This window comes from Schistocerca nitens, chromosome 4 (assembly GCF_023898315.1).
Source record: "Schistocerca nitens isolate TAMUIC-IGC-003100 chromosome 4, iqSchNite1.1, whole genome shotgun sequence".
Taxonomy (NCBI): Eukaryota; Metazoa; Arthropoda; class Insecta; order Orthoptera; family Acrididae; genus Schistocerca; species Schistocerca nitens.
Window position 1 is genome coordinate 118,564,089 of NC_064617.1, and position 72,089 is coordinate 118,636,177.

General features: G+C 43.3%; 1 pseudogene; it reads left to right on the forward strand.

The window, feature by feature from the left end:
* The first annotated feature begins 24,552 nt into the window (after positions 1-24,552).
* Positions 24,553-24,671, forward strand: LOC126254708 (5S ribosomal RNA; annotated as a pseudogene).
* The last annotated feature ends 47,418 nt before the right edge of the window (positions 24,672-72,089 follow it).

Below are 72,089 nucleotides of genomic sequence, written 5' to 3' on the forward strand. Positions count from 1 at the left end.
GATAGCAAATATCCTTCAACATTCCCCACAGAAAGAAATCCGGGGACGTCAGATCAGGTGAACGTGCAGGTCATAGTGTGGTGCTTCGACGACCAACACACCTGTCATCAAATACGCTATTCAATACCGCTTCAACAGCACGCGAGCTATGTGCCGGACATCCATCATGTTGGAAGTACATCGCCATTCTGTCATGCAGTGAAACATCTTGTAGTAATATCAGTAGAACATTACGAAGGAAATCAGCATACATTGCACCATTTAGAATGCCATCGGTAAAATGGGGGCCAATTATCCATCCTCCCATAATGCCGCACCATACTTTAATCCGCCAAGGTCGCTGATATTCCACTTGTCGCAGCCATCGTGGATTTTCCGTTGCCCATAGTGCATATTATGCCGGTTTACGTTACCGCTGTTGGTGAATGACGCTTCGTCGCTAAATAGAACGCGTGCAAAACATCTGTCATAGTCCAGTAATTTCTCTTGTGCCCAGTGGCAGAACTGTACACGAAGTTCAAAGTCGTCGCTATGCAATTCCTGGTGCATAGAAATATGGTACGGGTGCAATCGATGTTGATGTAGCATTCTCAACACCGACGTTTTCGAGATTCCCGATTCTCGCGCGATTTGTCTGCTACTGATGTGCGGATTAGCCGCGACAGCAGCTAAAACACCTACTTGGGCTTATCATTTGTTGCAGGTCGTGGTTAACGTTTCACATGTGGCTGAACACTTCCTGTTTCCTTAAATAACGTAACTATCCGGCGAACGGTCCGGACACTTGGATGATGTCGTCCGGGATACCGAGCAGCACACATAGCACACACCCGTTGGGCATTTTGATCACAATAGCCATACATCAACAAGATATCGACCTTTTCCGCAATTAGTAAACGGTCCATTTTAACACGAAGCAAATACCGCCGGCACTGGCGGAATGTTACGTGATACAACGGACTTATACATTTGTGACTATTACAGCGCCATCTATCACAAAGCGAAAAGAGTGGTCCAACTAAAACATTCATATTTCTTTACGTACTACACGAATGTGTAATAAAAATGGGGGTTCCCATTAAAAAAAAAAACAAAAAAACAAAAAACAAAAAAAACGCAGTTGATATCCGTTTGACCTATGGCAGCGCCATCTAGCGGGCCAACCATAGCGCCATCTGGTTTCCCCCTTCAAGCTAGACGAGTTTCGTTCTATGTAGTTTTTTCGTTTGATGCTTATTTCGTGAGATATTTGGCCCGGTAGTTATCAATGGACCACCCTGTATATTATCAGGCTACTAAAGGTGAGAAATTGAAAAGTTAAAAAGTTTAAAAAGTTCACTCATCAAAACTTACAATCTGTCGAAAAGAAACCCGTGCCTAATCCGGCGTCAAATGTCAACTTGGGTAAAAAAATTCAAGGATATAAGTGCTGGCCGAGAGGTGCGCAGTATGGGTAGCGTTGCTTTCAGTTTTTCTCTTTCAGAGTCCTATTATAAAATAAGGTAGTCTTTAAATTACACACATTCAAAGTCAACATATAAAACTCGTTTTATATAGTATGTAACTTTACACTGAGGTGACAAAAGTCATGGGACACCGGTATGTACATGTACAGACGGCGACAGTATCACGAACATAAGGTATAAAAGGGCAGTGCATTGGCCGAGCTGTCCTTTGTACACAGATGATCCATATGAAAGTAAGTTTTGATGAGTGAACTTTTTAAACTTTTTAACTTTTCAATTTCAATTATGGCCGCACGACGGGAATTAACAGACTTTGAAAGCGGAATGGTAATTGGAGCTAGGCGCATGGGGCATTCCATTTCGAAAATCCCTAGCGAATCCAGTATTCCAAGATCCGCAGTGTTAAGAGCGTGCAGAGAGTACCAAATTTCAGGCATTACCTCTCAGCACGGAAAGCACAGTGGCCGACGGCCTTCACTTAACGATCGAGATCAGCGGCGTAAAGTTATCAGTGCTAACAGTCAAGCAACACTGCATGTGATAACTGTAGGAGCCAATGCGGAACGCACGACAAGTATCCGTTAGGACATTGTGGGGAAATGTGGTGCTAATGGCAGCAGATGACAGACGCAAGTGCCTTTGCTAAGAGCCCGACTTGGCCTGCAGCGCCACTCATAGACTCGTGACATTGTCAGTGGGATCCTAGACGACTGGAAAACTGAGTCCCGATTTCAGTTGGTAAGAGCTGACAGTAGGCTTCGAGTGTGGCGCAGACCCCACGAAACGACTGACTCAGTCTGTCGACTGTGCAAGCTAGTGGTGCCTCCACAATGGTGTGGTCTGTTTATCCATGAAATGGACTGGTCCAGCTGAAGCGATCATTGACTGGAGGTGGTTATGTTCGGCATCTTGGAGACCATTTGCCGCCATCCATTACCTTCGCGTTCCCAAACAACGATGGCGTCTTAATGGATGGCAGTGCGCCATGTCACCGGGCAACAATTGCTCCCGGTTGGTTTGAAGAACGTTTTGGAGAATTCGAGCGCCCGACATGAATCCCGTCGAACAGTTATGGGACATAATCTGGAGGTCACTTGGTGCACAAAATCCTGCACCGGTAATACTTTCGCAAGTATGGACGGCTATAGAGGCAGCTTGCCTTAATATTTCTGCAGGGGACTTCCATGCCACCTAGAGTTGCTGCACTACGGCTGGAAAAAGGAGGTCCGACACGACATTAGGACGTATTCCATGAAGTTTGTCAACACAGTATATGGTTCCAGAGACCTTTTCATGACTCAAACGACTATGATGCGTATATGCAGGTCGAAGTTACGAATGCAAATTAGTTCTAAGACAGAGATTCGAACCCCGCTCTCTTGCTCACTAGGCAGATGCGATAACCACTACGCCACCCTGGCGCAGTGGCTTTGCATAACTACCCTAGCACGCCTCCCTCCGCAAACCAATCTCCCATTCACTCTTCACCCCACTTGGTGACCCCTCTAAACTAGAACAGCGTTGCAGAGGCTCTCCAACTGTATAGGAATAGTGTATCACCATCGATGCATCACAGACATTTGAGACTCTGAACGTTCTCTGGAACCATATACTTTCAGCTGATTAAACCACCTACGCCTGCGTTTCGGATGGGATCCCTCGTTTCGTTCGATGCTGAGACGCTACTCCAATACAGTTGGAGAGCCCCTGCAATGTTGTTCAATTTTAGGAGGAATATCAAGAGAGTTGAGGTGTGAATTGCAATTTGTAATGAGGAGGAAGGTGTGCTAGTACCCTAGCATGCAGTTGGGCAAAGCCACCCTTCCAGGATGGCCTAGTCGTTAGCGCCTTTCTCTACTGAGCAAGAGACCTGGGTTCGATAACGTTATTAGTAGAAACTTTCATTCGTCGCTTTAGTCGGCATATATACATCCTAAAGGAGTATAGTTGCTGAGCCGTGGTAAAAATTTCTCTTTTGAAGAGCGCGCCGCAGCGTGTAGTGTGAAGCAGTCGCCCTCCGTTTCTGGCGGTGGCGCCGCTGTGGCAATCGCAGCTTTGGTGTCTCCCTCTGGTGGGAAAGGGGAAAGGTTGCCTGTTCACGTGCATTTAAGGGGCGCTATGAGCTCGCCAGTCGGTCAGTTTTGCTAGTCTGTCTCCCGTCCGCATTTGTTAGGCAGTTAGTGTCTGTTGCATGGGGGCTTAATTAAATAAATATGAAATGCAAATACTTTTAATTTTTTTTAGCTAACTGTCCGGTTACGCAGTCTCGTAAACGGTTGGCCCTGACTAGTATTTGTACGCAATCTGACTGCATAGAACAACAACAAAGAATGAAAGGAAATTTCCGTTAACACAATTAATTAATTAAGTCCCCAGCAACTATAAAACGTACGAAACCAAAGCACAAGTGTAACTGTTCTGTGTGTGGAAGTGTGATTCAACGTACACATCTGGCACGGTTCTTCTTCAATAAGACAATAAATTTTAAATACCATTTATACTGAAGTAATTAAAAAAAATAGAAATACTCTAATTGCGTCAGGAAACCAGAATTACACTCTAGTACAAGAACACAAGCCAGATGCTTTGTTGACTGAACCTGTAATGACGCATTATTTAAGACATTGAAATAATAAAAAGAAAACGGAATTTTTTTTACCTTCATATATATTGACGAAAAGCACTCTGATCATTACAATATCTCCATTCGAACAACATCTGCTGTCTAGCCCATCAAACAACTGCATAAAACATGGAATAAGCACTCCCTACTACAACATCTCAACACCGACTCACTACTGCCACATCTCGATAAGCACTCTCCACCACAACTTCTCGACAAGAACTTTTCACTACGACATCTCAGCAAGCACTGCCAGTGGAGGCGGCGGAAGAATACTCTCTGGTGCGATCTTTGGCGCTGTGGCTCAGTGTAGCGACCTTTCACTGTCTGTCGTTCGGAGTGCTAGTATGTCTGTCGTTTGGATCAAACTTTAAGCCGGAAAGTGAGAGTCTTTCCACTCCGCCAGTAAGAGAACTCAGCGAGTGGTCGCCCGGTCGGGGCTTAGTTCCTGCATCTGAGTCTGCGCGTTAGGCCGCCAGTCCCCTCGAGTTTGTTCAGGCAATGGTCATTGGCGATATGATCGATCGGTTGGTCGGTCACGCACTGAGACACAAGGTGACTTGTCGGTCTTGAGCGTCGGCGCATGTGAGGTCGCCACGTGAGTCCAGCGGGCCGCGGCGTGTAGCGCGGGGTAGTGGCTTCGCGGCCGACACGAGAGCAACAGGAGTCAACCCACGACATCGGTCTGGCCGGTGCGAGCTGCGACACAGTGAGACGGGAGATCGGCGCGCCTTCCTGTGTCCGTTGAAGCGGCTGGCAGCGGACGGTTGGGGAGAGCGTTTTCGCCAGAAATCGCGGTTTATTAGAAGTTAAGTGATTGGAGATATGTTGTTTCATTTACACTCCTGGAAATGGAAAAAAGAACACATTGACACCGGTGTGTCAGACCCACCATACTTGCTCCGGACACTGCGAGAGGGCTGTACAAGCAATGATCACACGCACGGCACAGCGGACACACCAGGAACCGCGGTGTTGGCCGTCGAATGGCGCTAGCTGCGCAGCATTTGTGCACCGCCGCCGTCAGTGTCAGCCAGTTTGCCGTGGCATACGGAGCTCCATCGCAGTCTTTAACACTGGTAGCATGCCGCGACAGCGTGGACGTGAACCGTATGTGCAGTTGACGGACTTTGAGCGAGGGCGTATAGTGGGCATGCGGGAGGCCGGGTGGACGTACCGCCGAATTGCTCAACACGTGGGGCGTGAGGTCTCCACAGTACGTCGATGTTGTCGCCAGTGGTCGGCGGAAGGTGCACGTGCCCGTCGACCTGGGACCGGACCGCAGCGACGCACGGATGCACGCCAAGACCGTAGGATCCTACGCAGTGCCGTAGGGGACCGCACCGCCACTTCCCAGCAAATTAGGGACACTGTTGCTCCTGGGGTATCGGCGAGGACCATTCGCAACCGTCTCCATGAAGCTGGGCTACGGTCCCGCACACCGTTTGGCCGTCTTCCGCTCACGCCCCAACATCGTGCAGCCCGCCTCCAGTGGTGTCGCGACAGGCGTGAATGGAGGGACGAATGGAGACGTGTCGTCTTCAGCGATGAGAGTCGCTTCTGCCTTGGTGCCAATGATGGTCGTATGCGTGTTTGGCGCCGTGCAGGTGAGCGCCACAATCAGGACTGCATACGACCGAGGCACACAGGGCCAACACCCGGCATCATTGTGTGGGGAGCGATCTCCTACACTGGCCGTACACCACTGGTGATCGTCGAGGGGACACTGAATAGTGCACGGTACATCCAAACCGTCATCGAACCCATCGTTCTACCATTCCTAGACCGGCAAGGGAACTTGCTGTTCCAACAGGACAATGCACGTCCGCATGTATCCCGTGCCACCCAACGTGCTCTAGAAGGTGTAAGTCAACTACCCTGGCCAGCAAGATCTCCGGATCTGTCCCCCATTGAGCATGTTTGGGACTGGATGAAGCGTCGTCTCACGCGGTCTGCACGTCCAGCACGAACGCTGGTCCAACTGAGGCGCCAGGTGGAAATGGCATGGCAAGCCGTTCCACAGGACTACATCCAGCATCTCTACGATCGTCTCCATGGGAGAATAGCAGCCTGCATTGCTGCGAAAGGTGGATATACACTGTACTAGTGCCGACATTGTGCATGCTCTGTTGCCCGTGTCTATGTGCCTGTGGTTCTGTCAGTGTGATCATGTGATGTATCTGACCCCAGGAATGTGTCAATAAAGTTTCCCCTTCCTGGGACAATGAATTCACGGTGTTCTTATTTCAATTTCCAGGAGTGTACTTGTTAATTCTACTTGTTTTCTTGGTGAGGTCACCAGCCGCTTTGTTTGGGGGTCGTCCCAGCATTCTTCTCCGTTTGCCCACCCGCGGGAAGGTGGTTGTTTATGAATTGGGTGGTCCGTTTTACCCTTGTGGAGTAGGGGCGGTTACAGCAACCTGCGGTTCGGATTGTTCGGTAATCTCCCTATCAATCTATCGTACGTTAGTAGCTGCCTCTGTCATGTTTGTCGGATTTGGTGTGTTAACGAATTTATTGCTTGGAGTGTAACGGCCTAATACCTGAAATGTGTTTTGATATTTGGAAACTTTGATATTGCCTATGATCTTGAGAGGCGGTATCTGTGTAGTGTAGAGCATCTTAACTATTGTTTGGCCTACCTTGTAGAATTTTATATAAGATTGCATTTCATGGGCTTTTATTTAAATGATAATTTTAGTATATGTAATTGCCACCCTTTCACCGTAAGACTTTTCTTAGAAGTTATAATCAGGCTACTCCTTCGATGGCAATGTTAATATTTTAATTGTTAGTGTTTTGTACCAGTTCCATCCTTCCTACTGGGGTGGATAGTTTGTGTGCTTGTGTAAATTGTTAAAACTCTTAGTTTAAAGTTATCTGGTGTGTTGCAGATTTACACCAGTGTAGTCTTTCAGAGGCTGTTGTGAGCGGTCGTAACTACGGACGTGTCAAAAGGGAGCGGTAAGGTTCTCTGCCCGAAAGCGCATACAGTCAAAACTTGTTTCTTTCTGCCTCTGAATAAATTGTAACTTTGATATTTAGAGGGTGCTTTCCGATTATAATTTCAAATTTGCTTCTTTAAAAAATGCTTTTACGCACTATTAAAGTGAATAAAATTCCCATTTGTTAAAAGGAATTTGGTTATGATTTCATCAGTTACTCCCTGGCAACTACTTCCATGCTTACATAGTGTGATTAAACGTGTTAATGTTCTTGATGAATCGCTAGTAAATAAAATAAATTCTTAAGAATATTCTTTGAAAATAAATCACGGTTCAGTTGCACATTGATAAAATTAGCTTTTCAGCTAAAGTTCACTCGAGTTTGACGAAAGTATTCAATGAATCTGCTTTCCAATTATAGCTAAACAAGACCCGTACAAACCTTAATACTGAGGTAGTTTTCAGGCCTGTTCCGCAACAACACAAACGTTGCACTTGACGCGTCATGCAGATCATAGCGCAAACGCCCGTGCCAACAACTGTGAGAAGAATTATTAGTCCAATTTTTAGAAAATATACAACTATATGCTTCTCTGCTAATCCTCGCACCACCACATTCACGTAAAAGAACTGACCTTCTTCAAAAAATCCACCGGCTCCACCTTACCCTTCCCACCACAGATTTACAGTGCTTTATTCTGGTTTCGCCTCGTTTGATCTAATCCGAGGAGCCACCGAGTGCCAGCACCTCGTCGTGTTTACGTTGGCCACGTTGACTCGTCGGCAGCGGCACTGAGGCGTAATCCTTCGAAAGGCCAGACACAACGTCCTTCGGCTTAAGCGCTAAAGTAATCGGTCGGAGTGGATGCAGGCATTCTCTTCCGTTCGGATTCTCATCTGACACAGTCTTTAGCCTTCGCAGAACGCATTAGGCTCTTATTACTTTTCTTCACAAACAACGAGTTGACGTATAGCCAGCCGGGGAAGGGCGGGGGGTGTGTGCCTTGGATTGAGCTGCTGCAGCTTTAGCGAACTTGGGAACTCAAAAATACTCCTGAGTTGCTGCAGCTTTAGCGAACTGGGGGACTCAAAATACTCCTGCAGGGTTCTCCTCTCCTTGGTGAGCGTGAATTCATTTTGCACAGTAAAACGTTATCCAGTGAAACTGACATCTTTTCGAGGATAGTAATATGTGTGAACATATTGTTCTTAAGAAAGAAGTAAAAGCAAAATAAACCATGACAGGAACATGGTCTGAATTTAGAGCGACCCTTGCTGGTAAACAAACGTTCAGAAGTGTTTTTCCTCATACTCGTATAATAAACGTTTTCAGCTATCTACAAACTTCTTTAATTTGAGTGAATGTTCTCCTTCTTACTCTCTTTCTTACCCGTTCGCCTCCCCCAAAGATAAGCACGCACATACACACACACAACAATGGTATGTTTCCTCATAATGAGTTTAAGATTAACTTTCGTTTCTTTGAATTACATGTGACGTTCATACTACCTTTTGGTAACGTTGCTGGGATGTTCAAAATATGTGAAAGATGTTTAGATAAATGTATTCATGTACAATATAATGAACGCTTTACTAGAGTTCTAAATATTACGGGCTACAAAGTAGTATTTGAATCAAGTATACGCCAGTTAGGATACTTCGAACACACACACACACACACACACACACACACACCGAGTCACAAAGGGGAGAGAGATTCAGATCTTTCAGCTATGGAAAATACAATTCGAGCGAATACATTATAGAACATTTAAATCCCAACAGAAAAACAATCGCAACAAGAATTCAGTTTAAGTTTACAATCGCATATTTTTATTACCAACAGAACCAAGCCTTTGATCGTATTTCGTACGACAAGCTATTATACAACATGGGCAGAATTAAAAGCCTGGAAAATATTTCATATACCAGGTCTGCCCAAAAAAATTATGGAACATTTGTAATTTCGCGCCAATTGTGTGTTGGAGCGAAATGCGGTTGGCATCCTTGCACACAACTGTTTTTCATAAATAACTGACGGAAGTTTCATTATTGTATGTCTGTTAGTTATTGTTCACTGTTGTATTGAACAGAACGTTTCGAGATGGCAGAGCTAGAGGAATAACGCCTCTCCATTACATTTCACATAAAACTTAAGAAAACTTTTACAGAGACGCATCGAATGATGCGGTGATGAGTGCTTAAGCCGTACTCGGTGTTATGAATGGTTCAGACGTTTTAAAAATGGCCGGACGGAAGTCAAAGATGACCCTCGTTCAGGATGCCCTTCGACGTCCACCGACGACGCTCACGCCAGGAACGAAATTGTGCTTATCAATCGAAGACTGACTGTCCGAGAGATTGCAGAAGAATGTAATATTTCAGTTGGATCATGTCATGAGATTGCAGAAGAATGTAATATTTCAGTTGGATCATGTCATGAAATCCTGACACAGCATCTTGGGAATGCATCGTGTTGCCGTCAAGACCGACCCAAGGCTCATGAGTCAAGACCAGGAAGACCTTTGCCTCGCAATCTGTGAAGAGCTTTTGGATCGCGCAAATGACAGGGAGATGTTCCTTAACAGAATCATAACTGGTGATAAGACGTGGATCTATGGTTATGATGTTGAGACAAAGGTTCAATCTTTACAGTGGCTCGGGAAAGGTTCTCCAAGACCAAGCTCGTCAGATCAGGTCAAATGTCAAAGCCGTGTCGATAATTTTCTTTGACTCTGAAGCATTAGTTCAGCATGAATTCGTGCCACAGTGTGACGTCTCTTCCCTCCTTCTCCACTCGCCGGGAGGAGACGTAACTCGTAACGATGTTCGTCCCCATCAGTATTACGTGAACAGCACCTGTAACTCTCGTAAAACACAGCTCCTCGCGTTGTTAAGAAATATTCTATTGTTCGTCCGTAACAGTCTTATTAGTTTGTGTTAACTGATCAGTTGTTTATCTTTTATCTTATGCTTAGTTTCTTTGAGCAGTAAAATCTTGGTTCCTAATGCTATCATTACGCTCGTTTCTCACATCATCCTTAGCGAGGATTAATAATTGCTGTTCGTAATTCCGTTGCTATGCCGTTGCTACGTCAAATTATTAACAACGGTCCAACGTAACTCCAGAGATCGCTTATGTTGAACTAACGTCCTTGTAACACGCAGTATTGCTGATTTTTCCATTATTCACTTTTCACTGTCTCTTATTCCTATCTTTACAGTCACTTAAAATGTTTAAAAGACTCAATCACCAACATGAACATGTTGTTGTTGTGGTCTTCAGTCCTGAGACTGGTTTGATGCAGCTGTCCATGCTATTCTATCCAGTGCAAGCTTCTTCATCTCCCAGTACCTACTGCAACCTACATCCTTCTGAATCTGTTTAGTGTATTCATCTCTTGGTCTCCCTCTACGATTTTTACCCTCCACGCTGCCCTCCAATACTAAATTGGTGATTCCTTGATGCCTCAGAACATGTCCTACCAACCGATCCCCTCTTCCAGTCAAGTTGTGCCACAAACTTCTCTTCTCCCCAATCCTATTCAATACCTCCTCATTAGTTATGTAATCTACCCATCTAATCTTCGGCATTCTTCTGTAGCACCACATTTCGAAAGCTTCAATCTCTTCTTGTCCAAACATGAACATACGTAATAATATTCCTTGATTCATGTAGGCGACACATCCGATTTATCTCTTGACTAATAGTTTAGTAAACTTTTTGTAATTAATTGTTTGTCCCTATCACGCACACACATCGATATGTCATTCAAGATTAACTTCTCATTAATCCAGTAATCGTAACGTTGACAACAATTTCTGATTGAACGGTGCATTGGTTTTTCTTCATGACTTTGTATTATTGTGTCCTACTCAAGACTATAAATAGTTTTCGTGTCACTGATCCATTACTATCAAGTTCACAACTGTTCTTCAGTACGAAGGTTAAGTCCAGTAAATCAGTATCACTCAATTAAAGTCACCGTCGCGTTGACAACGGTGAAGATTACTTTATTCAGTCGAGTGAATGAGTAGGGCTTTAGTCTCTCTCTCCCGAACTATCGAACTTTCTTTCACAACTGAAACAATGTAATAGCGTTTGCTTCCAGAAGACAATCGCAATAGTACTCTAGAGCGACTCAAGAGCAACTAACCAAACATTTCCATATTCGAGTTGCATTGTAGGCCCATTGAATTTCCTTTTCGATGCGGCTGCAACTCTCTTCCATGGTAAATGTTATCTTTGACCGAATTACCTCCTTGGATTTAACCTTCGTTCATATGAAGTTAAATTTATTCTATAGATGTTTAAAAGATAATGCATGACAACCCTTTCCTTTTATCTCCGCTTTTGTATGTTACTCTCAGTATTTAAGTGTTATAGTTGTTAATCAAAACATTATCAGTGTAATTAATTTTTTTTATCACCAATAGTTGTTGTGACTGTCAAGATGACTCACTTCCCTACTTTAAATTTTCACAAAGCTTGTTAATTGGGTTTTCTGTCATTGGGGCGTTACAACAGGGACAAACCGTTAATCTTTGTGAGAAGGAAACGACCTGAAATGTGGCGAGACAATTCATGGCCCTTGCATCACGATAACGCACTAGCACATTCGTCCCTGTTGGTGCGTGACTATTGGACAAAAAACGAAATCACTGGGCTGCTTCATCCTCCATACTCTCCAAACCTGGCCTCTGAAGCCTTTTCTTTATTTCCAAAATTGAAAACCTCGTTAAAAGGACGAAGATTTGCGACGAGATAAAACAAAATTCGCAGACTGCACTTCGCGTGATCCAGCAAGAGATGTACCAAGACCGCTCCGGTAGTGGAAACGGCATTGGGAGCCCTTTATCAATTGTAGAGGAGAGTATTTCAAAGGAGACCGTGCACAATAAGTAAAAGGCAAGCGTATAAAAAAAAATATGGACAAGGTTCTGGAATTTCTTGAACAGATCTCGTACCTTAAGACAGACAACCCAACTTCTACACCGAGGGCGAATGATGCAAGTTGGGTTTCCCGCCTTAACGTGCGTGAAATATTTTCTGGGGGTTTCATTTTGCCAACCCTATACAAACTCTATCAATTTGGTCACCTGTTACGTCTTGTTGAGATTTTAGCCTTGTTTCCTCGATTCTTTGTTAGTTCAGACAGGCCTAAAAGTAGTATTACGTAAGTTAGTGCTTCTGACCTCCGGGGATATTTCCTGCGTATGGTACTGTTGCTTCTGGGCTAGAGAGCAATGCTCTGGTTCTCCTTGCCGATAATGCTGGCACATCGTGTACTCCTGGCGTGACATTTTCTTCCAGATCTGGTTGGTTCAAATGGCTCTGAGCACTATGGGACTTAACATCTATGGTCATCAGTCCCCTAGAACTACGTAAACCTAACTAACCTAATGACATCACACAACACCCAGTCATCACGAGGGAGAGAAAATCCCTGACCCCGCCGGGAATCGAGCCCGGGCGCGGGAAGCGAGAACACTACCGCACGACCACGAGCTGCGGACAATTCTTCCAGATCTTTTCCTAGAAAACGGTGTGTCTGAGTTTTGCCATGTAAAATAGATTGTAGGTAAGTTTTTGAGAGCAAATTGTCAGATGGATGTCAAACTGCCCGAAACGTGCTGCAGAAGGAGGAAATGCGGCCAGAGATTTAAACGAAAAGATGATTCAAGATTGGTATACTTTAACACACTTGTCAAATCTGAACACTTTCGATCTATAAACGTTTCTAGTTGGTTTCGAGCATTCATTGATATCAAAACAACATGCATGGTACCGAGAGATTCGTAAACATTGAGGAAGAAAGAAAAGAACATTACGTTACAACGGATGCACTTAGTAATAACCTTTTTTTTTTTATTAACAGTGGGTGAAAGAGTGAACGTGTATGCACAAAGGCGATGAAAGAAGAACGTTTTTTGACAGAAATCGTTTTATTGTTCCTCAGAATATTCGCCTTTAAAGTTAATGCACTTTTATATGCGTTCTTAGGTATTTGAAAACATTTTTACCACTCTGAATGTACGTTACAAACTTTGTTTCGAATATTTCTTGACGTGATGAAAATCGTTGTCCACTCATTATGTATTTGGTATAAGGAAACAAAAAAAGAAGTTATGTGGTAAATAATTTGAATATGGGCAATAAAACATTAATCCTACGTTTCTCTCCTTAGACCCAACATGATACACACCGCGCATGACGTCATTATTTTGAAACCAACATCTGAATAAGCTGTGGTGGCGGCATCCATTAACAGGCGACTTATATTCAGTTGAAATTCGTCTTAATTGTGGTATTTCCAGAAAAGGTTTCTTTATTACAATCGTGAAATCTTGCGCAGGAAAAATTCGTAATATTTAGACACAAATAAATACTCTGAAATATAAGGTATCTGCATCTCGTTGGTACCGATATCACACCTTAGTTTCAAGCTAGAAATTCGCTGACTTTAAGATCCAAAAATGAAATCGCACTTCTTTTTTGTGTTTTTGATACAATTTTGCCTGTGGAACGAAATATTACTTTCTGTCACATATCTGTCGGTGCAAAGTGTTAGAAGAATAAATATGTGTCGATAGGGAAGAGATAAGGTATCCAGTATTAGAATTTAAAGGTCCTTTGTAAGACGTCAGATCAAATAAAGCATAAGAGCTAGATAACATTCAATCAGAATTTCCAAAGTCATTGTGGCAAGTGATAATAAAACGACTATCCATATTGGTGTGTAAAATGACAACTGAGGCACAATCAGCTTAACAGCTCATGCACCTAAGTTGCTGACAAGAATAATATACAGAAGAAGGAAAAAGAAAATTGAATATGTGTTAGATGACGATCAATTTGGCTTAAAGAAAAGGAAAGGCACCAGAGAGATAGTTCTGACGTTACAGTTTATAATGGAAGCATGCAACCAAAGGCTGCGCAAGATTTCACGATTGTAATAAAGAAACCTTTTCTGGAAATACCACAATTAAGACGAATTTCAACTGAACATAAGTCGCCTGTTAATGGATGCCGCCACCACAGCTTATTCAGATGTAGGTTTCAAAATAATGACGTCATGCGCGGTGTGTATCATGTTGGGTCTAAGGAGAGAAACGTAGGATTAATGTTTTATTGCCCATATTCAAATTATTTACCACATAACTTCTTTTTTTGTTTCCTTATACCAAATACATAATGAGTGGACAACGATTTTCATCACGTCAAGAAATATTCGAAACAAAGTTTGTAACGTACATTCAGAGTGGTAAAAATGTTTTCAAATACCTAAGAACGCATATAAAAGTGCATTAACTTTAAAGGCGAATATTCTGAGGAACAATAAAACGATTTCTGTCAGAAAACGTTCTTCTTTCATCGCCTTTGTGCATACACGTTCACTCTTTCACCCACTGTTAATAAAAAAAAAAGGTTATTACTAAGCGCATCCGTTGTAACGTAATGTTCTTTTCTTTCTTCCTCAATGTTTACGAATCTCTCGGTACCATGCATGTTGTTTTGATATCAATGAATGCTCGAAACCAACTAGAAACGTTTATAGATCGAAAGTGTTCAGATTTGACAAGTGTGTTAAAGTATACTAATCTTGAATCATCTTTCCGTTTAAATCTCTGGCCGCATTTCCTCCTTCTGCAGCACGTTTCGGGCAGTTTGACATCCATCTGACAATTTGCTCTCAAAAACTTACCTACAATCTATTTTACATGGCAAAACTCAGACACACCGTTTCCTAGGAAAAGATCTGGAAGAATTGTCCGCAGCTCGTGGTCGTGCGGTAGTGTTCTCGCTTCCCGCGCCCGGGCTCGATTCCCGGCGGGGTCAGGGATTTTCTCTCCCTCGTGATGACTGGGTGTTGTGTGATGTCCTTAGGTTAGTTAGGTTTACGTAGTTCTAGGGGATTGATGACCATAGATGTTAAGTCCCATAGTGCTCAGAGCCATTTGAACCAACCAGATCTGGAAGAAAATGTCACGCCAGGAGTACACGATGTGCCAGCATTATCGGCAAGAACCAACCCGTAGCTAATAAACTGTTGTGCACCATTCTGTTCTTTGTTCCACTAAAGGAACTTCGTCAGCTGTCTATAAAATTTGTGCAGCTTGTCTCCTCAGAAGTGTTACGCATATGAAACGCTTCTGTTGGTTTCCATTCATCTTATTGTTAGAATATCCAAACAGCTGACTATTGCTGAATTTCCAGCTCTCACGAATATATCCAAGTTTCGTGTCATGTTACCACGTCATATACGGGTTTATAGCTTTCTCGGTGGAGGTTTCTGAGCATTTCCTTACCCATATGACAGGAGACAGTTGTGAGATTTTATAAAACTGTGCGGAATTCAACATGAACAGATCTAGTTTACAGCGATATGTTCGCGTAAAATGGAATGTGTCGTGCATGAGGAGGCCGCTCTCGCACATGTCGATCCTTTTCAGTCACATTGCGCAGAGCATCGACGTTTTCTTTTGTCTCGGAACAACAACGGATTTTGATCGACCTTCAAAATGCGTCACCAAGCACGACCATAAAAAAATTGTGCACACCAGTTATAAACAGCCTCTCCTGAAGGTGATGTATTAGCGATGGTTGAACGAAGAGATTCGAGGCGCTTTTGTTGAAATTATTGATACTTTCAGAATAGTGCTTGTTTAAACATTCACTGTAAATAAAGTATTCCACCAAGCTCTGAGCTGCTACTGATATAACAATAACAAATGACAAATTTTAACATAATGGTAATGTCACATTTAAAAGTGCCATCTAGTGTTTGCAAAAACTTAGGTCATTGTCGTATCATACATTCATTAGTTTGCAATTTAGTAGCAATAATTCTGTTCCACGAAACTGAAAGCAGTCTTATTGTTAAAGAACCCATCTGCGCGTTTTTTGTTCGTTGTTCCTTGGTAGCCTGATGTGTTTTGAATTTATTCTGTTCGTCCTTCAAAAAAGTGATTCATTCCTCAAGTACATCGCATTTTCCCTTCGCGTGGACAGTTAGTTTGTTAGTCACATGTTCCATAGATCATTTGAACGGTTCTTTTATCGAAATTATATGGAACGAGTCAGTTTACACGAAATGTATATATGTTTAGTGTTAACATTAACAAATTAGTTTTTGGTCCCAGTCTTGCAACTACACATAAAATTTTTTTATCTTTTTTTATTTGTTTCTTTTTCTTTTTTTACAGGCTACCAGTCTTTGAATAGAAATTCATCTATGGAACAGAAGAAACTGTTCTGGAGAAATGATTTTAGGCTATATTCAAAACTTTCTTTGCTACTTGTCAGATTTTTATGTTACTGGACAAATGATAAAAAATTTTTGTTGCTGCTTGTTTATCTCCATTCTGAGCCACTGACAGCTTTAATAATGGGTAATAAAGGTCCTCGAATGCTGTTGTTGTGGACATCACTATTCTTCTCAAACTGTGATGGATTATTTTGACGAATTTCATTGGCGAAATATGTGTTGTGACGGCGCAGTACTTAAAATGCCTAATCCCTTAAAGAGATACCTACATGACGACTGGCGAAGAATGCCACACATTATTATTTTTACGGTTTGCTTTTGTGCAATCATTACTTTTTCTCTACGCGGGGAGTTACCACAGAAAATTACTCCATAAAACATTATTGAGTGGAAACATGCAAACTACGTCAGGAATTTGATTCGTCTGTTTCCAAGACTAGCAATTATACAAAGAGCAAAAGTAGCTGGAGTTCATTGTTTGAGAAGCTCAGTAATATGCTTCTTCTAATTCAAGATTTCGCCAGTATGTACACCCAAAAATTTGGAGCATCTTTTATTTTTGCTTGAGACGCGCTTCGCTCTACTAAATCTATCCCCAGGAGATTCGCACCTCAGAGTCCCTCTTCTCCCGAGTACCAAACCAGAGTTCTAAAGGCACCGTGATGCCTAACTGTGTCCCCAGTTGACGGTGTCCGCCTCGACTGCAGCTTGGCACTTGGTCAGCGGTGCCTGGTGCCCGCTGCTCCGACCCAGCGTATTCTGCCCGCAGCTGGCGTTTTTCTGTAGCCGAGCGCCGTTGCATCAGCACTGGTAAATATTCATGGCAGCGTCTCCTCGGCGATTTTCATATCCGCTCCACACATCAGCGCCAAGAAAAGGCGCTTCCGTAACCGCTGCTCGCACGACCCTCTGGTTCTCACACAAACATCAAACAGGCACCACATTGGAAAATATGATGGTTGTCCATAAAGTAAATATTTGAAGTTGTCACTATTACCGACGTATTTATCTGGAACGAGATCGCAACTGCTGTGTGGTATTAAAATAATAGATCGCTTTGTAACTGCCCATTTGCACGTTTTTATGGTGATTTAAGTGTCGGCCTAATAACACGATCTTCAGATATAACATTACGTCAGTGTTGCACATACACTGAAGCGCCAAAGAAACTGGTACAGGAATGCGTGTTCAGATACAGAGATATGCAAACAGAATACTGCGCTGCGATCGGCAACGTCTGTATGACAATAAGTGTCTGGCGCAATTGTTAGATCGGTTACTGCTGTTACAATGGCAGGTTATCGAGAACGGGGTGTTATAGTCGGCGCTCGAGCGATGGGACACAGCACAGCCGAGGTAGCGATGAAGTGGGGATTTTTTTCAACCATTTCACGAATATACCATGAATATCAGGAATCCGGTAAAACAGCAAATCTCAGACAGTGCTGCGGCCGAAAAAGGATCCTGCAAGTACGGGACCGGCGGCGACTAAAGAGAGTCGTTCAACGTGAGAGAAGTGCAACCCTTCTGCAAATTGCCGCAGATTTTAATGCTGGGCCACCAACAAGTGTCAACTAGCGAACCATTCAAAGAAACATCATCGATTTGGGCTTTTGGAGCCGAAGACCCACTCGTGTACCCTTGATGACTGCACGACACAAAGCTTTACGCCTCGCCTGCGCCCGTCAACACCGACACTGGACAGTTGATGACTGGAAATTACAAATTCAGACGACGGTCGGACGAGTCTCGTTTCAAATTGTATCGAGCGGATGGACGTGCATGGGTACGGAGAGAACCTCGTGAGTTCATGGAACCTGCATGTCAGGAGGGGACTGTTCAAGCTGGTGGAGGCTCTGCAATTGTGTGGGGCGTGTGTAGGTGGCGTGGTATGAGACCCCTGATACGTCTAGATACGACTCTGACAGGTGACACGTACGTAAGCATCCTGTCTCATCACCTGCATCCATTCATGGCCTTTGTGCATTCCGACGGACTTGGGGAATTCCAGCAGGGCAATGCGACACCTCAGACGCCCACAATTGCTTCACAGTGGCTCCAGGAACACTCTTCTGAGTTTAAACATTTGCGGTGTCCACCAAACTCCCCAAACATGAACATTATTGACCATATCTGGAATGCCTTGCAAGGTGCTGTTTAGAAGAGATCTCCACTTCCTCGAATTCTTACGGATTTATGGACAGCCATGCAGGGTTCATGGTGTCAGTTCCCTCCAGCACAATTTCAGACATTCGTCTAGTCGATGGCACGTCATGATGCGGAACTTCTGCGTGCTCGCGGGGGTCCTACATGGTATTAGGCATGTGTACCAGTTTCTTTGGCTCTTCAGTGTATATCCTGCATTCATCCGAAAAAATGACGTTTTGCCATTCGTGCACCCAGGTTCGTCGTTGAGTTCACCATCGCAGGCGCTCCTGTCTGTGATGCAGCGCCAAGGGTAACTGCAGCCATGGTCTCCGAGCTGATAGTCCATGCTGCTGCAAACGTCGTCCAACTGTTCGCGCAGATGGTTGTTGTCTTGCAAACGTCCCCGTCTCTTGACTCAGGGATCGAGACGTGGCTGCACGATCCGTTATAGCCATGCGGATAAGATGCCTGTCATCTCGACTGCTAGTGACACGAGGCCGTTGGGATCCAGTACGGCGTTCCGTATTACCCTCCTGAACCCACCGATTCCATATTCTGCTAACAGTCATTGGATCTCGACCGACGCGAGCAGCAATGCCGCAAAACGATAAACCGCCATCGCGGTAGGCTACAATCCGACCTTTATCAAAGTCGGAATCGTGATGGTACGCATTTCTCCTCCTTACACTGAAACGTCCCCTTTTGAACAATTATACATGACTGTGCTTAAACTGATACAATATTTTTTAAGGGCCTTTCTTTTGTAGGGATTATTGAGAGTCAGATTGCGTTTCGCTAAAAAAATATTGTGTCAGTTTAAGCACAGTCATGTATAATTGTTCAAAAGGGGACGTTTCAACACGAGGTATTACAACAACGTTTCACCAGGCAATGCCGGTCAACTGCTGCTTGTGTATGAAAAATCGGCTGGAAACTTTCCTCATGTCAGCACGTTGTAGATGTCGCCACTGCCGCCAACCTTATGTGAATGCTCCGAAAAGCTAATCATTTGCATATCACAGTATCGTCTTCCTGTCGGTTAAATTTCGCGTCTGTAGCACGTCATCTTCGTGGTGTAGCAATTTTAATGGCTAGTAGTGTACTATATAGCTCATTATTGCAGAGGGTTTGCAATACACAAAAAAAAAAAAAAAAAAAAAAAAAAATCCGACGCACTGTGAATGGGATGTACAGGCAAGCGAATGATTACAGTTTCAGAAAAAAATGGATACTTTCTTCAAGAGAAAGAGCTTCGCTAATTGGGCAAATCAGTAATTCAGTACTGGCCATTATACAAACAGTTATTCGGCTTGGCATTGATTGCTCGAGTTGTTGGATGTTCTCCTGAGGGATATAGGGCCCTATTCAGTCCAATGGACGCTTTAGATCGTCAAATCTCGAGCTGATCGCGGGGCCCTGCCCATAATGCTCATAACATTCTCAACTGGGGAGGGGCCAGGCGACCTTGCTGGCCAAAGGTAATGGTTCGGCAAGCACGTAGACAACCATTAGAAACTCTCACCGTGAGCGGGCGGTCATTGTCTTGCTGAAACGAAAGCCCAGGATGGCCTTGCATGAAGGATGGCAAAACGTGGCGTAGAATATAGTCGACCTACCACTATGATGTAAGGGTGCCGCGGATGACAACCAAAGATATCCCGTTATGGAATGAAATGGCACCGCAGACCATCACTCTCGGTTGTCAGGCCGCACGGCGGCCGACAGTCAGGTTCATATCCCACTACTGTCTGTGGCATATGCAGACGCGTCTTTGCTGGCCAACGGGGCTCATCGAAGCGTGGCTCATTACTAAAGACAGTTCTACTCCAGTCAGTTAGGTAGCAGCCAGAGTTGCTTGACACTACTGCAAATGGGCTGGTTGATGCACAGAGGTAGTCGGCGCAAGAGGCAACGTGAGCTCAGCTCCCTTTCTGTGAGCTCACTGAAACACCAGTTCTACGTCGTATCGATGATAATGATGAATCTAGGGTCCTCACGTTCTGTCCTCTCTCTTGGTCGACCAGCTCCTTCTTGATTCTGTGTTCGGCTATGGTTCACCCATTCCAGCCAGTATCGCCGAACAGTGACATTGCTCCCGTTCAGACATTGAGCTATTCACCGATTACTCCAATCGGCTTCTTTGAGCCCAACTACGCATCATCTCTCAGATGGTGACGGCATCTGCATGTATGGGGGTAATCCCAAAAGTAAGGTCTCCTACTTTTTTATAAGTACATAGACCTGTTTATTTCTACAATGGTTCACATCAGGCAACGGCCCTGCCGAAGTAGATACACCGGTTCCCGTGAGATCACCGAAGTTAAGCACTGTCGGGCGTGGTCGGCACTTGGATGGGTGCCCATCCAGGCCGCCATGAGCTGTTAACATTTTTCGGGGTCCACTCAGCCTCGTGGTGCCAATTGAGAAGCTACTCGACCGAATAGTAGCGGCTTCGGTCAAGAATACCATCATAACGAGCGGGAGAGCGATGTGCTGACCCCACGCCCCTCCTATCCGCATCCTCCACTGAGGATGACACGGCGGTCGGATGGTCCCGGTAGGTCACTGGTGGCCTGAAGCTGAATCATTGCTCAACATTCCTCTTCTCCGGTTCTGAATTCCCCGTTTGAATTTTTTTAGAGTCTCACAGTACCTGTCAGTGTTAATTGTGGTCCCAGCGATTCAGCTCCGACGACGAAGTGAAAGAAGAGGTTCATAACTTTCTGAACAGCATGGCGGTGAACTGTTATGACATGGGCATACAAAAATTGCCGCAGCGTCTTGTAAATGCATCGACAGAAATGGTGATTATGTCGAAAAATAGCTAAATGTTCAAGCTGTAAGCTGATGAAAGCCATTGTAGAAATAAACAGGTTATGTACTTCTTAAAAAAATAGGAGATCTTATTTTTGGGACTACCCTCGTATTACTCACGCGCCTGTGTGCGAGGCGCACTTACTGTGCACCTGAGTATATGGAATGAAATGCGCAAAGACTTAACGTACTGCCGGCCGCTGTGGCGGAGCAATTCTAGACGCTTCAGTCCGGAACCGCGCTGCTGCTACGGTCACAGGTCCGAATCCTACCTCGGGCATGGATGTATGTGACGTCCTTAGGTTGTTAGGTTTAAGTAGTTCTAAGTTATAGGGGACTGATGATCTCAGATGTTAAGTCCCATAGTGCTCAGAGCCATTTTTTTAGAGTGTATAATGACACTCAAGCCTTGAAAAAAGATAAAGAAACTGTTCGGTGATCTATATATGAGGGGAGAAAATTAAGAATGTGGTTTTATGTATGCAGGAAAAGGTGTCACGGGGTTATAATTTGATAACTATGTGGCAAAAGCATTAGCGGAATTACAGAATATGTGATTGTTTTACTGCCAAATCAACGCTGGCAGAAACAGAAGAGATTTCCAGAAGAGATTTTCGTAGCAGTAATGAGGTCTGCAAGTCTGGCACATCTAGTCACAGGGTCTACATAAGGGCTTAGCAACTGGCCGGTTTTGAGCGCGAGTATTCGCGTCTGCTCAGGCACGTGCTCGCGAGCAGGTGCAAGGTCGCGGAGTAGGGAGGGAGGGGAGGGAGGGGAAATGCGCGCGCACGTTTGAATGTGATCTCGCGTTCTTAGCAGGTTTAACTAGCCATCTGAATGCTTTGAACATTTTACTACAAGGTAAAGATCTGCTAATTACTCATTTCATAGATCGAATATGAGCTTTTAAAATGAAATTGACACTTTGGGTGAGTCAGCTGTAAACAGGAAACCTAGCTCATTTTCCTAAATTATCATCCATGCAAGATGTTCAAAAAGACTGTGAACGTCATTCACATAGTTTAGTTGATCAGCGCTTTCAAGATCTGACAGCACTAGACAGTGATTTTGATCTGTTCTCCTCTCCATATTCAGCGAATATTTAAGAGATTCGTCCTGAGCTGCAGCAAGAAATCATTGACCTGCAGTGTGACAGAGAATACAGAGACAAATTTCAGAACAAGAAAAACATTTTGGAATTCTACAGACACTTCCCTCAGGATAGATTTCCTCGTTTGCGCAAACTGGCGGCTACAATAATATCAATGTTCGGTTCCACGTATGTTTGTGAACAACTGTTCTCTGCAATGAAATGTAACAAGTCGCGCCTGAGAAACGCATTGTCTGATCGAAATTTAAACTCCACGCTGCGCCTAAAATGCACAAGAACAATTACTCCGAACATAGACACAATTTTAAAGGGCAAAAAGTACAAGCTAACCGAGAATCCCACACTTCAGTGACACCTTTTATTGTGTAACAGTTCACAAATTAATGCGAATTTAGAGGCATACACTAAGCTAATAAAATTATGTGGCATGTGTACATTCTCCTTTATTTGTTTCATTTGTCGCAGTAATAATTCGTGAGTGATATCCCTGCAGGTGGCCACGGATTTACATTGACTGGCGACAGCTGTTGTGTGCCCCATGTGACTTTCCCCACTCTCCGCTCTGGTCCGGTAGTGGGGGTAGCGTGCTCGCGCTGCTCCGTGCTCGCGCCTTGCTGCTCACAGCTTGCTCCACGAGCACGTATGTTGTGAAGCCCTGGTCTACATAATTCTAGAGCCGATGCGACATCGTTATGGACGCCAGACTCTATCGTATCTGCGGTGTGAGATTTGAAGTCATGTTCGGTGTTTTAATTGCTGAATAATTATCATAATAATCTCTTCTACGTAATTTTGTCTTTATTCAGGCACTGGTTGCCTACCTCCGTCGTTGTTACCTTGATTATAGACCCAAACCTTCTGTGTTGGCAGCGCTGTGTAGCGCTTTGCATTGGATCTCTGACTGCGCTTTCTTTGTAAGAGACTCTGTGGCTGGTCGGACTCGTTGTTGGAAGTTAATCGCCAGTACTGTTGGACTGTTGGAAGTTAGTCGCCAGCAGTGATAGAAGTACTGTTGGGTAGTTGGAGGTAGACAGCCAGCAGTGATGGATGTTAGATGTAAGAAGTTAGCATTGATGGAGGGTAGAGGTCTGAAGTGTTAGCGTAGGCTAACGATCTGTACATGTTCGACTTGAATATTATTCATGATTATATACCTTTGTACTAGATGTCAATGACGATTTATATTCGTATTTGAACTGGATGTCACATTATTAAGGTAAAAAAAATAGATTCTTTGGTTTGAAAAAAAAAATTTTCTTTGCTAACCACACGCCTATTAGTAGTTAGTGGCTTTAGTAGTTAGAATCTTTTATTTAACTGGCAGTATTGACGCTCGCTGTATTGCAGTAGTTCGCATAATGAAGATTTTTGTATGATTGTGGTTCGATGAACCCTCTGCCAAGCACTTAAATGTGAATTGCAGAGTAGTCATGTAGATGTAGATGTAGATGTAGATGTAATTGCTTAATGAAATGTATACGTTATTGTTAAGATTTCTTTTTAGTCAGGGCCATTCTTTTGAATTAATTATTTGAAGTCAGGTTGTTTTTTTGAGCAGTCAGATTGTGTTGCGCTAGAATATTGTGGGTCAGTGTTGACATGATAAGAAAAAGTAAAGAGAAAGTAGGCTCAGTACGTTCAGTTTTACTCAGTTGTTTCAGAATCAAATAACGTAGAAGTTTCATCTTCTCAGTCATTCAGCAATTTAAGTACAGACACACACATTTAAATAAAGAAGTTTCAACCTATTTTCATTAACGAGAACTATATAACTATTGTTCATGTTAATGTCAGATTCATAAAATAAAAACTCTTATCAGTTTGGCCAGAACGATTGTGTATGCATTATACTGAATTAGACATGTGATCCAGCAATCAGAATGCAAGCAAACCTAACTACGCTTCTCGGAAGTTATTGAGTTCAAGTGACATAACTACTTCAAGACCTGCAAAAGATCATATTTAAATTCTTAGAGTTAATTTAAGCTTGATGAATTTGTTATGTGTTTAGTTCTGTCTTTGAACCTGTACTCTGTACGCTTTGCATACTGTGATTCTGCGCCATACTTACACCATTATCCTATTATAAAATGGTCAGTCTGTTTTTGACTTTATGGATGATTTCAAACAGTGAGAATAATCAAAGATTAGGTTCACATAAACGTTAGTGTGAAGCTCCAGTGGCCTTGCCGCAATGGTAACACCGCTTCCCGTCAGATCACCGAAGTTAAGCGCTGTCGGGCTTGACTGGCACTTGGATGGGTCACCGTCCGTGTGTACCGAGCGCTGCTGGCGAGTGGGGTGCAGTCAGCCCTTGCGAGCCCCGTTCAGGAACTACTTGTTGAGAAGTAGCGCAACCGGTCGCGAAAACTGACAGCGCCTGGGAGAGCAGTGTGCTGGTCACGTGACCCTCAGTACCCACACCCGGTGCTGCCTAAGGGCTGAGGATGACACGGTGGCCGGTCGGTTTCGTTGGGACTTAAAGGCCTGTTCGGAAGGTGTTTGTTTGTATCTTCATTCCATTAGTTTCAATAAACTTTCGGAGAAATACAGTACTTATTTTCTGACCACTAAATAATTTTTGCATCTGTCACGAATAACGTTTGTAACGGTTGTCTTTCAGTTAACTTACTTGCAAATACATTTCCAGTATAGAACTGGTTTATTAACTGTGTTGATCTCTTCGAATGGTGACCATATTTATTTGCAATTATCTGCGTATCTTAATTAGTCTATCCCCCCCATGAACCATTGAGCTTGCCGTTGGTGGGGAGGCTTGCGTGCCTCAGCGATACAGAAAGCCGTACGGTAGGTGCAACCACAACGGAGGGGTATCTGTTGAGAGGCTAGACAAACGTGTGGTTCCTGAAGAGGGGCAGCAGCCTTTTCAGTAGTTGCAGGGGCAACAGCCTGAATGATTGACTGATCTGGCCTTGTAACACTGACCAAAAGGGCCTTACTGTGCTGGTACTGCGAACGGCTGAAAGCAAGGGGAAACTACGGCCGTAATTTTTCCCGAGGGCATGCAGCTTTACTGAATGGTTAAATGATGATGGCGTCCTCTTAGGTAAAACATTCCGGAGGTAAAATAGTCCCCCATTCGGATCTCCGAGCGGGGACTACTCAAGAGGACGTCGTTATTAGGAGAAAGAAAACTGGCGTTCTACAGAACGGAGCGTGGAATGTCAGATCCCTTAATCGGGCAGGTAGGTTAGAAAATTTAAAAAGGCAAATGGATAGGTTAAAGTAAGATATAGTGGGAATTAACGAAGTTCGGTGGCAGGAGGAACAAGACTTCTGGTCAGGTGAATACAGGCTTATAAATACAAAATCAAGTAGGGGCAATGCAGGAGTAGGTTTAATAATGAATAAAAAAACAGGCGTGCGGGTAAGCCACTACAAACAGCATAGTGAACGCCTTATTGTGGCAAAGATAGACTACAGTAGTACAAGTTTATATGCCAACTAGCTCTGCAGATGACGAGGAAATTGAAGAAATGTATGAGATAAAAGAAATTATTCAGATAGTGAAGGGAGACGAAAATTTAATAGTCATGGGTGACTGGAATTCGATAGTAGGAAAAGGAAGAGAAGGAAACGTAGTAAGTGAATATGGACTTGGTGTAAGAAATGGAGGAAGCCGCATAACTTAATCATAGCTAACACTTGGTTCAAGAATCATAAAAGAAGGTTGTATACATGGAAGAAGCCTGGAGATACCGACAGGTTTCAGATAGATTATATAATGGTAAGACAGAGATTCAGAAACCAGGTTTTAAATTGTAAGACATTTCCAGGGGCAGATGTGGACTCTGACCACATCTATTGGTTATGAACTATAGATTAAAACTGAAGAAACTGCAAAAAGGTGGGAATTTAAGGAGATGGGACCTGGATAAACTGACTAAACCAGAGGTGGTACAGAGTTTCAGGGAGAGCGTAAGGGAACAATTGACAGGAATGGGGGAAAGAAATACAGTAGAAGAAGAATGGGTAGCTTTGATGGATGAAGTAGTGAAGGCAGCAGAGGATAAAGTAGGTAAAAAGACGAGGGCTGCTAGAGATCCTTGGGTAACAGAAGAAATATTGAATTTAATTAATGAAAGGAGAAAATATAAAAATGCAGTAAATGAAGCAGGCAAAAAGGAATACAAACGTCTCAAAAATGTGATCGACAGGAAGTGCAAAATGGCTAAGCAGGGATGGCTATAGGATAAATGTGAGGATGTAGAGGCTTATCTCACTAGGCGTAAGATAGATGCTGCCTACAGGAAAATTAAAGAGTCCTTTGGAGAGAAGAGAACCACTTGTATGAATATCAGGAGCTCAGATGGAAACCCGATTTTAAGGAAAGATGGGAAAGCAGAAAGGTGGATGGAGTATATAGAGGGCCTATACAAGGACGATGTACTTGAAGGCAATATTATGGAAATGGGAGAGGATGTAGATTAAGATGAAATGGGAGGTATGATACTGCGTGAAGAGTTTGACAGAGCACTGAAAGACCTAAGTTGAAACAAGGCCCCGGCAGTAGACAACATTCCATTATAACTAATGATAGCCTTGGGAGAGCCAGTCCTGACAAATGTCTATCATCTGGTGAGCGAAATGTATGAGACAGGCGAAATATCCTCAGACTTCAAGAAGAATATAATAATTCCAATCCCAAAGAAAGCAGTGTTGACAGATGTGAAAATTACCGTACTATCAGTTTAATAAGCCACAGCTGCAAAGTACTAACGCGAATTCTTTGCAGACGAATGGAGAAAATGGTAGAAGCCGACCTCGGGGAAGATCAGTTTGGATTCCGTAGAAATGTTGGAACACATGGGGCAATACTGACCCTACGGCTTATCTTAGAAAATAGATTAAGAAAAGGCAAACCTACGTTTCGAGCATTTGTAGACTTAGAGAAAGGTTTTGACAATCTTGACTGATATACTCTCTTTCAAATTCTGAAAGTGGCAGGGGTAAAATACAGGGAGCGAAAGGCTATTTACAGTTTGTACAGAAACCAGATGGCAGTTATAAGAGTCGAGGGACATGAAAGAGAAGCAGTGGTTGGGAAGGGAGTGAGACAGGGGTGTAGCCTCTCCCCGATGTAATTCAATCTGTATATTCAGCAAGCAGTAAAGGAAACATAAGAAAAATTCGGAGTAGGTATTAAAATCCATGGAGAAGAAATAAAAACTTTAAGGTTCGCCGATGATTTTGTAATTCTGTCAGAGACAGCGAAGGACTTGGAAGAGCAGTTGAACGGAATGGACAGTGTCTTGAAAGGAGGATATAAGATGAACATCAACAAAAGTAAAACGAGGATAATGAAATATAGTCGAATTAACTCAGGTGATGCTGAGGGAATTAGATTAAGAAATGAGACACTTAAATTAGTAAAGGAGTTTTGTTATTTGGGGAGCAATATAACTGATGTTGGTCGAAGTAGAGAGGAAGTAAAATGTAGACTGGCAATGGCAAGGAAAGCGTTTCTGAAGAAAAGGAATTTGTTAACGTCGAGTATAGATTTAAGTGTCAGGGAGTCGTTTCTGAAAGTATTTATATGGAGTGTAGCCGTGTATGGAAGTGAAACATGGACGATAAATAGTTTGGAAAAGAAGAGCATAGAAGCTTTTGAAATGTGGTGCTACAGAAGAATGCTGATCGGTTGGTAGGACATGTTCTGAGGCATCAAGGGATCACCAATTTAGTATTGGAGGGCAGCGTAAAAATCGTAGAGGGAGACCAAGAGATGAATACACTGAGCAGGTTCAGAAGGATGAAGGCTGCAGTACGTACTGGGAGATGAAGTAGCTTGCACAGGATAGAGTAGCATGGAGAGCTGCATCAAACCAGTCTCAGGACAGAAGACCACAACAACAACAACAATTAGTCTATGTATTTCAGCTGTATATTACTGCATTACTGTTATCTAAATTTCCATCTCCATGTTACTGGGACGAAAAATATCGATTTGTGTGCATCTTTCCCCTCTGAATAGGTTTCTTAACTTTTCTATCAAGCACAGACATATACGGTGAGTAGCATTGTAACTTTCCAGGATTAATAATAAAAAATATAAAATAATATTGTGTAATCTTCGCGAAACAGAAAATAAAAAATAAAAATAATTAAATCTGGATAATTAAATTCTGAGGTATGAAAACTTGTAAATTTTAATTTATGAAAAGCTGATAAATTTTGACGTAAGCAGTGCTACGCCGTGGCCCTGTGAAATCAATCTGAATCTATCCGTGAGAAATGAACTGAAAAATTCTTACCCCGTGATGGTGTCGCCGGATATCGCTGTTTATATATGTGGTCGTAAATGGCACAGCTTAGTGCAATGCTGGCCTATCTACTAATACTGGATAACATTTGTCTGAGATCTGAATTACGAGAAAAACTGACTTTACTTAGTGACACAGCTGCAAAGCTTGTCGTCTGATTACTAAAGAGCACATGACTATGATCTGACAAAAACTCTGGAATATTTTAATTTAGATAAATGACTGTATCGGGACTGTCAATGACTTAAGGGGAAATTATACTTTTATAGTTGACTGGTAAAAACAATTATATTCTGAAAACTTTTTACCTTATTGATAAAGATCTACAATCTATTACACGGGAAAATTGAATGTATTACAAATCTGGGTCAACTGGTGCTGACGAGTTACAAAAGAAAAGATTGAAACAAATTCATATTAACATCTCAGACAAGTGAATTAACTACGCGCATGCCAATAAAAATAATAAAATTTATCTTACAATAGATGGTGGACTTAATTACACTGTCGATATTTCATTATATTAACAATTATTCATTTGTTCATCATCATCTCATTCCATGTTATCATTTAGCTCTGCGACTAATCAGAATTATTATTCAGTTCCATATAACAAAATTTTACAATTTGTTCTGCACTGTGACTTTAACAACTACTAACTATAAACTGTGCTGTACCAGTGACAGACTACGACTACCCTGTAGCAGCGAGCGACTGCAACTGCCGCAGAGACTGCTCTGACCTGCGACTCTATTGCAGCTCTCTTTCAACAGGGGCAAAGATATTTTACGTCTCAGGAAGCGCCTGTGAATTGTCGTTCTAGCAAGTGAGCAATACTTCATTACATATGCTCCAGCAGGGTGGGGAACCCCTTACAGCGTAGCTATTTGTAGGGGACATGTTACATTGTATATGCGGGGCACTTCCATGCTGGAAGAACACGTTTTCCTATCGTTGTTGTAACAACCACAGAATAGGCTGGTGATGCTCTGCTTGTATCCTACAATGTTCAGTGTTCCCACAACAAATGGCTAGAGTTGATCCTATATTTTTCTGCTTGATGAACTACAGTAGTTTCTTCTCACCCAGACACTGCCATGTTTGCAAACAGCCACCATTCATACCGAGGCAGAATTGCGCATTGGCACAACACTCACTCTGTAGCCAAGATTGGTAATGCATGTCTCTGCAGTGGTGGTCAACTTGAAGGCAGACAATTCGAATCATAGTGGTGGAACAAGTTTTCACTGTCAGTATCTGGTCAGCAAGGGGTGCAAAAGTTGTGTCGTAAACTTCCTGAACACCAGTTGTAACCTCCCAACAGTTTAAATAATTATAACATTCACATTTAGTGTAACCTTCTTTCCGTAAGCTCGGAATAAAAAAATCTGACTAACCTCCCAATGAAAATGTGACTCTTATATGACCTTTCAATAACTGACTGTGAACCTAAATTGGTAAATCTGGACGTCAGCAATGCTGCGTCATGGCCCTGAAAAGTCATTCTGAATAAACTGAAAATTCTTACCCAATTAAGTCGTCGGATAACGCGTATATATCTGCTCCTATAAAAAAAATTTCTGGTACAGCCCAGTGCAATGCTGGCCGCTAGATTTGTCATGTATATAAAAGAAACAACTGATTTTTCTTTACGATAATTGGGATGACATTGGATAGGAGAAGTTAGTAAAATCTTTAAATTCAGGTGAATAATTGTCAAAACTTATTTTTATAAGAAAGATTATTATTAAAAGATTTTATAAAATTATTTACATGGGACTTGATATAACAATAGTACAAGATCAGTTGTTACAAATTACATATGCGCGCTGCTATAAATAGTAATTTTTGGTTTTACCTTATACTACATCGCTCAGGCACCGGCATCGCTCTCCACGACCGGCCCAAACGCCCGACTGCGAGCTACTACCCCTACTACTGCCGACACTGCTCTCAGGTCTGCGATTCTATTGTAGCGTACATATCGCAGGCAGCGCGTGAGCAGTCCATCGAAATTACATCTTCTCGAAGGCGCTAGCAATAAATTCCTTAGACATAGACCTCTTACACAGTCTTTGCACAAATATTGTAGATTAAATTCCATACCTTCCTACAGTGTCTCACTGAGTGAGGTTATGTGACTCTTGATAGGGATGTTAAGCTTGGTGGCGTTTTGGTTAGTCTTGTCTGGGCATCCTGCTCTCATTGTTAATTCAATATTTCACTAAATTAAAGTAGATTTTACATTAGTTTGCTCTTATTTGATATCAAGTTTGTGCAGTCCTAAAACATCGACTGCATGCCGACCAGTGCAGTACCACGAAACGGCATCAAGAAGGTGCTGACCCGCGCGTCAGTGGAAAGAGGGGGCAGCGCCACATCTCCAGGAAGAGTTCAGCACCCCGTATCAACGCAAATTAACCAGTCACCCGTCGCTTGTGGGCCCAGTTCGGTCGCAGATTTCGAAAGCAACAGTAGTGAGTAATAGGAAGACGATACTTGGCTTGCATTCTTTGAGTTGCAATGGTGTGTCAAATAGTGATAGTAATTGCACCTAGGAGGCACAAGAAGCACAGGAAGCCACTTCATAACGAGAAGTTAGGTTATTGGTTAAAAACAGGAGCGAACGGGAGCGCGTTATGCAGATCTTGGTGCATCTCGCGTCCATCTAGAAAAGATAACATGAAGATGCCTAAATAAGGCGAAACGCGTCGTTGAAAAATAAAAAAAAAATGCTACCAAGACTGTTTTTAACCAATACTGTTAAACACTGGTTTGCTGTTTGCTACATATGGATTGGAGGTTAGGTTATGTTTCTTCCTTTTTAGAAATAAATATCATTTTGGATTCCTCCCACTGCCCATCACAGCTTTTCTCCTTCCTTGTTTGTGTCAGTGCTGATTCCAACAGTAACTGACACAGCAAGGTTAATTTAAAAACAGATTCTGAGTGATTACTAGGTAAATACGAGGACCATTCCATAAGTCACGACAGCTATGGTATATACTGCGATAATGCGACAACATGAGAATTCCACGATGTGCATTGAACCGGTACGGCAATGCGTATCTGAATGCTAACATAAAATTACGTTCCAGAACAATAAAGGTCTAAATGTAAATGCCGTGTGGCTAGGGCCTCCCGTCGGGTAGACCGTTCGCCTGGTGCAGGTCTTTCGAGTTGACGCCACTTCGGCGACTTGCGTGTTGATGGGGGTTAAATGATGATGATGATAAGGAAAACACAACACCCAGTCCCTGAGCGTAGAAAATCTCCGACCCAGCCGGGAATCGAACCCGGGCTGTTAGGTAAGATATTCCGTCGCGCTGATCACTTTTTTCTTTTTTAAATTTTTTATTTTTTATTTTTTCCTTTTTCCTTATTTTTTATTATTTTTATATGGAAAAAGGCGTCTTTCAGTTACGACAAACAAAATGAGAATATACATCCATAGCAACAAAAGAAAAAGAGTTCCTCCTAAACTATGAAATAGAATGTGAAACCAATAGTGTGATGATACAGAATAAAGAAAGAAAATGTAACCAAATCCCGCACGTCATTCCATGTGCATGGCTCATCTGCATACAGATTCCATGTTCCAATTGGTACAACATTTCGCAGCGTTTGGAGCTCCATGACGGCGGTCATCCTCTGCCCGGTACTCCCCAAGTGTGAGGGGGGGTTATCGAAGACACTGCGCAAATATTTCGCAAATAGTTGTCGGTATCGGGGTGTACACTCAAGTGTGCTATGACTGTCCTGGAGAAATTGCTAGTAATCAAGCACCATCTTCTCATCATCTCGAAAGAGGTAGCATATGGACATGCCTTTAAACCATGTGAGAGCGTGAGTCTTCGCAGGTGGAAAATAAGTATCCTCTGGACAAAGGAGGAGCCGTGGCTCAATTGTGCGAGGCGCGATACGTAGGTAGCAGGCGAGGATCTTCTGCACTAGCAGCCATACCTCTAACGCCGATCCACATGTTAAACGGTGTTCGTCAGTATCCACGAGGTGGCAACATGGGCAAAGGGGGGAATCCGTCATCCCAATAGCGTGCAGCCTTTGTCGTGTTACAACCTTCCCGTTCACCACCTGGTACCACGCGGCTCGTACCCGCGTGGGGAGGAACGGCTTCTGGACCGCTCTCCACACTGCAGGCCATAGGGTCGTAGGGCTCTTCCTCTCAATCACATTGCGAGGGATGGACCTTAGCAGCAGCCTATAGACCACTCAGCTACCAGAGGCGGACAAGGTCAAAATGAAACACATGCACTGGAAATCTATGTAAGTTTATTGTGCACGAGTACAAATAGAACAAAAATGAACCAAAACTACCTACTGTACTTCAAACTAGCCCCCCAGTGTATATGCAAAGCGTTGTCGACGATAGGGAAAGCGATGAATGCCGTCGGCATTGCCACCAATGTGTGTCATCTATCACCTAAATGAGGCGAGGTCATTCGTCCTGTTTACAAAGCGCCTCCCACGCAACTGTTTCCTCAGTTGTAGAAAGAGGTCGAAGTTGCACAGACTGAGGTCTGGTGAGTAATGTTAGTAGAGAGGATCCATCCTGTAGCACGACAATCCTGGAAGATTCAGGCTCTGGTACCGAGCCATCGTCGCAGGCGGTTGCAATCTACCGGTTGATTTTGGAAGTGTTTACTGCAGCCTTTCTGAAGTATCTACTGGAATTACGGTGATGCCAAACGTTCGCAGTTGCCATCACTTATGAAATGACCTTGTACGTAGTGGGTTCTTCAGTTGATTTCATCTCTTTACTTTCGTCTTGCATTCAGTAGAACATGTGAGAGTGGTACAGTAGACAGCAGGCTAGCGCCCATCAAAAATTCTGTTGTCCCACGCCAGTGGAAAGCGACGAACTTATGACGGGCTTCCTGTTTCGGAACCTGCCGGGCTGAGAGCGTGGGACGGGGAAGAAGGCAACTTTTGGCTGGGCCACTTGACGAGGTGCTCCGCTCGCGGTCTGCACAGACTCGCAAGAGGACGCATCCTCTTTAAGATAACAAGGCAGAGAAACCCTCTGGGTAACAAAACTGAGCCTTCAGCGGTGTTCAGCCGGACGAAGGGATGTCAGAAAACTTCGTTTGCTAAAAAACGTGATCCTTGGGATCATGTGAGGGAGCACAGTGTTTCAGAACAGTTGACATCCTTTCCAGAATCTCGTGAAAGCATACGGCACTTGAAGTTACTTGTTTGGTTTGTAACTTGCATTCTTGCGGTGGGGAAACTCGACGCCTGCTTGAGATGTTGGAGTGTTGCGTTTCGGCAGGCGCATCGGCTTCAGATGTTCAATTTCATCTTGTGTGCTGACTACATTGGTGCGAGTTAAATATTATAGTCAGTTTTCTGGACTGGGAGCGATGACTTGCATGTGCCTTGCGACTAGTCATGGTTGGCAAAAGGGCGCACTTCTCGAGGTCAAGTGGTGATCTTTGCAGAGTTAATCATGTTTATTTCAGTGTGACAAGTCTTCCGAGAAGAGAGGGCGCGACTTTGAGGAGTATCGCGTCGTCTGCGACTGTAATCATAGAGCCACCTGTGTTTGAGAGCTGGATACGAAAAGATGAGGACGGAAATTGGCCATGTCCTTTTCAAAGGAACCGTCCGAGCATTTGCCTGGAGCGATCTGGGGAATCCTAAATGTTGATGGCTAGACGTAGAAGGGAACCGTCGTCCTCCAGAATGCGAGTCCAGTGTACCGACCGCTGGGCCATCTCGCTCGATACCTGCGTCAGCTATGACGCGTGTATGCACCTGCATCGGACCATAGGCATCTCAGCTGGAATGTGCGAAGTGTTGGACAGTTCTACAGACGGGCTACCTAGCCTTTCACCAGGCTGTAGCACATCTCCAAGTAAAGAGAGTTGTATAAATTTTACTCCTATATACTGTCTGGGAATGTCCTCAACGTTCACTAATTCAGTTAGATTTTCAAAATGCATTTTCAGCAAACCAGTACACACTGTTACAGGTTTAGTGTTTCAGGCACAATATCTGGTTTCTATTGTGTCCACTGATAATGCTTGGAAGTATTGCCTTTATCACACTATTTGTGACCGATACGTATGTGACGCTTATAAGTAAAGTTTGAGTGTTTAGTTTGGTGTCTTGTCAACGTACAGTTTCTTTCGGGATTCAGGGTTTCTCTTTGGCTGATTATTCAAGAGAGATTAAAGTAATATTTTAAAAGTCTTATCTTGAGTGCAAAAACTTTTACACTTCGCTATTACCGGTTTCGGCTACTGCCATCTTCAGGTCATAAAATATTCTGATGTAGGTGTCAACCTCATATTATACATGTAGGTATATAGTAAATGCTCACTTACTATGTACAGTGGCACGTAAAGTGCCCTCCGCCACACACCGTTGGGTGGCTTGCGGAGTATAAATGTAGATGTAGATGTAAATGTAGATGTAGTACCTACATGTGTAATGTGACGTTGATATCTTGTAAGAGGTCCGAGCAGATGTAATTTTATGTGAGAGGTCCGAGCAGATGTAATTTCGATGTATTGCTCGTGCGCTGCCTGCAATAGGCAAGGTATAAGAGAATCTCTGACCAGAGAGCAGTGTTGACTGCAGTACGAACTGTGTAGCAGTAAGTTGCTTGTCTGCGCTAGTCTGCAGTCTGCTCTGGTCTGGAATAGTGTATCATGTTGGCTGGGCCGGTCGCGGTGCAGCGATGACGGAGCCTGAGTATTATTGTATAAGGAGTAACTATGACTCTCTTAAGGTGGCCAAGTGGCGGCGGCGAGGCTGCATCCGGACTCGGCTTTTCGAAGCGCGGGTCTGCTGCGAGGTGCCTTCCTTGGGTTGTAGTTACAGGGAGAGTGATGCGCAATATATGGGCCTAGACCTCTTAGCCTCTCCTCTCCTGCGGTCTTCTCCCCTTCACGTGGGCCCGCTGATTTCGCAGAGTGGAAGACCGCACCAGGGGCTTTGGGGGGTTACCAGCCCCCTCTCGCATTATCCCTTTTAAGTTGGGGGCAGCATCAAAGAGAATACAAGTGGTGGCCCTTCCGCTGAAGGTGCCACCCCAGCTTCCCCAGCACCTAGCCGGCCAACCGGCCGTGCCGTAGGTTCTGTAACTTGTGCAGCTGTTTATGCCTGCAGTGAGTGCCACCGCAGTTTTACCACCAAAAACGGTCTCAGGGTCCACCGCCGCCGCCAACACGCAGCGGCCGCCAACGCGGAGATCATCACGGAGAGGCATCGCGCGAGGTGGACGGAAGAAGAGGTCCTGTCGCTCGCCAAAGCGGAGGCCGAACTGTTTCTTGAGAGGGACGCACGGTTCTTCTTCCTCAATCAAGAACTGACTAGCATGTTCCCCGACCGAACGCTTGAGGCAATCAAGTGCCGACGGCGGAAGGCTGCCCACAAGCAACTTGTCCGCGATTTCATGCAGGCACTTGAGATCGGTCGGGGGGAAGAGCCGGCGGCCCGCCGGGGAGCAGGGAGGCCGCTGCCTGGCGCGGGCGATGACGCTGCGCCACCCGATGACGCAGCCGAGGACTTCGCGGCCGACACCACCGGGCCGCCGCCGGAGGGGCCGACCGACGCCGCCATCTGGGAGCATCTTGCGGGGCTTCCCGCTTCCGCTCAGCGTTTCTCTGCCTTAGACCGGGTCATCGGTCTGGGGCCGGGTACGCCGCCCGAGGTCATCCTGGGCATGCTCCCGGATGCCCTTGCGTCGGTCGGGTCCAGAGGGGAGAGGACCAGCACGAGGACGCAGAGGCCGCGCCAACCACCGAAGCGGCCGCCTGCCGCTCCGCCGCAGCAGAAGCGCAAGCGGCGCCGCTGGGAGTACGCGAGGACGCAGGATGCCTCTCGAAGGTCGCGTGCGCGTTGCGTGCGCGGCCTCTTGGATGGCACCCTGTTGCAGCCGCCACCCGACATCCCCGGTCTGCTGGACTTGTGGGCGGACCTCTTCACCAAGAAGCCCATCTCCACCGCGGGCTTCATCCGTGACCGCCTCCTCCCGCACTCGGAGCCTGTCGCTCTCGAGTGCCTATGGGGGCCGGTCACACGTGAGGAGGTCGCTGCCGCCTTGCCGCCCAGGGGATCAGCAGCCGGGCCGGACGGCCTTACTCCAGCGGAGCTGCGGCGCCTGCCGCACGAAGTCCTGGTGAAAGTCATGAATCTCTTCCTTCTGGCCCGCGCCCTTCCCGAGCGTCTGCTTCGCGCGCGCACGTCCCTTCTCCCCAAAACGGCTGCACCAACATCCCCCGCTGACTTTCGGCCCATTACGGTCTGCTCGGTGCTGGCGCGGACCTTTAACAAGGTTCTCGCGTCGCGCCTGATGCGTACATGTGCTGTGGACGAACGTCAGCGGGCATTCATCCCCCGGGATGGGATGTTGGAGAACACCTTCATCCTGGACACTGCTCTCACCGACGCAGTCCGCTCCTGCCGCTCTGTTTTTGTGGCGTCGATCGACGTTTCTAAAGCATTCGATTCGGTAGATCATGCTGCCCTTCGCCCAGTGCTGAGGGCTCATGGCCTGCCGGATTGCTTTATTGAATACGTCGAGCGGTGCTACGAGGGCAGCACGACGGTGATAGCGGGCGGTGCCGGCGTGGGCGTGTCTGTGCAGCCGTCACGGGTCGTTCGCCAGGGCGATCCCCTCTCCCCCCTCCTTTGCAACTTTGCGGTGTACTATGTTTTAGGCCAACTGCCCTCCCACATCGGAGCTCGGATACTTGGTCGCAGAATCAACGCTGCGGCCTTTGCAGATGACGTCCTGCTGTTCGCATCGACCGCGAGGGCTTGCAGTCCCTCATCGATGCAGCCGTCGCAGCCCTCGCACACCTGGGGCTGCAGATCAACGCCCGGAAGTGTTTCACCCTCGCCTTGGTCGCGTCTGGACGCGAGAAGAAGGTGAAGGTAGACGGAGACGTCACCTTCAAGGCAGGCAACACCACCGTGCCTGCCCTGCGTGTGGGTGAAACGTTCCGGTACCTGGGGCTGCAATTTTCCACCGCGGGTCGCTGCGTCTTCAACCCCCGACGCCACCTGCGGGAGCAACTCGACGTCATCTCCCGAGCTCCGCTGAAGCCGCAACAGCGCCTCCACGCTCTCACCAACGTGCTTCTCCCTGGCCTGTACCATGGGCTGGCCCTCAGCCGCACCCGGGTGGGTGCCCTGAAAGCAGCGGACATCACCGCCAGAGCCGCCGTCAGGAGATGGTTCCGCCTTCCGGCGGACACCCCGCTGGTCTACTTCCACGCTCCTGTTGCCCAGGGGGGCCTCAGCATCCCATCGTGCCGATGGATGGGGCCAACCCTTCGTCGGTCCCGTCTCCTGGCGTTAAAGAAGATAGGGCCAGCCTTCGACGGTGCAGGCCTGACCGAGGTGCAGCGTGAGATCGAGGTGCTGGAGCGGCACCTTACGTGGGAGGGCCACTTCCTCAAATCGACGACGCAGGTTGGAGAAATGTGGGCAGCGCGCCTACACATTGCCATTGACGGTGCGGCGCTGTCATCTTCTGCCGCCGTCAAAGGGCAACATCAGTGGGTCGCCGACACCAGTCGCCTGCTATCTGGGCGTGATTACATCGACGCCCTCCGCGCCCGCATCAACGCCTTCCCAACGAGGGCACGGCGCAGCCGGGGGCGGGAGGCGGACACCAGATGGCCGGCCGAAGTGGCCGTGCGGTTAAAGGCGCTGCAGTCTGGAACCGCAAGACCGCTACGGTCGCAGGTTCGAATCCTGCCTCGGGCATGGATGTTTGTGATGTCCTTAGGTTAGTTAGGTTTAACTAGTTCTAAGTTCTAGGGGACTAATGACCTCAGCAGTTGAGTCCCATAGTGCTCAGAGCCATTTGAACCATTTTTGACACCAGATGTCGCGCGGGCTGCCAAGCCGTGGAGACCGCCAACCATGTACTACAGGCTTGCTTCAGGACGCACGGGTCCCGAGTTAAACGGCATGACGCCATGGTACGCTATGTCGCTCGTGGACTCGCGCAGACGGGCTTCAATGTCTCTGTGGAGCCCCACCTCCGTACACCTGAGGGCATCCGCAAGCCTGACGTGGTGGCGGTTAAAGACGGCATCGCCCGCGTGATCGACGCCCAGGTAGTCGGAGACCACCTCCGACTCGACTGGTGTCACTCCCAGAAGGCGGCCTATTACGACACACCGTCCATCCGGCGTGCCATCTCCAACCTGCACCGTGACGTCGAGGAGGTGACTGTGTCCACCGCGACGTTGAATTGGAGGGGCAGATGGTCTCCAGCGTCGGCGAGGGACCTCTCCGAGCTAGGCTTCAGACCCCGAGAACTGGCGGTTCTCAGCACGAGAGTACTGCAGAGCTGCTGCACGAGTTACAGGATCTACGAGCGTATGACGGCGCCAAGGCTGATGCCACGTGCCGGCGTCGGCTAGGCTGCTGGATATCCTTCTGCCTTGACTCCTGGGGCACAACAGGAGGAATACCCGTCTTTGTTCCCTTTTCTCTATCTTTTCATTTGTGTTTTCTTCCTTATACATAAGTTTATGGTGTTCGCCCTGTAAGTCCCCACTTCGGTGGTGGACATTGGCGAGGTACACACCGCCTCATGTACCACGTTTTTCTGTGTACTTATGTATATATATGTATTATTCCGATGGAATAAAGACGGCTGTTAAAAAGCAGCCTCGCGCATATCTAGTAACGTATCTGAACTCCCATGTAAATGTTTTAAAAAATGTCCTAATACTAATCTTTGTGATATAAAGTAATTTTTAACAAGCTTTTATTTAAATTTAAAGAATTTACTAATTTCTCCAATCCATGATCATTCCGATTGTTGCAAAAGAAAAATCAGTTGCTTCCTTTCATAAATGACAAATCTATCGGCCAGCATTGCACAGAGCTGTGCCAAAAAAATTTATTGTAAGAGCAGATATTTGGGGACTTTATTGAGGTAAGAATTTTTCCTTTTTTTATTCAGAATGATCTTACAGGGCCATGACGCAGCACTGCTCTAGTCCAAAATTTACCAGGTTACTGAATTTATTTTCTATTACGAGGTTTAAGAATTTTTCTGTTTCGAGCTTACATCAAATGAGAAACAAATTTTGTGTGGAGGTTAAATGTGAATGAATTCCTGTAGGGAGGTTATAAATGGGAACCAATTTTGTTCTGAGGTTACACAAAAAAATTAGAATCATATTCATATCATTATTATTATTATTATTATTTAAACAAATTTTGTTCTGAGGTTACACTAAAATTAGAATCATATTCATTATTATTATTTATTTAATTTTGTGTGGGGAGGTTACACTTGGCGACAACCGGCCTGGATCGTATTTTCTTTGTGAATTTCTGAGAAGTAGTCATATATCTGCTCTTATTTACTTAAATGTAGTTTGCATCTGGCGCAACGCATTTACTAATTTGTCACTTTTTCTTTCACAGATCATCGGCAATTTATTGCTCTTTGTTGTAATTGTGTTTGTTCCATTTCGATTTGTCTTTGTTTCATTTTTGTGCCTATTTTTGATTTGTGAAAAATGCTGCGAAAAACTGTTAACAGTACATCGCGATGTGCAATGAGTGAAATAGCCGACTCGAATAATTTGACCGATGACACTCGCGACATTCAGTGTAATAGTGATAATCGTCTAATTACAGATAATCAGTGCCTACCGATCACTCTGGCTCTGGCTCTGAGCACTATGGGACTTAACATCTATGGTCATCAGTCCCCTAGAACTTAGAACTACTTAAACCTAACTAACCTAAGGACAGCACACAACACCCAGCCATCACGAGGCAGAGAAAATCCCTGACCCCGCCGGGAATCGAACCCGGGAACCCGGGCGTGGGAAGCGAGAACGCTACCGCACGACCACGAGATGCGGGCTACCGATCACTAGTAATGATTTTGATCCTAATGATGAACAAACAAATTCAATTATGTCCACAGTAAATGTAACAATTGATGACGCGGCACGTTCCGATACAATGAACGCTGCGCAGTTTGACACACCCGGTTTGCAAAACTTGAATAGTGAACAGATAAATTTTTCTCACGAAGATGAACAATGTAGTCAAAATACATCAGATTTATTCGATTCCGAGGTAGTGACTAACAGTGCACATCCAATTGGCGAACCTTTTCAAGAATCAGAAAATGACCGAATGGTTACACAAAACGTGACAATTGCAGGTACGCCATTAAACAGCACAGAGAATAGAGTAGGTAATATTGGCATGGATCAAGTTATGGCAGTATTGCTACAACTTCATGAATCAAACAAACAACTTAGTGAAAATCTCAAACAACCTAATGAAAATAATGAAAATCTCAAACAACAACTTAATGAAAAACTGGACAATAATTCCAAACAGTCGAATGAAAAACAAGACAACAATTACAAGCAACTTAATGAACAGAAAAAACAACTTAGTGAACAGATTACAGCCGTTGCCGCGCAATGTCATGATACTAAAGAACAATTACGTAAGGAAATTAAGGCTTGTGCTAGGAGCAGTAGTGAAGAAATTAGATCTGTGGCTCAAGAATTAAGTAATACACATGCAGCCACTACTAAATTACTTAGAGATGAAATTAGTGCAGCCGCTAAACAATGCTCTGAAAACGCAACACAGTTACGCAACGAGTTTAAATTAATGTCTGCAGAACTTTCGCGCACACTGGATGCAAAAGTAGACGCGAAATTTGACCAACAGAACAGCCAAATTGACGAACGTTTTAATCACCACCTACAAAACAGTGAAACGCGTTACCGTAAATTTATACAGGAACAGAATAAAGTAAAGCAACAAGTCATGGAAACAATTACTGCACAGAGACAGGAAGATAAGCGTAAATTGTTTACGAAAGCAAAAACATACGTAGACATCAATATTGCTACAGTATCAGACCAAATTAATACTATCAAACAGTTGAACAGCGAATTGTATGATGAAATATCCGATCTTAAAGCAAAAACAGACACACACACACACACACACACACAGTAGACTTTCAGACAGTGACCGACAGACTTGAACAATTAGAACTAATTCAGGATCCCGATGCCATCAAAGCAGACGTTAAAAAGTTGAACAAAACCACACGTAAAATACAAGAAGAAATTAATGCTTGCGATACTAAAAACGATGATCAGGTAAAAGCACTGACTGAAAAATATGATGAATTGGCCAGTCGTATTGACGTTATCGAAAGTAATAATGACACCAAATCGGACGATACTTCACCAGTTTCGTTTAATCAAACACCTGAATTCCAAAATTTACAGCAGACGATCAGTGAGATAGATTCGTCCAATAATACATTACGTAGAAAATTGTCAACTTTACAGCAAGAAGTGACAGAGATGAAAAATGTTTCAGCCTTTAACACATCACAGCATACGCCACATTCCGAATATTTCTCACACTCACACAGCATATATAATTTAGGTAATTTACAGAGAGTACGTGAGTTAGATTCCGAACAGTCACAGACAAACAGATTATCATACAATCCTGAATCTGTTCAGACATTCCGAGACGATAATTTTGATTACAAGCAATTTTTATCCGTAAAAAAATCTAAGGTATTTAAAAATGACAGAACACAAATACATCCTTTGGACTGGATACGACAATTTGTTTTTGTATTTTCATCAGCTTGGCCTGTAGTGCAGAAACTAGAATTGGCATGGATACAACAATTTGCTTTTGAATTTTCACCGGCATTGCCTGTAACGCAGAAACTAAAATTTATTTGTAGCGCGTAATTGACCTCAGGGGATTCATTACACTTCGATGAATATGTGCCGTAGCGTGCAAGGGGCCCCGAACCGTAGTAGTGCTGTTTCATCTTTAGTTTTCTGCACTGCTGCCTTCTCTTTTACTATCCTTTATATCTATCAAAACAGCTCTTGAACTATCGATCTACCTAGAAGTAGGAATGAGTAGTAAAGAAACCTGATATGACAAGTTTTACCGAAAGTGACAATTTTCATTAGACGCTTCAGGAACGACAACCATCAGAACTTTAATAACAGACAAAATTTTAATTATCAGTATCGTCAAAATTATCAGCAACAGGAACCACATTTTGATAACAATAGAGGTTTTTCCCAACAGCAGCAACAAAACCAACCGGTTAGCATACCTAACCAACAATGCAGTCTGCAAGGTCAACCAAGCTTTAATGTTTCGCCGCCTACACGTATAGCGTCGTCCACACCAAAAAACGCACAGCAACAAGGAAATCAGTACGTACAGAAAACACACCATTTCAAATCATATCGCAATGCACCGTATAGAAATGACTATCATGACAGACGTAAAAATAATGAGCACAGTTTTCAGCGTAACAGTCGGTCTTACCAGCAGCAGAATCATCCGCAACAACAAATTATCATGAATGAACCAGACAGTAGATATCATCCCGAACGTAATACGTCAGGAAGAAATAACAGAACAGTACAAATAGTGGAAATGCCACAGCATCCTCCCGAAAATAATAGCACGTCAGATAGAATTTGACTAGATACAGTACAGGTTCCATCTTCCAGCAACGCAAGCAATACTTTTGACACGCAGAATCTTGTTCACGAAAATGTTATTACTTTTGACGGCATCCGAGACACTCTTTTGCAGGAAAGACCAGTTATTCAAAAAACCATTTCACACCCTGTCATTGAAGTAAAGATTGGATCATCCAAATTTTCAGCAGTAATCGATTCTGGATCACCTATGTCAGTTATAAATGAGGAAACTTTCAACGAATGTAACGAAGAGAATACCTATCCTACGTTACCATGAGGCAAAACCAAAGTAAAAGGAGCAGTATCTGGTAAAGGAGTAGATGTAAAATTGCAGACACATTTATCATTTTGTATTGCAGGTCATACATTTCACTCAAATTTTTGGATTGTTCCCTTATTGACAACAGACGTTATTTTAGGTACGAATTTTCTGGTACAACACGACGCAATTATTGACTTTCAAAACTCCTATTTAATGTTAAAGGATGAAAATGTACAACTGGCTTTAGAATTTCAGCACTCTTTATCTGCAGAAGAACAAACAATTAATCGTACAGAGGTCATTTCCGCATCACGTAACATAGACTGTCATTCTACATTGTTCACAGATACGTACGTACACACCTATAATACTCCAGACGAAGCCAACTATGACGTTATACAGATGATTTCTGATAAAGTTAAACAGAGCAGTGCAAATACAGACGACGAACGCACGCAACTACGCAAAATTCTTTTACAGCAAGCTCTAGTTTTTGACAACGTCCCTGGTACTATGTGCGGTTTTATGTATGAATTTCAAGTTAAACAGCACGACACGTTTAAAGCCAAACATTATCCCATTCCGTATATTCACAGAGAACAAGTTAAGAAAGAATTGCAAGCTATGCTTGACCAAGGAATTATTGAACCGGCAGTTAGTCCGTACATAAACCCACTCCATATTGTTAAGAAAAAGGATGGTTCACTTCGCCTCGTACTTGATTCGAGTCAGATCAATGACATTATTATTAATGAAACAGATCGCCCACAGACACTAGAAGAACACAGAAATTTCATGGTACTGCTATTTATTCCACATTAGATTTGAAATCTGGATTTTGGCAAATTCAGCTCTATCCGAACTGCAGAAAGTACACGACTTTTCTCTGTTTTGGTGACTGTTATCAATTTTTGTCATGGGTGACTGGAATTCGTCAGTAGGAAAAGGGAGAGAAGGAAACATAGTAGGTGAATATGGATTGGGGGGAAGAAATGAAAGAGGAAGCCGCCTTGTAGAATTTTGCACAGAGCATAACTTAATCATAGCTAACACTTGGTTCAAGAATCATAAAAGAAGGTTGTATACCTGGAAGAATCCTGGAGATACTAATAGGTATCAGATAGATTATATAATGGTAAGACAGAGATTTAGGAACCAGGTTTTAAATTGTAAGACATTTCCAGGGGCAGATGTGGATTCTGACCACAATCTATTGGTTATGAACTGCAGATTGAAACTGAAGGAACTGCAAAAAGGTGGGAATTTAAGGAGATGGGACCTGGATAAACTGAAAGAACCAGAGGTTGTAGAGAGTTTCACGGAGAGCATAAGGGAACAATTGACAGGAATGGGGGAAAGAAATACAGTAGAAGAAGAATGGGTAGCTTTGAGGGATGAAGTAGTGAAGGCAGCAGAGGATCAAGTAGGTAAAAAGACGAGGGCTAATAGAAATCCTTGGGTAACAGAAGAAATATTGAATTTAATTGATGAAAGGAGAAAATATAAAAATGCAGTAAATGAAGCAGGCCAAAGGGAATACAAACGTCTCAAAAATGAGATCGACAGAAAGTGCAAAATGGCTAAGCAGGGATGGCTAGAGGACAAATGTAAGGATGTAGAGGGTTGTCTCACTAGGGGTAAGATAGATACTGCCTACAGGAAAATTAAAGAGACCTTTGGAGAGAAGAGAACCACTTGTATGAATATCAAGAGCTCAGATGGCAACCCAGTTCTAAGCATAGAAGGGAAGGCAGAAAGGTGGAAGGAGTATATAGAGGGTTTATACAAGGGCGATGTACTTGGGGACAGTATTATGGAAATGGAAGAGGATGTAGATGAAGATGAAATGGGAGATAAGATGCTGCGTGAAGAGTTTGACACAGCACTGAAAGACCTGAGTCGAAACAAGGCAAGGGAGTAGACAACATTCCATTAGAACTACTGATGGCCTTGGGAGAGCCAGTCATGACAAAACTCTACCATCTGGTGAGCAAGATGTATGAGACTGGCGAAATACCCACAGACTTCAAGAAGAATATAATAATTCCAATACCAAAGAAAGCAGGTGTTGACAGATGTGAAAATTACCGAACTATCAGTTTAATAAGTCACAGCTGCAAAATACTAACGCGAATTCTTTACAGACGAATGGAAAAACTGGTAGAAGCGGACCTCGGGGAAGATCAGTTTGGATTCCGTAGAAATGTTGGAACACGTGAGGCAATACTAACCTTACGACTTATCTTAGAAGAAAGATTAAGAAAAGGCAAACCTACGTTTCTAGCATTTGTAGACTTAGAGAAAGCTTTTGACAACGTTAACTGGAATACTCTCTTTCAAATTCTGAAGGTGGCAGGGGTAAAATACAGGGAGCGAAAGGCTATTTACAATTTGTACAGAAGCCAGATGGCGGTTATAAGAGTCGAGGGGCATGAAAGGGAAGCAGTGGTTGGGAAAGGAGTGAGACAGGGTTGTAGCCTCTCCCCGATGTTATTCAATCTGTATATTGAGCAAGCAGTAAAGGAAACAAAAGAAAAATTGGGAGTAGGTATTAAAATTCATGGAGAAGAAGTAAAAACTTTGAGGTTCGCCGATGACATTGTAATTCTGTCAGAGACAGCAAAGGACTTGGAAGAGCAGTTGAACGGAATGGACAGTGTCTTGAAAGGAGGATATAAGATGAACATCAACAAAAGCAAAACGAGGATAATGGAATGTAGTCAAATTAAATCGGGTGATGCTGAGGGGATTAGATTAGGAAATGAGACACTTAAAGTAGTAAAGGAGTTTTGCTATTTAGGGAGTAAAATAACTGATTATGGTCGAAGTAGAGAGGATATAAAATGTAGACTGGCAATGGCAAGGAAATCGTTTCTGATGAAGAGAAATTTGTTAACATCGAGTATAGATTTAAGTGTCAGGAAGTCGTTTCTGAAAGTATTTGTATGGAGTGTAGCCATGTATGGAAGTGAAACATGGACGATAACCAGTTTGGACAAGAAGAGAATAGAAGCTTTCGAAATGTGGTGTTACAGAAGAAAGATAAGGTGGGTAGATCACGTAACTAATGAGGAGGTATTGAATAGGATTGGGGAGAAGAGAAGTTTGTGGCATAACTTGACTAGAAGAAGGGATCGGTTGGTAGGACATGTTTTGAGGCATCAAGGGATCACAAATTTAGCATTGGAGGGCAGCGTGGAGGGTAAAAATCGTAGAGGGAGACCAAGAGATCAATACACTAAGCAGATTCCGAAGGATGTAGGTTGCAGTAGGTACTGGGAGATGAAGAAGCTTGCACAGGATAGAGTAGCATGGAGAGCTGCATCAAACCAGTCTCAGGACTGAAGACCACAACAACAACAACATCAATTTTGTAAATTACCGTTCGGTTTAACTATTTCTTCAGCAGCATTTATTCGCGGATTGAATACTATACTTCCGACAGAATTAAAAGACAGAATCACAACGTATGTAGACGACATTCTTATTGCAGAAGCTAACTAGTCTGAACACTATCTGATTCTTGAACAACTGTTACGAACTTTTCGTGCACAAGGACTCACAGTTAATCTTAGCAAATCGCACTTTGGCAAATCTTCTATGAAATTTCTTGGACATGTAATTGCAGCAGAAGGCATTGCGCCTGACACGGAAAAACTTCAAGCTTTACGTGACATTACTGTACCTACGACGAAGAAACAACTACTCAGCTTTTTGGGTTTAATTAACTTTTTCCGTAAATTTATTCATTTCTCTGCTTTAGACACTCCTAGATTATGTCAAAATTGACAGGTAAAAACACTATTTGGTCCTGGGATAGCCAAGCACATTCTGAATTTCTCAAGCTGAAACAAGCTTTGTTGAATGCACCACTTTTATCACATCCAGATCTTACTAGAAATTTTTCCATTGCCACCGACAGTTCTAACACCGCTTTAGGCGTACACATTTTTCAGGAAATTGAAGAAGATGGTACTACAGTAATTAAAAACATCGCCTTTGCGAGTCGCATTCTGTCACCTGCTGAACGCAATTATTCTGTCACAGAACTTGAAACATTATGTGTTGTATGGGCATTTACGAGATTTCGGCATTTTCTTTATGGAAGACATACGACCGTTTACACAGATCATAGAGCTATACAGTTTTTACTTTCCGCTAAATTTACACACGACAGATTAAGTAGTTGGAAACTTTATTTACAGGAATTTAATTTTACAATTGTTCACATTGCCGGTACACAAAATATTGTAGTAGAGCGCACTATCCCGTTCTCTCAGCAACAATCAGCAAGACATCGTAACCAACTTCTGCCAAGCAAATTTCAGCGTCATGTATATTCAACAAGTTGCATTTGAAAATTTCATTTCGTCGTCATTACCAGACATAGCACAAGAGCAGAGTAAAGACAACGTATGGAAAGAAATTAAACACCTTTGGCAAGATAGGAGTAATGTTACCATTAGAAACCATTACACTGTACGCAATAATATTCTGTTTCGCCGCTCTCACCCTGACAGCAACAATTGGTTACTATGTATTCCTGACGAGCTTGTTAACAAATTAATTTGGTATACTCATTTAAGTTACGCACATTACGGAGCCAGAAAATGTTTTCTTATACTGAGACAGAACTGTTATTTTGCCAACATGGAGAAACGTATTCGACGAGTTTTAGCATCATGTAAAATCTACCAGAAAGCTAAGTCTGACACGACTTCACATATTCCTCCGTTACATCCCATTGTACCTGTTAAATTGAGACACATAGCCGCTGTAGACATTTTTGGTCCGATTCCCAGAACTAATAGAGGTTTTTGCTACATCTTTGTCGCTGTTGAACTCACTTCAAAATTTGTTACCTTCACTCCGTTACGCAAAGCTACTGCTAAATCTGTTTCGAAAGCATTTATAAAACATTTTCTATTTCATGTAGGGCATGTATTGAAAGTAATTTCCGACAATGGATCACAGTTTCGATCTGCTATATGGACACGTATGTTACGAGCTAGAAACATTTCTCCAATCTATATATCCAAGTATCATGCTTCTTCAAACCCTTGTGAACGACTAATGAAAGAAATTGGTAAATTATGTAGAAGATACTGCCATAAAACATATTGATTGAGATACACACATACTGTCATTTCAGGATGTAATTAACTCGATACCAAATGAATCTACTACGCTATCTCCGACTGTTATAATGAAAAATGTTGAACCACCTAACAAAAGTAAAGAATTAGTAACCTTTCCTACATCTCGTCGACTACGACACCATGAAATAATTGACGTTCCGCTGAACAACATCAAACGTTCCGCAGAGCGCCGGAGAAGACAGCAAAAACAGGTTTGTACACGCCGTGACTTTCACATTGGACAGAAGATATTAGTACGCACACATTATTTATCCAACAGTGGAAAGAGTAAATGTAGTAAATTTGAGCTTCTATACGCAGTTCCATATCGAATTCGCAGTATTCCTCACCCCAATGTAGTACACGTCGAAACTTTGAGAACCAGAAAAAGCAAGGGCAATCACCATGTCTCCAATATTAAACCCTTTATTGAATGAACATACTTTATGATTTATCACACTCTAATGCCATTTTCTGATTTTTATATGACCAATAATGCAACTATATTTATGTGGCTACATACTGATGATTATTATATTTTTTTCTTGGCTTTTCTTGTCGTTACACATCAGACCGTGCACATTTTTCCAGATAAACTTACATATTTTATGACCACTTAAGCAATTATATTTATGTGACTACATACTGATGATTATTATATTTTTTCTTGGCGAATGCCCGGCAAGGTAAGGTTAGCAGGTCGTTTTTCATGTTGTTACACATCAAACCGTGCACATTTTTCCAGATAAACTTACATATTTTATGACCACTTAAGCGATTATATTTATGTGGCTACATACTGATGATTATTATATTTTTTCTTGGCAAGTGCCCGGCAAGGTAAGGTTAGCAGGTCGCTTTTCTTGTCGTTACACATCAGTCCGTGCACATTTTTTCAGATAAACTTACATATTTTATGACCAATTATGCAATTATATATAGTGACATATTAATTTTATCAAATTCTTTCTCCATTAAAGTCTTCAACTCACGCCTCTATCAACTACACAACATACAAGCTGAACACAAAGGAAGTCATTTCTTGTCGTTATATATCAGACCGTGCATATTTTCCATTTTTCGTGTATGTAACAAACACCAGTTGACTTTGACATTTTTCCTTATGATATCTCAACATCGTGACTATTTTACATTTTTTTTTTTGCTACTACATTATGATACTCTGTGTACATTTTTGCACCTGAATACTGTCTATGTTTTTGACATAATGCGTTTTCTGTCATGCTATGCTGTATGCTTAATTATATCACTAGAAACCAGTTTTTATTTAATGGGTATATGATTTAAATGCAAGATATTAATCCTTATTCATCATTTTCAGAAAGCAATAAAGTGTAAAAGAAATAAATTAAACAAACCACAGTGGATTACTATGAAATGGGAATTTCACCTTCGGAATGAACGAAAGAAGATGCAATACCTCGTCACGAAGAGTAAATGGATCAGAATTAACAAACATTAACAAGAATATACTATACACATCGTATGATAGCAGTCTTAACTATTTATTTTTCTTTCAGAATACGAGGCGATTGATGCAGGCTGTCAGACAGAACTACACATCTTGTTTTGGTGATGAAATATGCTAGAAATAAGAAACCCTATACTATGAATAGTTGGTTGGTTGGTTGGTTGGTTGTTTGGGGGAAGAGACCAACCAGCGAGGTTATCGGTCTCATAGGGTTAGGGAAGGATGGGGAAGGAAGCCGGCCGTGCCCTTTCAAAGGAACCATCCCGGCATTTGCCTGGAGCGATTTAGGGAAATCACGGAAAACCTAAATCAGGATGGCCGGACGCGGGATTGAACCGTCGTCCTTCCGAATGCGAGTCCAGTGTGCTAACCACTGCGCCACCTCGCTCGGTATGAATAGTTGTGTGAAGTAAATGGTAATATGAATAATGGAGTGTCTATTTTTTTGCAGATGATAATGAATGATGATGAATAGTTATATGAAGAATATGATAATATGAATAATGAAATTTTTCTTTGCAGATGAGAATATAAGTATTTGTTGCAGTTCGTTTTGACAGTATGTCTTATGTCGCATGGTATAATGACTGAATGTTTTGGAAAGGACAGCTAGAGTACATACATATTGAGTACACGTTTCATTACCTGTTAATTCGAAATTCACTACTTTTCAGCATAATATGCGTTTCTTCTTTCAGCTTAATAGTTCATTTTGTATTTTTTCCAGGAGAAGCTATTCATGAAATTAATGTGCTATAAGCAGTTAGTTATTAAACCTGTTCTAGTACTTACATTTTTTACCCATTTGTGTGTGTCATTCATGAATGTGATCACATATACTCTACTTGTTTCATAACCTTGCTACAGCTGACTCATGATGAATGACGTTACTAATCCTTATTTGCAGCAATAAGTCAAAAGCAAATATTTCCATGCCCCAGCAATTAATTATCGATCCCAACGCAATGCATTGCTAGCACAAAAAAATGTATTACCAGTCCCAAATAATGCTACCAGTTTAAGAGAGTTCTGAGTAATACTGAATGATGTTTTCTAACCACAGACCTTGAGTAATAGTTATAGTGTGTTACATTTTAAATATGTACTATGTCACTTGAATGATGAGTTCTGAGTAATATTGAATGATGTTTTGTAACAATGTATAAATGCTATGCCAATAATTTCTGTAAATAGTATTTTTGTTATACTCTATAAATGCTATGCCAATAATTAACTCTCATTTTGAATGATGAATAATACTGAATAATGTTTTATAAAACTATATGAATACCTTATAACTGGCCAATGAATGCCACTGTTTCTTATATTTTAAATTTGTCTTGTGTCACTTACATGCTATTATATATGAATACCAGTAGCTTTATGCTACACTCATTAACTCTTGTTTTGAATGATGACTTCTGATGGTTTGTAACTGGCCAATGAGTGCCAATGATTACTATAACTAGATGAATTATGTAAATGGTATGCCATTAATTAACTCTTGCTTTGAATGATCACTTTTGAATAATGCATAAAATGGTTTGTAACTGGCCAATGAGTGCCAATGTTCACTGTAATCAGATGACTTATGAATAATATTCTGTAATACTTCATACATAGTACAGAAATATTTAGTAACTAGGCAATGAATGCCACCAATTACTCAAATCGGCTGATAGACTAGTGTAATTCTCAATGATGACTAGCATACGACTTAATGTCCTTCACCTTCTGACCTAATTACCAGAAATTACTGCAATATCCGTTTGTCCTGTCCATCCTCATGATGATGGAGCACTATACTTGGTTTTTGCACTAATTCTACGTTGGTGAAAGAGCATGGATTCTGCAAGAGTGTGGTGTTGACACATCATGCTGTCCACCACCTTGAACAATGGAGATGTTATTATGGTCCCACTGTTTGGTGTACCTAATGTACTACCAAAATGATAACATTGAATATTAATACGACATTTCAGTGTCTTGGCTACACTGATTAATACTTCTGGGAAGAGAACTTCAGATTGTCACACTTGGTGTTGTGCTTCTGTAGAAAGATATGGACTTTCAGTGCAGCTACGTGCAACCTACTGTGCTACAACCATGATGCAATCCTTCCCTTTCCTATCCTAGTTCTTGTAAAATGGTAGAAATATATACAGTGCGTGTGCACTTTATGTCATTTGTTAATATTATTTGTACTCATTGCGTATACATTTTGTCATTGCTTCATATGTTCTATACTCAGTGCATGTGCACTAATTTCATTTCATGTTCTGCACTTATATACGAGGGCAGTTCAGAAAGTAACCTCCGATTGGTCACAGTGCGGGTTGTGGGGGGAGTAGCGACGCCATCTGTGCGTTCACGCACTCAACAGGTCAGTCGGCATCAAGCCGTGGTCGAGTGAACGTCGTACCTGCGCTAGTTTAGTTTTTGTGGCAGTTTGGAATGTGTGCTGCAATAGAAAACCCCGCCAAATGTGAAGTGCGTGCTGTCATAAGGTTTTTTACAGCCAAAGGATATTCTGCAGCAGCTATTCATCGTGAGCTTTGTGCCGTGTACGGACCAAGAGTTATGAGTGAAGGAGTTGTCCGTGAATGGGTACGTTTATTTAAAAGTGGACGAGAAAACGTTCATGATGAAGAGAGGAGTGGTAGACCATCATTGGTGACTGACGAACTTGTTCAGACAGTTGATGCAAAAGTTCGTGAAAATCGACGTTTCTCAATGTCGGAGTTGTCTACTGGTTTTCCACAGATTTCTAAGACTCTCTTGTACTAGATAGTGACAGCAAGATTGGGTTACCGTAAGTTCTGTGCACGATGGGTGCCCAAAATTCTTACCGACCACCACAAAACTCAAAGAATTGCCTCTGCATTAGACTTTCTGTCACGTTATGAGGACGAAGGAGAACCATTGTTAAACAGAATCGTGACCGGTGACGAAACCTGGATTAAGTACGTGAACCCTGAGACAAAAGAACAATCAAAGATGTGGGCACATTCAAATTCGCCTACCAAACCAAGAAAAGCCTCGCAAGATTTTTCTGCCAGAAAACTGATGGCAACGGTGTTTTGGGATTCCAAAGGTGTGTTGTTGGTTGAATTCATGGAACGTGGTACGACCATTAATCAAGACGTGTACTGTGAAACAATAAAAAAGTTACGACGGGCTATACAGAACAAACGCCGTGGTATGCTGACTTCCGGTATCGTTTTTTTGCACGATAACGCCCGTCCTCACTCTGCTCGCAGAACAACGGCCCTTCTTGAGTCCTTCAAGTGGGACGTTATCAACCATCCACCTTACAGCCCAGACCTGGCGCCAAGTGATTATCACCTCTTCATGCATTTGAAGAAATGGCTCGGGTCACAGCGGTTTGATGACGACGAAGAGCTCAAAGATGCGGTCACAGGCTGGCTCCAGGCACAAGCGGGTGATTTTTATGCAGAAGGAATTTCAAAGCTTTTGAAGAGATACGATTAGTGCCTCAATCGCTATGGAGACTATGTAGAAAAATAGTGCAAAGATGTAGTTGTAAGATGTATATATTAAAATATTTTTATTTAACTTGATGTATTTTTTTAAATCAACCGGAGGTTACTTTCTGAACGGCCCTCGTATATGTATATATTCTGTGACTGTAAACTTAGTTCTAGGCGCTCAGTCCGGAACCGCGCGACTGCTACGGTCGCAGGTTCGAATCCTGCCTCGGGCATGGATGTGTGTGATGTCCTTAGGTTAATTAGGTTTAAGTAGTTCTAAGTTCTAGGGTACTGATGACCACAGATGTTAAGTCCCATAGTGCTCAGAGCCATTTGAACCATTTTTTGTAAACTTAGTTAATTAAGAAAAATTTGTTGCTCATGGCAAGTCCAATTGACTCACCATCGCTGCCAAATTTTTGCCCCCCCACCAGTGGAGGGTTATGTAAGAGGTCCGAGCAGATGTAATTTTATGTAAGAGGTCCGAGCAGATGTAATTTCGATGTATTGCTCGTGCGCTGCCTGCAATAGGCAAGGTATAAGAGAATCTCTGACCAGAGAACAGTGTTGACTGCAGTACGAACTGTGTAGCAGTAAGTTGCTTGTCTGCGCTAGTCTGCAGTCTGCTCTGGTCTGGAATAGTGTATCATGTTGGCTGGGCCGGTCGCGGTGCAGCGATGCCGGAGCCTGAGTATTATTGTATAAGGTAAAAAGCAGCCGCGCGCATATCTAGTAATGTATCTGAACTCCCATGTAAATGTTTTAAAAAATGTCCTAATACTAATCTTTGTGATATAAAGTAATTTTTAACAAGCTTTCATTTCAATTTAAAGAATTTACTAATTTCTCCAATCCATGATCATTCCGATTGTTGCAAAAGAAAAATCAGTTGCTTCCTTTCATAAATGACAAATCTATCGGCCAGCATTGCACAGAGCTGTGCCAAAAAAATTTATTGTAAGAGCAGATATTTGGCGACTTTATTGAGGTAAGAATTTTTCCTTTTTTTATTCAGAATGATCTTACAGGGCCATGACGCAGCACTGCTCTAGTCCAAAATTTACCGGGTTACTGAATTTATTTTTTATTACGAGGTTTAAATGAGAAACAAATTTTGTGTGGAGGTTAAATGTGAATGAATTCCTGTAGGGAGGTTATAAATGGGAACCAATTTTGTTCTGAGATTACACAAAAAAATTAGAATCATATTCATATCATTATTATTATTATTTAAACAAATTTTGTTCTGAGGTTACACTAAAATTAGAATCATATTCATTATTATTATGTATTTAATTTTGTGTGGGGAGGTTACAACCTAGATCAGAATATTTTATGACCTGAAGATGGTAGTAGCCGAAACCGGTAATAATGAAGTGCCAAAGTGTGATCAAGACAGGCCTTTAAAATGAAGTCTCACAATATGACCACAGACTCATTTTCAGACTTTATGTCTTGAGCTAATTAAAACAGTATATCATACCTGATATCTAACCCCGGGCTTTAGTTTTTATGGCTAATATACATTAGGTATGCCTCACGACATAACCTGTTGTTGCTATTCTGCTGCTACTGCTCCTGAGGTTAAGTGACCTGCTAAAATTTTCCTCAATAAGACCTCGTAGTTTTCAGGCTGACGTCTTAACTCGACGCCTCAAGCAGTTTGAGGAGTGATTTACAGTGCAAAATGTTGCTGCAGATGTTTGCAACGTTGTATAAGAGGATTTCGCGAAAGACTGCATTGCATCTGTAGGAGAACTGAGAAGGGAAAATAAAATTTTACCTTAAACGGGATCTAAGCTTTAAGGCTATTACTGGAACATTTTCTTGAGTTTCAAAGTCTTATGAAATGTGCATCTTTGGAGTTTGGAGGATGGCAGGTCCTTTCGACCCGCAGTTCTTTCACTTTATTTATTCACTCGAATCGATAATCACATGCTCTATGGTCAAAGAGTTGTTAGAGAGAGTTGACAGTGGTTGTAATGCTGAACTGAATCGTTGCTAGTTGCATGGAGTTACTTGAGGTGGAGGAGGAGACGAGCACTCGGTTTTGGTCAGGCAGCCACGAAGCCGGCAGGTGAGGTGTAATCATACCACTTCTGAGAAGGGCAGTCGGGTTGGCGCTTTAGCATAGGAGAAGCCGCCACAGAGGATGCGGCGCGTGGACGGGGTGTCGCTGGCAAAAAGCAGTTCTCACAACTTCCCTTGCGGAGTGACATAGGAATGCGAGAGTGGCAGTTGTCCCCCGACAAGGCGAAGCTCAGTCCACCACTGTTTCGACAGGGGGCGTCTAATTGTTTGTTCTTCGGCAAAGATCGCTATCACCTTGACTGGCGAAAACATTTCACGCAAGTACTGCCAGTGGTTCGACACTGAGTGGCCGAAAATGTTGCAACGTTTTTTCCAAGTCACTTTGCCTCTCCCAACAGCGTGGTTGCCCAAGAGAACAAAATAACAAGTGCGTTGCTTGGACCGGGGTCCATGACGTCATGAATCGTCGCAGCGGACGTCTGTCGGTGTACTGGGACTGGAGAAGTAGTTTTGTCCCATCTTATCGAGGGAGGCGGTACGACAGGCGAAGTGCTGCGCAATTGGCGCAGGAGTGTTTTCCGAGTTTTCAACCGGCGGTTTTAGCTTTCTTCGTAAAAACTCCACGCTGAATTTTCTGTGGTCTTGCAGATTGTGTGAAGAGCAGGAGATTCAATGGCGAACCACGGAGGAGTGCAGACGGAATTGAGTCGCGGCCCGCGGAGGTGATTTTGTTTACTGGACTTGGAATCTGGGCGCGAGGGTGTATCTCAACGGGAGGATCTGACAGAAGTCCACCGTACAACTAGATGCCAGGGGGAAAACGCACTCCACCTCAAGTTATCTATAAGTGGATTGTGATAATTTCGCAGCACCGGCACTAGCAACCTTTACAGTGAATTCTTACTACAGATGTTAGATTAAGGTTAATAGTAGCTTAATGGTCAAGTGAATTGTCAAACATAATCTACAGGTCATTTGTCATGGAAGAAGGAAGTCGGGGTATGTGGTAGAGCATGCTGGACCGTGGGGAGCAACACATATAGTATACACCACACTCCGATTTCAAATTTGTAACCGTTTCTGTATATATACTGGAGCAGTATATAAATTAGTGTAAAATTCGTTTCATTTGAAATCCTGAAACTCAATTTTTTTTGTTTTTTCATTGTCACTCCTTTCTTATATTTATAAATTCTGGTTGTAAATAGATTGTCACTAGTCGATTACTGACGCCACATACACTAATCAGCCAGAAAATTATGACCACCGACCTGCTATAGATATAAAACCATCCAGGCGATAGCACTGTCACCTGGTGAGGAACGGCTGGTAGCCAGACACACGCAAGGTGCTTGCAGTATCAGTGAGCATACTGTTCGTGTGCAGATTGGGAAGGCTAGCGATCCATCTGAGTTTGACTGAGGGCAGATTGCGATGGTCTGGAGGCTCGGCACAAGAACTTCGGAAACTGCACGACTTGTCAGATGTTCGAGGAGTGCTGTGGAGAGTGTGTTTAAGAAGTGGCGAAATCGAGGTGAAACCACGAACAGACGTCGTGGGGTTGGGCGGCCACCCCTCACTGCAGATGTCGGACTTCGTACGCTGGGCAGACTGGTAAAACAGGACAGCAGCGAACTGTGGCGGAACTAACATCAGACTTTAGTGCTGGGCAGATTACAAGTGTGCCTGAACACACAGCGCCCCGAACACTCCTAACGATGGGCATCGCTGCCGACAACCCTTGCATGTGTCAATGTTAACACCTCGACATCGGCAACTTCGACTGAAATGGGCACGTGGCCTTCGGCACTGGACGCTGGAGAGGCACAGCGTTGCATGGTCTGATGGATCCCGATACCTTCTTCATTACGATGATGGGAGGGCACGAATCTGTCATCTTCCAGGGGAATAGCTCCCTGTCACCTGTACAGCAGGACGGAGACAACCTTTACGCTCTGGGGAACATTCACGTGGGCATCCACGGGTACAGTGGAGCTCGTGCAAGGCACAGTGACGGCCAAGGAGTATAGTACACTGACTGCGACGACGTACACCACTTATGACGATCATGTTTTCGGACGGCAGTGGCATTTTTCTACAAGCCCACGAGTGTGATGGAATGGTTCGAAGAACACATTGGGTAGTTCCAATTGATGTGCTCGGTCCCCAGTTCGCCAGATCTAAACCCAAACGAACACATCTGGGATGTGACTGAACGTGGCCTCAGAGCTCATCGCCTCATCCTGGGAATTAGTTGACTTTCTTAAAAGGCGAAGGTTTCGAAATTAAACCACTTCTTTAGCTAATTTAGGCTTCTCTTATAAACGTTAGCAGCATATTTTATAAATTTGTTCTGGTCTGATTTCGTCAGTTTCTCCGAATTTTGATTCACATTAAAACAAAAAATAAATTAATCTGCATTAAAGGTTTATAAAAATGTGAAGGATTTGTAGGTTTGTTTTTTCCGATTTTCAAGTTACAAAATTTTCATTGTAGCAAAAGCTCAATAGTTATATACGAATTGCATTAGAAAAGAGAAAAAAAGTCGACATTAAAGGGCTGGTATCGTTTTCTCCACGAAAGAGAAAGAATAATCGAACAGCTCTCCACGGTCTTCGCCAACACTCAAGAGCCGGCAACAAGGTGTGGGGTATGGGTAGTGCTGTCTAACATACCAGTAAATGCTCAAGTCCGATCCCTGGTGATCTGCAGAGAAGGGAAGCACCACATACTATCACGAAAGTTAATTAACGAAAATAATAATGTCTTACTGAATAATAAGTAGTATGGCCGAACCAAACATGACAATGTGGGTATCACACCGCGCACATAGACATATTAATGAGAGTAGGGATCATCTAGTCTCTAACAGAAACAAGTGGACACTACAACAAACACATTTATTGTCGTAAAGTAAAACACATGTGTTATCCGACGACAAGCAACCCTTTGAGCGAGAGGTCCCAAAAGACCAATGATATTTACGGCATTCCACGCCCCACCTATTGCCTGCCGTGCAACACAACATTGGCTGCTAATGGCAACAGGGGGCGAGACTGGAGATATCCGATGGTGAGCACAGCATGAGGCTAAGGAGCGTGATTGCACTCCTTAGTCGACGAGTAACTCACAACAGTGCTACACTACTAATGATGCTGATACAAAGCAGAGCAATTGCAACGATAAACAAAACTAGCATTGCATTATACGGGGCGTTCAAAAAGTCTCTCAGCAGTGCCGTATGATCGTTAGCCGCGCGTGCCGTATGATGGTTCGCTTGCCTGGATTTTTACAAGGAAACAATAAACGCACAACGATACTGCAGTGATATTCTGGACCAATTCATAGGAGAAAATGGTTCAAATGACTCTGAGCACTATGCGACGTAACTTCTGAGGTCGCCTAGAACTTAGAACTAATTAAACCTAACTAACCTTAGGACATCACACACATCGATGCCCGAAGCAGGATTCGAACCTGCGACCGTAGCGGTCGCCCGGTTCCAGACTGTAGCGCCTAGAACCGCACGGCCACTCCAGCCGGCGTCATAGGAGAACTTGTCGTAAGTGAAATACTGAGCGGTTATTTTCAACAAGATGGTGCAACCGCGCATACACTCGCGTTTCAATGTCACTGCTTACTGATGTTTTTGGAGATCACATAATTTCACAGGGACTTAGGCCTTAACGATCGCCTGACCTAACACCACCTAACTATTTCTTCTGGGATGTATCGAAAGCAACTGTCTATAAAAACCGTCCATAATCCATCTATGCATTTAAAACTGCAATATCCACTTTCACTGCTTCTGTTACGGAAGAAATTTTACAGCTTGTGTTTGGAAATATGATCAGACGAATTGAATTATGTATTCAACAACAGGAGGGACACTTTCAACATTGAAGGTGAAAATTTGTGAGTAAAAACGAATATTCAATAAATTAATAACTTGTATTTCACTGAGTTTCATTTCGGTATATTCACTGCGGCATACGGCACGCGCGGTTAACAATCATACGGCACTGCGGAGAGACTTTCTGAACACTCCGTATGCTACAACAGTTGCCGCAGATGACATTTGGTCAGAAAGGAATCCAAGGAATTTCGCAGAGTGAGAAATAAGTGGCAGATAAAATATTAGCGTTTCTGAAAGATGAGTCAACGGAATTTGTGGTGTCGCATATGGTAGACTGTGCGGACAATGTACACGAGGAGTACACTGTTGACGATGTATGCTTAACAAGTGAAAGTGACACTGAAACAGGTGTCGAGCCACGTAGTTCATCATCCTGGTCGGACAGGGAGCCACAAATCCCGTCTCTAGTGAACCATACTAAGGGACAACCGATTACCGTGATTTCGAGGGAAGCACCGGATGGTTGCACAACTTGCTACAAAATCGGCAGACTAAGACAACGAAACTTCAAACAAAGCGTTAACTTGACGATGCACAGCAAACTACGGAATCGGCCCGCAAATTTGTAGATGACAAGCTAACTTATCCCAGGAAAAAAATTATTTTTAACTCCGACCAATCGGAATTTAAAGAGGAAATGCATATGAGAGGAATCCTGAAAATTTGAGGTAGAAAGACAGTTGTATCAATATCAACTAGCATCAATGTCTTAACGCATTCGTATACAATTTTGCCGATTGTTAATCCGGATGGTAAATTGGTTGAAAGTTATTTATTGTGCTGCGAGAAGCTGGAGGTGCTCTTGCACCTGTGATTCTTTCGCGTGAGCTTGCAGGGGCAGTAGTGAATATTTACAGCACAACAATCAAGAGTGAGAAAATGGACGTAACAGAACTACAACTATGGTATGAGCACTCCTTTTGGCCAATAGCTCGTCAAAATAACTTGCTTTTGCTCGATTCCTCCTCTGCGTGTAAAAATCATATTCGTTTAGAGCGAACTATACCTCCTGAGAAGTGTGTGACGTTCCATTTCCTACCATCTGGAGCCGTTGGACAAATTCAGCCTCTGTATCGGTTTGTAACTCTCAAGGAGTGGTGAGAATCTTTGTGATCGCTGGTGTGCGATATTTTTTAGTCGGTGTTCATTGCGCAAGTTAACGGTTTGTGTTGGACATTTCTTGAATGTCTACGATGTCCATTTTGTGAAGTGTAATACACACATCCCATAGAAGGTCGATCTCTGCGCCTCCCGGAGACTCATTTTCTGTCGCCCTCCTGGTGCACATGGAGCGTCATTGGCAGCTAATATTTCTCCTGTCATAATTGTAAACACAACACTTTCAAATGAGCCTTACTGAAGATTGAAACTGCTACCTCGCACTCGAGGGGTTTCTTGTGAGAAAAGACAAATGAAAATCAAATACTTAGCGAAGGGGTTCTAATGGTGAACTGTAACCTTGGCAAAGATGGGTGGGCACGAAAGATGGAAAGTTAAGAAGATAATCCACGAAAAGACCAGTGAGTGCAAGCACCTTAGTAAATTACAGGAAGAACATGGAGATATGGTATTGAATACCAGTGAGATCGCCAAAGAGCTTGCTGAAAGCAAACTTGCTGACTACGAAGTATTAAAACGGTATAACAGGCTCCTAAAGGGATTGAACTAATATCGCATCCCTATGGAACTGCCAAACGCAATGATGGCCGGCCGAAGTGGCCGTGCGGTTAAAGGCGCTGCAGTCTGGAACCGCAAGACCGCTACGGTCGCAGGTTCGAATCCTGCCTCGGGCATGGATGTTTGTGATGTCCTTAGTTAGGTTTAACTAGTTCTCAGTTCTAGGGGACTAATGACCTCAGCAGTTGAGTCCCATAGTGCTCAGAGCCATTTGAACCATTTTTGAAACGCAATGATGGCGTGTCATACCAAAGTCATGTGGAAGGCAGTGGTGGTAGCGGCTGGATACTTTTCCGTTACCTAAGATGAAGTCACTTCTCTCCAAGCACTCAGAAACGCTTACTTCTCCGTCTTCTAACATGAAGTCGTCACCCTTCTGTCATCTACTGTGGACTCATATCTCTCCAAAAGGCTAAAGTGAAGTGTACCTATTTCTGGACGTTCTGTAACTTATCTGCTTTTTTCGCCAGAGCAGGAAGTCGCCGGTCAGGGCTGGCAAACATTGCGAGTTCCGCCCAGTAAAACTCAAGTAAATATGTTAAACAGCTTCCCACACTTTAGGATTTTTGTTATTTGCAACTAATAGTACTCTGGAGTGTGGAGTAAGGCAAGAAATCTGTTGCACTACATGGGATAATTTTCGAACAAACCTATGAGATGGCTGACACAGAGGCACTGCCGACACACTGCATGCGTGATCTATAATAATATAATATAATAATATAATATAATATAAGAACCAACCAGAACACTCGATTATTAAAATTTCAACCTAACATTATTTCGTGGCGTCGTTCCTGAGATAATGGCCATTCACACGCTAACCTCTGGGGAGAGACACCTGTCGAGAGATAACAGGCTTCTACGAACAATGCTGTGTTTTTTTTGACAGAAAGCAGGCGTTCTGTGTCCTACCTTGAGAATGTGGGATGGGGAATTCTTTATCTTTTGCTAGCCACCTGATAGGTTCCCAGCTGTGAAATCCTTTCACTGTCCTAAAAATAGAAGAGACAGAAAGCAATGAAAGGAGCAGTCACTGGAGGTTCTGAACTTTGACTGCAATTAATGTGCAGCATCCGTGATCAACAACTTGATCAAGGGAAATGAGCATAAAAATATTCTAATATGTATTGGGTGCCAGTTTCATAGGAAACAGCCACTTAACACCACCACTTGGTTGCGAATGCAATGGATGCTGACGAGGTTATGTTAAGAGTCACTTGTAGCCTAAGTTCATCAAGGACATTAACTAAAAAAGATTACCATTTTTATTTTGGTTGTGCATTTTCATCGTTGTGCTGAGTATCGTGCCATGGTTGACTATTTTCAACGCAGTGTCAATATAAATATGCTAGAAATACACATGCTCATCCATGTACAAGCCACCTTACATTCACACATCATTACTGGTGCAATCGGATCTTTATTTGAGGAAATATGTTATAATAAGGAGACCTCCTCGAATTACAGTGTTATACGTTCACACTGGTTACTTTTATAATGTTCATGTATGAGCTCAATGTCAATATAGACTCACACACATCGCTTGTCGTTAAGATCCACACATACTGAATTCAATTGTCAGTAAATTACTCCAACCACACTAATCACTTTACAGCATCAAATCAGTCACTCAGTTTAAACCATAGCCTATCACGTAACATCTGATGTCGCATAAAAGAATTTCTCTTACAGAAAACCATGGTCAATAAAAAATATCGGACAATAAATACATAGTATTTTACTTGGAATAAAAGCATGACATATATAAAAACAGATTTGCAGTAAATCACAGCAAATAACAAAAAAGTGACACTTACAGACTCGTATACAAAGCAAACAAGATATAAGCACAACAGGTCTTACTTATTACACTTGTGTTTTTCAGTGATTGTATACTAGCACATATTCGTAAATTCTAAAAAGAAAAACATGTAACGAATGAAAATTACAAAACCGTCTACTTATGCTCTCTATGAGCAAAATTTGGTTACTGTGATGTTATAATCGGTAAATTAGTAACGTCAATTAAGACAGTATCAAGCATGAGTGATACAACATTTTTTTCATCTCAAAATGGTTAGTTTATAATTACACAAAGATCGCGACACCGCTGATGGCATGCGTTAGAACTACTGTGCGAGTAACGAAATGAAAAATGAAACTTCTTAAGAAAAACGAAATTTGAAGCACCGCTGATGGTGCGCGTTAAAACAACATAATAATATATGTCGGGTCTAAAGGCCAGTCTTTATCAGTGACCCTGAACAGTAAAGCCTACACGAAGAAAATTTACAAAACATAATGCACAAAGGTCACTCCGCTATTCTCGGGCAATACATTGTACCCCACACGGATTGTTTCTCAGAAGGTTTGTCACGCGAGAGACGTGTAAACAAAATGTCTCGTGTTGGCAGTCTCAGTAGATATTCTTATGCAAGCACAACATGATTTACAAGTTCAGTTAATGTCCAAATAATACACTTTAACTTATTAAGGTGCTGACTAGGATAGAGTTTATGTCTGTAGTCTATTCCTTACAAAACTTAGTCCTTCTCCATATCACTAACAATTTCAGTTTCATAAAGTTCGACAATACCATGCTCTGAGATCTGACTAATCATCAATATATTTGTGAGCAACCGCAAAAGTATTTATGACTCACAGGACAGGATTTGAGTTTGTGGCGAGTGTCTCTGAAATGTTCACACAACGAAGAAAGATGACACTGTCATTAGCAGTATTTTGTTGTCTGAAGTGCATAACATGAGTTCATGTTCGTTGCCACATGTGTAACATCTACTGTGTGGCATGACCTAGTGGTGTCTCAATGTTCTCGGATACTTCCTAGCATAGATCTCCCAAACAGATCTGCTGATGAATCAGGTCGACTAAAAGTCTGCCTGACAATTTAAGTTGCCACCCCGGGTTCGATGACCTACGTAGAGCCTCTTTGTACTCTGCCTGGCAAGACTGATTATCAGCTGCAATAAGTATTTTTTTTTTTTTTGAGTCTTGAGTCTTTTGACTGGTTTGATGTGGTCCACGATAAATTACCTAGCGTGCCAACCTTGTCATGAGTAGAAATTGTAACCTGTGCCCGTAATTATTTGCTGGATGTATTACAGTCTGTGTCTTCCTCTACAGTGTTTACCCATTGCAGCTCCCCTTAGTACTAACCAAGTTATTCCCTGAAGTCCTTACAGAGATCCTATCACCGCATCCCTTCTTCTTGTCAGTGTTTTCCTTATATTCCTTTGCTCCCCGATTCTGCGCAGAACCGCCTCATTCCTCACCTTATCAGTCCACCTGATTTTCAGCAGCCGTTTGTAGCACCACATCTCAGATGCTTCGATTCTCTTCTGTTGCAGTTTTACCACGATCCATGTTTCACCGCCATACAATGATGTGCTACAGACGTACATTCTCAGACATTTCGTCCTCAAATTAAGGCCTATGTTTGATACTAGTAGACTGCTCTTGGCCAGGAATGCCCTTTTTGTCAGTGCTAGTCTACTTTTTATGTCATCCTTGATCCGTCCGTCATGGAAAATTTTGCTGCCTAGTTAGCAGAATTCCTCAATCTCATGTACTTCATGACTGTCAATCCTGATGTTAAGTTTCCCGCTGTTTTCATTTCTGCTACTTCTCATTACTTTCCTCTTTCTTGATTTACTACCAAGCCATATTCTGTACTCATTAGACCGTTCATTCCATTCAACGAATCCTGCAATTCTTCTTCACTTTCACTGAGCATAGTAAAGCCATCGGTGAATCCTATCACTGATATATTTTCACTTTGAATTTTAAACCCACTATTGAACCTTGCTTTTATTTTCGTCATTGCTTCTTCGATGTATAGATTGAACTGTAGGGGCGAAAGATTATATCCCTGTATTACAACCTTTTGAATCTGAGCACTTCGTTCTTGGTCTTCCAGTCATATTGTTCCCTCTTGGTTCTTGTACATATTGTATATTACCCGTCTTTCCCTATAACTTACCGTTATCTTTCTTAGAATTTCGAACATCTTGAGCCATTTTACATTGTCGAACGCTTTCTCCAGGTCGGCAAATCGTGCGAACCTGTCTTGACATTTCTTCAGTCTTGCTTCCATTATAAACTATAACGTCAGAACTATCTCTCTGGTGTCTTTCCTTTTCTTGAAGCCAAATTGATCGTCATCTAACACATATTCAATTTTCTTTTCCCTTCTTCTGTATATTATTCTTGTCAGCAACTTAGGTGCATGAGCTGTTAAGCTGATTGTGCCTCAGTTGTCATTTTACACACCAATATGGATAGTCGTTTTATTATCACTTGACACAATGACTGGAAATTCTGATTGAATGTTATCTAGCTCTCATGCTTTATTTGATCTGAAGTCTTGCAAAGGACCTGTAAATTTTAATACTGGATACCTTATCTCTTCCCTATCGACACATATTTATTCTTCTACCACTTTCTTTCTTTCTTTCACTGGTGTCGTGTCCCGCGCTGACGCAGGGTCGGCATTGTTAGGTACGGATTTGGCAAGGTTAGTGGAAAGGGGTGGCCGGGATGACCTTCCTGCCGCCACTCCGTACCCCCCGGGATGGAATTTGTGTACCCCTGCTGTCTGCGTCGAGTGTAATGAATGGAATAGTGCGAGCGTGTTCAGATGTCTGCGAGTCATCTAGCTGAGGCGGAACGTGGGGACCAGCCCGGTATTCACCTAGCGGGATGTGGAAAACCGTCTAAAAACCACATACAGTCTGGCCGGTACACCGAGCGACGATGGTAGTCCTCCGGGCGGATTAGATCCGGGGCCGGTACGCGAACCCGAGTCCAGGAAGCAGCGCATTAGCACTCTCGGCTAACGTGGCGGGTCATTTATTCTTCTACCACGTCAACAGACAATTCCTCACAAGCCCTTCAACGTCCTCTTTCCATCTATCAGCTCTCTCCTCAGCATTTAACAGTGGAATTCGCATTGCAGTCTTAATCTTACCGTCATTCCTTTGATTTTGAGGAAGTGTAGTGGGTTAGGCGCCCATTACTTTCGTTGTACCGTTCTCATTTGTTTCCTAATATAGTAAATAATTCAGTTTTACCGTACTGGAACAAAGATGAATGAGCGCACTGAATAAAAAGTGAATAAGATCCTTGAGTCTATGTTGAGTCTCACCTGTGGTTGATTTGCTAGGCAGTCAATGTGCAGCGCTGGGAAATTCTTATTGGAGGCATAGTAGCGAGCAGTCGAGTTTTTCAGAGCAAGAGAGGTGTTATTTGTGAATCTTGGAGTAACTATTTGGAATATTTTATTATGTAGATGGAAACTCATTTGTAACACTTTCTTGTTCTTTATACTGATGGAGCAGATTTTTGAAGGAAATTTAAAGGCATATTCATAATTTCTGGAACGAGAGAATTTTGTATTTGTCAGCGTCTGCTTAGGCTCTGCTGTCTTTTTCTCAGTAGAGTTTGGCCGCCCGGCTAGTAGCGCGGTCTAATGCGCTGCTTCCCGAGCGGAAAGGCGTGCCGGTCCCCGGCACGAATCCGTCGGGCGGAGACTAGTGTCGAGGTCCGGTGTGCCGGCCAGTCTGTGGATGGTTTTTAAGGCGGTTTTCCATCTGCCTCGGCGTATGCGGGCCGGTTCCCCTTATCGTGCCTCAGTTACATTATGCTGGCGACTGCTGTGCAAACACCGTCGCCACATAAGTGTACACCATAGTACACCATAATTACTCTACCAAGCAAACATTTGGGGTTATACTCGTCCGTCTGGTATGAGACGTTGCCGAGGCGAGTGGGGAGGGGGGGAAGGGGGCGGGTGCTCCACTGGGGGCCGAACCGCACAATAACCCTGGGTTCAGTGTGGGGCGGCGCTGGGGTGCGTGGAGAGCTGTGGCCTGTTGTGGGGTTGTGAACCACTGAGGGCTAACGGCGGGACGAAGCCTCTTCGTCGTTTCTAGGTTCCCAGTTTAATACACAATACACACAATCAGAGTTTGATTTCTCGATAACGATTTTCTTTTGAGTAAAGTCCATGATTCATAGTAAAGTTTTAAATTTTTGCCTTGTGTGCTTTGCACCTTACGCCACACACAGTCATAGTTTACTTCTGACATGCAAAAAGAAAAAAAAGAACAAAAAAAATTAGAGTAGATTATGTTTCTTAGCTGCTGCATCTGTTGATCTGTATTTGCTTTCGAGAACGTCAGTAGTCCAGACAGAAAAACAGCATGCTGAGTGAGAGGTGAGTCACTTTGATTTCATGGCAGATCTCACCTTGCATTCTTGACCAAACAGTATAGTCGGGATTGTCAGGTGTCCTGCTAGCAAGCACATTAATCTTCAGTGAACAGTATTGCTAGTCGGCCGGAGTGGCCGAGCGGTTCTAGGCGCTACAGTCTGGAACCGCGCGACCGCTACGGTGGCAGGTTCGAATCCTGCCTCGGGCATGGACGTGTGTGATGTCCTTAGGTTAGTTAGGTTTAAGTAGTTCTAAGTTCTAGGGGACTGATGACCTCAGAAGATAAGTCCCATAGTGCTCAGAGCCATTTGAACCAACAGTATTGCTAATTTCAAACATTTATTTCCCTCCGAGTATAGTATGGCAATTTAATTTTGTGGATATTATGAGTCACCATTTGCGATTCATTTCACGCAACGTTAATACTGTACTTTCGCACTGAATTTTAGTTATACAGTTTTAGTTAAGCACACAATTACTATCTTGTCGCAGTTAATTAGATTCATTTTCTTAATGTTTAATTTTGTATTTCGTGAAGTTTGAAGTTTTGTTTCACGACACTGTTCACGTGCCCAATTCAGTCAAGCAACAGTCAGTTTTATAGAGCAGTTGAAAACGATACCTAAAGTGCACGTTACTTGAGGCGAAAATTTTTGAAATATATTCAGTTTTCTTTTACGCAGACAGTTTTTTTATACACTCCTGGAAATTGAAATAAGAACACCGTGAATTCATTGTCCCAGGAAGGGGAAACTTTATTGACACATTCCTGGGGTCAGATACATCACACGATCACACTGACAGAACCACAGGCACATAGACACAGGCAACAGAGCATGCACAATGCAGTACAGTGTATATCCACCTTTCGCAGCAATGCAGGCTGCTATTCTCCCATGGAGACGATCGTAGAGATGCTGGATGTAGTCCTGTGGAACGGCTTGCCATGCCATTTCCACCTGGCGCCTCAGTTGGACCAGCGTTCGTGCTGGACGTGCAAACCGCGTGAGACGACGCTTCATCCAGTCCCAAACATGCTCAATGGGGGACAGATCCGGAGATCTTGCTGGCCAGGGTAGTTGACTTACACCTTCTAGAGCACGTTGGGTGGCACGGGATACATGCGGACGTGCATTGTCCTGTTGGAACAGCAAGTTCCCTTGCCGGCCTAGGAATGGTAGAACGATGGGTTCGATGACGGTTTGGATGTACCGTGCACTATTCAGTGTCCCCTCGACGATCACCAGTGGTGTACGGCCAGTGTAGGAGATCGCTCCCCACACCATGATGCCGGGTGTTGGCCCTGTGTGCCTCGGTCGTATGCAGTCCTGATTGTGGCGCTCACCTGCACGGCGCCAAACACGCATACGACCATCATTGGCACCAAGGCAGAAGCGACTCTCATCGCTGAAGACGACACGTCTCCATTCGTCCCTCCATTCACGCCTGTCGCGACACCACTGGAGGAGGGCTGCACGATGTTGGGGCGTGAGCGGAAGACGGCCTAACGGTGTGCGGGACCGTAGCCAAGCTTCATGGAGACGGTTGCAAATGGTCCTCGCCGATACCCCAGGAGCAACAGTGTCCCTAATTTGCTGGGAAGTGGCGGTGCGGTCCCCTACGGCACTGCGTAGGATCCTACGGTCTTGGCGTGCATCCGTGCGTCGCTGCGGTCCGGTCCCAGGTCGACGGGCACGTGCACCTTCCGCCGACCACTGGCGACAACATCGATGTACTGTGGAGACCTCACGCCCCACGTGTTGAGCAATTCGGCGGTACGTCCACCCGGCCTCCCGCATGCCCACTATACGCCCTCGCTCAAAGTCCGTCAACTGCACATACGGTTCACGTCCACGCTGTCGCGGCATGCTACCAGTGTTAAAGACTGCGATGGAGCTCCGTATGCCACGGCAAACTGGCTGACACTGACGGCGGCGGTGCACAAATGCTGCGCAGCTAGCGCCATTCGACGGCCAACACCGCGGTTCCTGGTGTGTCCGCTGTGCCGTGCGTGTGATCATTGCTTGTACAGCCCTCTCGGTGTCCGGAGCAAGTATGGTGGGTCTGACACACCGGTGTCAATGTGTTCTTTTTTCCATTTCCAGGAGTGTACATCCACACTCCGCAAGCCACCCGACAGTGTGTGGCGGAGGGTACTTTGTGTATATCTATCGGTTCTCCCTTCTATTCCAGTCTCGTATTGTTCGTGGAAAGAAAGATTGTCGGTATGCCTCTGTGTGGGCTCTAATCTCTCCGATTTTATCCTCATGGTCTCTTCGCGAAATATACGTAGGACGGATTAATATACTGCTTGACTCCTCGGTGAAGGTATGTTCTCGAAACTTCAACAAAAGTCCGTACCGAGCTACTCTCCTGCAGAGTCTTCACTGGAGTTTATCTATCATCTCCGCAACGCTTTCGCGATTACTAAATGATCCTGTAACGAAGCGCGCTGTTCCCCGTCGGATCTTCTCTATCTTTTCTATCAACCCTATCCGGTACGGATCCCACACTGCTGAGCAGTATTCAAGGAGTGGGCGAACAAGTGTACTGTAACCTACTTCCTTTGTTTCCGGATTGCATTTTCTTAGGATTCTTCCAATGAATCTCAGTCTGGCATTCGCTTCACCGACGATTAATTTTATATCCTCATTCCATTTTAAATCACTCCGAATGCCTACTCCCAGATAATTTATGGAATTAACTGCTTCCAGTTGCTGACCTGCTATATTGTAGCTAAATGACAAAGGATCTTTCTTTCTATGTATTCGCAGCACATTACACTTGTCTACATTGAGATTCAATTGCCATTCCCTGCACCATGCGTCAGTTCGTTGCAGATCCTCATGCATTTCAGTACAATTTTCCATTGTTACAACCTCTCGATACACCACAGCATCATCCACAATATGCCTCAGTGAACTTCCGATGTTATCCACAAGCTCATTTATGTATATTGTGAATAGCAACGGTCCTACGACACTCCCCTGCGGCACACCTGAAATCACTCTTCCCTCGGAAGACTTCTCTCCCTCTGTTATCTTGGAACTCTTCAATCCAATCACACAATTGGTCTGATAGTCCATATGCTCTTACTTTGTTGATTAAACGACTGTGGGGAACTTATCAAACGCCTTGCGGAAGTCAAGAAACGCGGCGTCTACCTCGGAACCCGTGTCTATGGCCCTCTGAGTCTCGAGGACGAATAGCGCGAGCTGGGTTTCACACCATCGTCTTTTTCGAAACCCATGCTGATTCCTACAGAGTAGATTTCTAGTTTCCAGAAAAGTCATTATACTCGAACATAATATGTGTTCCAAAATTCTTGATAAAACTTGGCGAGTGTGTAGAGGGGACAAAATAGTGCAATACTAATGTTTTTCTTTGTGCCCACTTTCACTTTGAAGGTGTAAAACACATCCCCAAAGATAAATCAACGTATTAGGTTGGGAGGGAATGTCGTCGAGACAATGATACATTACATATGTTTCTCATTTAAAGTTGATATGTACTTATCGTTCTAGAGAACTGTGTAATCGAATTTTGTAATAATTTGAAATTTTGTAAATTACCCCTTCACCATTAATTAATCTGGAAAAATTAAAACTTTTGTTACAACTTAGATTAAATTAAATAAGCTTTCAAGCTATATACATCCATGCGTAATAAAGCTGGTTTCTGAAGTACTATTTTCGGAAAGTAAACTGTACACAGTAAGAGTATTTTCAACATACCTATTTATTTTAATTACGTTTTAAACTGTTATTTTACATTCATTATTTTGTTTGTTGTCTTTTAGTTACCCGTCCACATACCAGCATTTGGTTAATTTAAAATAACAAGTAACTCGTAGTTATGATAAAAAATCATTACAATAATGTTAATCTGTAAATAAATGCTTAAAGCGTTAGGTTTTCTCACACCATGCACACAAAATGAACGAAATTTCTTCACATAATATACGCGACAGAGAACATAAAATAAATCAAACTGAGCACGATACTAAATTGTTGTGGGTGACCGTCTAAATTTCCAGATTTGTGTCCGGCATGTTTCAGTGCATTGGTAAGCCTTGGCAAAGAGAATTGAATATGTACTAGTGACTGCAGCTTGATTATATTGTTTTTCACGTAGAGAATGACACCATAATCATTCAACAGAACTAGACCTGAAAATCTTCTCACAAAGCTCTTTAACATCGAAAGCCAATACATCTCACGACTGTACCTGTGCCTTCGAGCCCTTTGGGATCACTAGTTGAACAAATGCCTTTGAAACCAATTATTTTGTTGCTCTTTCGTGTACTTTACACACACTGGATTTTACGGACAAGAATAAGATGATAAAATTAAAAACATGTAATTAAAAATTATACACTGTTATATTTAAAAAGTAGAGCTATAGAAGTAAACAAAAATGTAGGAACTCAAGGGTGTCCCATCATACTCACCTAAGGACGCGTAGCAATTATAGAAATCAGGAATGTGGCTTGTTCTGTTAGCTTAAATGACAGCAATGAGGCCCCTACTTTTGCACTAAAATACATTTTCTCGAGAGGTAAGAAGGCAGTAGGATTTCTATTAGCCGCTCTTTCCTCTCCTGGAATCTTTAAGGGATCGCATTTTATGCAGCATTCAGGGAGGTTTTTCAAAGACGCAGCATCTCGTATCT